A 72089-nucleotide genomic window follows, 5' to 3' on the forward strand; every position below is an offset into this window, starting at 1 on the left:
GACCCAGTTATTCAGATTTACAGCTTTATGGAGTAGCTCATTCAGTTGTTTTCAATCAGTTCGAGTCAGCTGGGGATCTATCCCTGTGACTCTCTAGCAGTAGTGTTAGAGGCTTGTCCGACTATTAGATACATTTCAGTTTTACAGTGTTGGTTGTTCAGATTTCCTAGTTAAGTACTTTCAGACATTGTGTTCATTTAAACTTAGTCCAGTTCAAATAGTTATTCAGTATTTTAGTGTTTTGCATGCTTATATTTTCTTTACTTTGAGTTTTAGAATGTGTAATAGGCTTACAGGGTTAGCTCAGGACTACTTGTAGTTCTGAGCATCGTATGCATCTCGAAACCCATTTTTAGGGCATTACAACAGCTTTATTATGGTTATTATGAGGAGGTAAAGAATCTATGTTTTAATTGTGGTCAGCCTAGACATATGCGACAACACTATCCTTCAGCTAAGGTTGCTAGGGGAGTGAATAAGGTCTCGATTGCTTTTTTTTTCGACTCTTGCATCCAAGGGTGCAACTTCAGGTACTAGCTCCGACACTGGCTGGAATCATCTTTATGAACTTGCTACTTTCCAAGAATTCAAGTCATCACCTGATGTTGTCACTGGTATATTACAGCTCTTCTCCCGTGATGTCTACTATTTGCTTGATCTGGGTTCTACCCTTTCTTATGGGACCCCTTATGTGGTTGTATACTTTAATTTTGGTCCTAAAAATATTTCTAACCCCTTAGTTGTATCTACCTTGGTGGTTGATTCCATGGTTGCTAAAAAAATCTATAGGGGTTGTGTGGTGTCCACCTTTCATAGAAAAACATTGGTGGATTTGATAGATGTGATATGGTGGATTTGATGTAATCTCGGGGATGGATTGGCTTTATCCGTGCTATGTTTCTTTAGATTGTAGGATCCGAAAGGCCAGTTTCCATTTTCCTAGTGAACCGATAATTGAATAGGAGAGAAGTTCGTTACTACCCAAAGAGAGGTTTATTTTGTATCTTAGAGCTCAAAAGTTGATGTCGAGAGGATATCTGTATCACTTAGTTTGGGTTAAGGATTCTAGTTCTGATGGTCTCTCGTTGCAATATGTCCCTGTGGTAAATGAGTTTCCAAAAGTATTTCCTAATGATATTTTTGGATTCCTCCCGAAAGGGAGATAGATTTTGGGGTTAATCTTCTACAAAATACCCATCCCGTTTTCATTCCTTCTTATAGGATGGCTCCAGCTAAATTGAAGGAGCTTAAGGAACATTTAAAAGATCTTCTTGATAAGGACTTTATTCGTCCTAGTGTTTCTTCGTGGGGTGCTCCTATACTTCGTGTGAAGGAAAGATGGGTTTCTCGAATGTGTATAGATTATCGTCGATTGAATAATGTTATGGTAAAAAATAAGTATCCTTTCCCTAGGATTGATAATCTTTTTGATCAGCTTCAGGGTGCCAGATGTTTTTCTAAGATTGATCTCCGCTCGGGTTATCATCAGTTGAAAATTAGGGAGGTTGATATTCCCAAGATTGTTTTTAGGACCCGGTATGGCCATTATGAGTTTTTAATTATTGTCATTTGGGTCGACCAATGCTCCAGCTGCTTTCATAGATTTTATGAATTGAGTGTTCAATTAGTTTCTGGATTGGTTTGTTATAGTATTCATTGATGACATCTTGGTGTACTCTAAGAGTGAGGAGGACCATGTCAATCACCTCCAAATTGTGTTGCAAATTCATAAAGACCAGAAGTTATACGCGAAATTCTCTAAGTATGAATTTTGGCTTAATGTTGTGACATTTCTTGGGCATGTGGTTTCTAGTGAGAGAATCAAGGTGGATTCACAAAAAATTGAGGTAGTTAAGTGGTGGCCTAAACTAAGTCTATCAATGGGGTCCGGCTGGGTCAACCCGAATCTAGCCCATTTTTTTACCGGTTCGTAGTCCTGTCTGGTTCTGGGCCTATGTTAACGGGTCGGTTCAGCTTTGGGCCCAATAGTAATTTTTCAAAAAATAAACCGGGATAGGTCCATTAAGGGTTTAGCGGTCCAACCCGGTCAAAACTGGTCAAACATAAAAAAAATGAAATTAAAGTTTTTTTTTCAATATACACTATATATACCCACCTATATACATTTTAAATACGTTACACAATATACACACAATATATATACACTATATATATACTACATTAGAAAACATATACACATATACACATGTATACAACTATACGTTAAATATATATACTACTTTAGAGTGTATACAAAATATGTACACATATATATGTGCGATATAATATATGTACTACTTTAAATAATATACATACAACATACATACACTATATATATATACTACTTTTGAAAATTTGAATACATAATTACATATACACATGTATACGTTAAATATATATACTACTTTAGAGTCTATTGAAAATATATACAATATATGTACTACTTTAAATAATATACATACAGCATATATACACTATATACATACTACTATAGAAAACATATACACATGTATACGTTAAATATAAACTGTTTTAGAGTCTATTGAAAATATATACACATATATACGTAGAAATACAATACAATATATGTACGGCTTTAAATAATATACATACAACATATATACACTATATAGTATATACATACTACTTTGGAAAATATATACACATATAACATATAGTCATATATACACTACACATTATACTACTTTAAAAACATATACACGTTAACTATATACTATTTTAATATATAAAAAATATGTACACATATATGTAGACTATATACTACATAAAATATCACTTGAAAGTTGAAATGATATACATACAACCTATATACACTATGTATATGTTAAAATATTAAATATATATAATTTAAAGACTATAGAAAATATGCTACATAGTATAATAATACTTAAGGTTTTGAACTTAAAAGAAATTTATTTTTTCATTATGTGTATATATGTTTGTTATGTTTAATTGTCTATTACTTAGTGTAAAGTTTGATAGTAAATTAGTAATATATTAAAACTAAGTATTTAATTCAAACTAGAAATTCAATTTAAATTTAAAAAAATTATAAAGTAAGGAGTGAATGAATGTTGTATTTTATTGATTGCAAAATAACCCAAAATTTATGATTTACATGAATGAAAAATCTACAAATTTTGCATCTTATTTTCCAACTCATTCATGTTAATATTAACGAAAACTGGCATAGGATAGTCAAAATCAATGGGGGCAAAACCATGCATTGGACTTGATTGTGCTGAGTTCTTCCTTGAAGTCATAATTTCTTCAAGATTATGTTCATCTTTCAGCTCCACCTCAATTCCTTGATTTATTTGTTCCGCTCTAGTTCAATCTCTGAGGTAAACTAGAACATTTATAGCATTGCTCCCCAATGAGTGTCGGTTGTCCCCAAGTTGTTGTCGTCCTTGACTAAATGCGCTCTCCGATGCAATGGTTGACATTGAAACATTCAATATATATCTAGCTAATCTTGAAAGCATAGGATATTGTCTTCCATTATTCTTCCACTAATCCAACGTGTTGATCCGTCGTCTACGATCCTTTACCGATGTTCGAAGATAATACTTAAGCTCTTCCTGAGAAGTTGTTGTGTAAGTTCTCGCCTCAACGTTGTTCCAAATATTTAAATCATAAAAGTAATCAGGAAAACCACTATGTGCTGCTTTTTTAGAAGATGATGACTCCTCGGGATGAGGAGCGACAGTTGGAGTGATATTTGTCGGCACAGCTACACAAGTAATTCGGCATAATGGTTATATAATTTTTCTAAGTAAAGGTCTGCATCATTCATAGCCGTAAACAAATCTGGTTGTTCTTGTTCTTCATCTTCATAATCATTGTTAGCATTTATCTCTAAGTTAGAATAAATAAGAGTACTAAAGTAGCACATAGTATTAAATTGCATACATGGATTTAGTATAGCACCAACCAAGTAAATAGGGGGAATCGGAAAAAATATTTTTAAAATTTAACAAATATAGCACTAACAACTTTGTAACCTTCTTTATTCTTAAATTCTTTGAGCAAATCAGAAATATCGACTAAATAGACTAAAATAATACAAAAAGTAGGATAATAAGCACCGAAAAATTCAACCATAGCTATATAAAAAAAATTTAAAAACTTAACAAGATCATCAATTGCAGCCCAAACAGAATCATTTAGCATACATTCGGCCGAATTAGCAAATAAACCACAAAATTGGTTAAAAGTCAATGTAATAGGAATTTTATAAGCAAGACAAGTTTTAAAATAATCATACGTAGCATTCCATCTAGTATCACATTCTTCAGGCGTAAATATCAGCGTAAGTCCATTTTGTTCACATTTAACATTAAATTTTCTCACTCTTTTTTTTGGATTATTTTCTTGAATAAAGCCAACAACAAGCCGGATCTTTTCAATATAAAACTGAAAAAATTCAAGACTATCTTTTACAATTAAATTATATATATATGACAAGCACACCTAACATGAAATATTTCATGTAACGATGGAGGGAGATCATTTTTTAACTTTTCAATAGTAGTGTTATTGTTAGAAGCATTATCAAAAGCAATACATATGACTTTTCTTTCAATACCATAAAATTCTGCAACTTTACTAATAGATCCAACAATAAATTCTCCAATATGTCTACGATCTTCATCATATAAAAAAACTAGAAGACGTTTTTGCATAACAAAATTATTATCTATCAAGTGACAGGTAATGGTTAAATAATTATTTCTATTAACAGCACGACCAAGATCATAAGTTAGAGTCATTCTACATTGAATATTTTTTAACAATGTAGATAAATAATAAACATATTCTGAATGAAGTCTAAAAGTATCGGTTCGACAAGTACTTCTAGGAATACCATTAAACATAAGATTATAAATTGCTTGAATATAATGAATAAAAGCATCCGAAGAAGGAAAAGTGAAAGGCAAACACCCACATCTATCATTTTTGCTATTTCTTCCCGGTACCTTAATTTATTATAGTTTTTAATTTCCTGCTCGCCTGTTGGGTTCATTCTAGTTTGTGTTGGCCCACTAACAGCCTCACCACCTTTTGCAATAAATAACTCTCTTTGGTGATTCTCTCTTATATGTCTCATTAACGTACCCGTACTCCTTGATTGCCTCCTCTTTTATGCTCATATACTTGTTGACAAATATTGTATTGCACCTTAGTTTCTCCTTCTATACGTGTAAAAAATTCTCATGCAATACTAATTATTCTACGAGCTCTTGAGGCACGGTAAGGACAGTGAGGATGATTAACTGATTCAGATCTAACATTAGCATTTTCAACTGTGGGTGTCTCACCAATATTTTTATCATCTTCATCTAAATTAACTGCATCTACTTTATTTTCTTCTTCTATACCGTAATTTTTCTGAGCTTCTAAATAATTCATATCATGAGCACCTACACCTACTTCTTCCTCAAAAGGTTGACTAAGCGGTACCTGAGGCACACAGGTATATCTATTACTTGAACTACCTCTACCGCTAGTAATTCGCTTTTTACTACCACTACCACTTTTGAGACAAAATTTTTTGACACTTTTATCAAGGTTTCTTAATTTATCCATAATATAAATCAGATTTAAAAAAATTTAAAATACACAAAAATAATAAATAAATATTCAACAATTAATATACTAATTAAAAAATAAAGTAAGAGATGGAGCGACAATACCAAATTTTGAAAGTATCCAAAAGTTATAACTTTAGAAAACTTCCACTCGTATTTGTAATCGCAAAATTAAAAGATAAAATTGAGCACTTTAGGAGATATATAGAATATTTGAGAGAGTGAAAATTGTGTGAAAAATAATTTGAAAGTGTAAGGTATTTATAGGCAATTTTTTGGATTTAATTTTTTTTTAAAATTAGAATTTAAAAAAAAAAGGGCCAAAGAGCCGTTTGAGGCTCCAAACGGTATATAGCCGTTGGGCCCAATGGCTACTTGTGGCCCAAACGGCTAATTCTAGTTTTTTTTTTTTTAAAAAAACCAGGCCGGTCCGGGCCCCAAAAAAAGTTGGCCCAGCCTAGGGCTGGCAGCCCTGTAGCCCGGGGGATGACCAGGTCGGGCTTCTAAGTGGGCCGAGTTGGGCCGGATCAAACCAACCCGTTTGATAGGTTTAGCGTAAACCCACGATTCAAATTGATATTACGAGCTTCTTGAGCTTGGATGGGGATTACAGGAGAATTGTGGAGAGTTTTTCTTCTATTTCTACTCCGCTGATGAAGTTAACTTACAAAAAAGGTTAAGTTTTTGTGGTTCGATGCGTGTGAAGGTAGTTTTGAGAGGTTGAAGAATAAATTAACTTTTGCGCTAGTTTTGAAATGAGGGTACTAATTGGTTTGTTGTGCATTACGATATGTCCTGAGCGAGACTGGGTTATGTGTTGATACACCATGGTAAGGTTGTAGCCTATGTCTCAAGGCAACTTAAGGTTTAAGAGGGGAATTACCTTACTCACGATCTAGAGTTGGCAGTTGTGTTTTTTACTTTAAATGTATGACACCATTATCTGTATGGGGTGCATGTGGATATTTATTCAGATCATAAAAGCTTGTAGTATGTATTTTTCAGAAGGAGCTGAATCTCAGGTAGAGGCGGTGGCTCAAATTACTTAAGGATTATAATATGAGTTTGCACTACCATCCAGGTAACATTAATGTTGTTGTTGATGCTTTTAGAAAGTTTTCAATAGGAAGCTTATCTCATGTGGATAAGGAGAAATGAGGATTGGTGAAGGATATTCACCGGTTGGCCTCTTGGATTCCGAGGAAGGAGGGGTGATTGTACAGAAGGTGGTTAAGTCATCTCTTGGTGCTGGGGTGAAAAAGAAACAGGCTTTGGATCCCATACTTCTGCAGATTAAGGATGATGTGGGTCAATAAAAGGTTATGGATTTTGAGATTGGAGAAGATGACATTTTGAGGTATCAAGAGAGGTTGTGTGTTCCTGATGTTGACGGGCTGCATGAAAGGATTTTGATTGAGGATCATGAGTCCTGATATACAGTTCATCCGTGGTCGACTAAAATATATTATGACTTAAAGAAAATCTACTAGTGGAATTATACGGAGAGAGATATGGCAAATTTTGTTGCCAAGTGTATGGTTTGTCAACAAGTCAAAGTGGAAGATTTGAGACTTGGAGACATGTCTCTAGAGATAGAGTTTCCCATATGGAAGTGGGAGATGGTCAATATGGATTTTGTTATGGGTCTTCCGCGGTCTCAAAATCAATATGATTCGATTTGGGTCACTGTGGATAGGATGACCAAGTGCTCATTTCTTGCCTGTGAGGACTACCTATCAGGAGAAGATTATGCTAGGTTGTTTATTCAGGAGATAGTAAAGTTGCATGGAGCATCAATGTTCATCATTTCATATTGAGGTGCACAATTATTTTCTCACTTATGGTATTCATTTCATAAAGGTTTTGGGACACAAGTGAACCTTAGCACCTCTTTCCATCCTCAAACGGAAGGGCAAGCAGAGCAGACTATTTAGACTTAGAGGATATGCTAAGGGCCTGTGTGATTGATTTTAAGGGAAGTTGGGTTAACTATTTACCTCTTATTGAGTTTGCCTATAGTAGTAGTTATTATTCTAGTATCTAGATGGCTCTTTTTGAATCTCTATATGGTAGGAGGTATAGGTCTCTTAGTGGGTGTTTTGATGTTAGTGAGACTAGATTGTTTGGTCCTGACTTGGTTCACCAAGTCATGGAGAAGGTAAAGGTGATTAGAGAAATACTTAAGACTGCTCAAAGTTACCAAAAGTCTTATACAGATGTGAGGCAGGGGGAGTTGGTTCGAGGTTAGTGATCGAGTGTTTTTAAGGTTTTTCTTAAGAAAGGAGTGATGAAGTTTGGGAAGAATAGAAACTCAGTCCCTGTTACATTGATCTGTATCAGGTTGTGAGAGAAATTAGGAATGTTGCTTACAAGTTAGATTTACCCACGAGCTTGGCTTCGATTCATCCCATTTTCCATGTATCTATGATGAAAAAATGTGGGGGGGATCCTTCATTGATTGTGCCTATGGAGGATGTTGGTATTAAGGACTCACTGTCTTATGAGGAGGTCCCGATTGAAATATTAAATAGGTAAGACCAAGTATGTAGCTTTGGTGAATGTTCTTTGGAGGAACCAAAGGGTGGAATAAGCTAAATGGAAAGCTGAGAAAGATATGAAAGCCAAATACCCGTTCTTACTTTTGGTGACAGGTAAAGACGTTTGAGGTACGGATTTATTTAATTCTTATTATTTTTGAAATCATCCTTGGATTGTGGTTGCTTTATCGCTTTTATCGTGCTAAGGGTGTCCTAACTCCTCATTCGAGGACAAATGATCCTAAGGGGGGATAATGTAATACCACAGATTCTAGACTCTGAAATTTTCTGAGAGCTGTACGCACTACTCGGGTAATGACTTGGGTGACGAGTCATAGTCACTCATCACAGGTCGTTAGGTAAGGACTCGTGGTCTCACCAGTAAGGTTTACCTAGAGCCTGCCTTAACCATGACTCCTTGTGGTGACTCATAATGTCAGATAACGAGCCGTTAAGAGGGACTCATGGCCATAACAGTGAATGGCCGAGATTTTGATACTCAAATCACAAGTCCAGGTGATTACTCATGGTCAGACCTCATGAGTCGTTACATAATCCGTGACGATTAGACGTTGTTTTCCTGCACATTTTAAATTAAGGATATTTTGGTCTTTTGCTTCCTTTACACTATTCCCACGACATAAAAACACCTCAGTGATCCCCTTTACACCCATTATCAAATCAAAAACATAATTTCTCTCATTTCTTTAACTTTCTAGGTAAGAACACTAAGGGTTCCATGTGATTTATCAATTAGGCTCTAAACTTCAGATTTCTTCCAATTTCTTTGGTGTTTTAGGCATGTCACTCATCCCTAACTTGAATTTTATACTATGGTATACTCCCTCTGTTTAAAAAAGAATGACCTACTTTCCTTTTTAGTCCGTTTAAAAAAGAATGATCCCTTTCCTTTTTTGGCAATACTTTAATTTCGACTTTCCACATGCCATGTTTAGGACCACAAGATTAAAGGCCATTTTGGTACATTTGACACAACTTTAATTTAAGGCCACAAGATTTAAAAATCTTCTTTATTTTCTTAAACTTTGTGTCAAGTCAAAGTAGGTCATTCTTTTTTAAATAGGGGAGTATATTTTAATGATTGTTCATGTGATTTAATTGTGGGTTTGAAATTGGATTGACGGCTTTTGGTTGGTTGTTGCTTAAATTGGTTTCCCATGTTTGAAATATGCGATTTATGCTTTAATAAATATTTTTTGGACTAAATAGGTGCATTGTTATGGAAATTGGAATGAGGAACACAGGTTTCCCAAAATTGATGGAATTTGGTTTAGTAATGACAATAACCTCAACTTGCCTTTATGAATTTGGTTTTAAATGTGGTATTTGCATGATTTAACTTGCTTTTGAAGCTATTGCATCTTATTAATGGATAAAAGGGTAAACAAATGGATTTGAAAGACCCTGGTGTCCATGATTTTGAATGATAAAAGGAACTTGAGAGTTAATTAGTTAATTGAAGTGGAATGGGATTATTATATAAGCTTGTAAGCATATCGGTATGACGATACCAAGTGGTAAATGGCTTAATATAAGACTCATTGGTTTATGGTTGAGATTATATGCAAAATGATTTTAATTGGGCTTAAAGGGAGTTATGTAGCTCGTCGTGGAGGTGGAGGTCTCGGGGGTACTAAGATTGGAAATTACATTTGCCGGTGTGGGAGTCTATATGACCGTGTACTTAGTGGACATATATTATATTTTTATTGGAATGGTTAATGCCTCGGTGGCTTTGGCCCTTCCTCAGATTTTTCTCGATTTGTGCAGCTAACAGCACTGGGCCTTTTCATCAGGAAAAACTGAACCCATATAGCCCCTGGGTGGCCTTAGGATGGATAGAGCTATATAGTCTAGGTTAATCTTTAAAAATCTTATGTTTATAGCTCTTGTCCCTATCTCAACATCCTATATATGTATATATGAATGTATGCATGTGGTTTTGATTAGTTTTGGAAATGATATTACTTTATCACTTTCCCTGAGTTACATGCCACTGACCGTCCTAGGACGCTACATCGTTTCATGATGTAGGGCCCGAATACTTTTTGTTACCTATGTACAACATTAGGTGGTGCGGTTGTCTTTTGAGTTACTGCGAAGTGGTGAGATTTCATCTTTCGAAAAATCTTGTCATTTTATTAGGTTTATTTTCATATATTGAAAATTGAAAGGTTTCATTGTCATTGTCTGGGCATGTCCCGACCTAATTTGATATTCTGATTTTAAAGGCTTTTGTGGACAAGTATGGGTGGTTATTTGGTTTGGATTTTTAGAACCTTCATTTTGGTTTATCCATCTTTCTTATTATTGTTTGGTTGCTTCCATTATTTGTCTTTATTGTGCTCACATGGTTAAGTTAAGGAAATGATCTCTGGTCCATGGTGAGTTTGAAATACCCATCACGATGAAGTCCTGATTCGGATCGTGCTAAATTCAATATCGATTTTTATTTCAGTCTCATTTATATCAGACTGATCCAGTATCGGTTCATTCTGGACTGACCATTTTATCTTGGCAAAATTCCCAATCTTAGCTTGTGATCATATTATTATTTTTAGACCACAAGCAAATCAAAAATTGCACGGAGAGGTAGGGCTCAAGCTTGTTAAAGTGGTACAAGATTGAATTGAGGTGGGTGATAGTTAAACATAGTTGGAAATTCAACTCGATTGATATGTGCATGTTAACTATTTTTTCGTATACTTTTTGCTAAGCATATTCAAGAAAAATAACTTGTTGAATGATAACCTAAGTATTAATCGCAAATAATGAGATTACATTAAAGACTTGTTGATTATACAAGTATAATTATTCTATTTTCATTGGTAGTTGTGATTGTTGTGCTATCTATTATTTTGGGATGAGCCAGTAAAGGACATCTTTACGGGATATGTTGTTATTAGTGTGAGATGAGCCAGTAATGGACATCTTCACGGGAATTATTCTTAATATTATGGGATATACTGATATTTGGGCATCTTTATAGGAATGATTGATATAAGATTGTCAGATACTAGATGTCTGGGATATTGGTACATAATAGCTCGTTCCCTGTAGGTCATGGATAATGGACAACCATAAAACCTTTAACATGTGTGTACAAGACATTGGTGGGTGTGATGATTTCTTGAACGATATGAATTTTGTGATTACTGTTATTATCGTTGATTATATTTGGATCCTTGAATGGTTCGGGCTATGGATATAAAGAAATAACATATAAGTTGTTGTCTACTCACTTGTGTATTTGAGATCAGGTGTAAGTTGTCGTTATCGAGTCATGGTTGTTGACTTGGTTAATGATCGATAGTCATGATCCTGACTTGGTTTATTGTCTATATTGATTATACTTGACTGAATTATTTGGTGTCGGTTGAAAAAGGCTGAATAATTTATAATTGAGGTAAAAGTAATTATTAGTTCTACCAATATATAGTGATTTTATACTGATATTACCTTTTCTTTTATTGTGTGCAGAACATTTTTCAGCGACTGCATTGAGATCTCAACTTTAGATCATATTGTATTCCGACTCAAGGGCGAGCTACATCTTACGGGTAACCATGAGTCCTAAATTTAGTTCTTTTCCACTTTTTTCAAACTTGAATATTTTCTCTTTTTATTTTGGGTTGAACTCGTTTGTTAATATTTATGGTGTTTTGGTATACAAACTTTCAGATTCTTGGGGTTGTTTTAGACATTCATCTAATTCTCCATTTGGTATTATTATTAAAACACTTTGAGATATTGAATTATGTAAAGAAGTAATTAATTTATCTAAATTTAGTTAAGTGTTGAGTTTGAGTTTAATGGTTCTCTCACGGGAGAATTAATGTGGGTGCCACTAGCGATGAATTTTGAATTGTGGCAACGTTTGACCCAAAAAATTACTGTATAAAATTTCAAAATTCATCTTGAAATTGACTTTTGAAATTCTCAATAATTTGAAAAGCAACAAAACATCGTTTTCACTATTTTCACTTTGAATTACTCATAAAAATTCAAAATACAATTTCAATTTATATTCATGACTAAACAAACTCTAATCTTTTAATATCTTTTTAATTTGATTTTTTTTTTTTTTTTTAAAATTTCACAATGAAACATGACCCGACACCCCCTGCATTTTTTTACGGGTGAATAAAATAGAAATAAATAAAAAACAGAAAAAGAGCAAATTGTCTTTCCGCCAGCATCCCAAATTCAAAATTCAAAAGGTGGGAAAAACACAAATCACTTTCCCAAATCCGAACGGCAACCAAAAAGCGCCATTCTCTCCCACGCCCGCTCCTCTCCCACCGGTTCACTTTCCGGTTCACCACGTCTACTAGATCGATCTATAAGTTGACTACTGTGCAAATGGCCGAAGCCCTAAGCCCTAATTCCAGATTAAAAGGTCCATTTTCTCCGATGAAATTCGTCTTAGGTTCCAATGACGATAAACTTGAACGCGCTCAAGCACGCGCCGCACGCGCTGCTGCAGTTATCCGCCGCAAACCTCTGGCTGCTGCTGCACCTCCTCCATCTGCAGATCCTTGCCTTGATAAGCAGCAGATTCTCGAACTCTTCCAGAATTGCATCAAACTCGCCAGTGAAAATGTCTCATTTCTGCTTTTTTTTGGTTTGGTTTAAAGTTGTTTATTACATATGAATTTTGATTTGATTTTACAGTGAAATTTTGAATTACTTTGGAATACAGAAAATTAATCAGAAAAATACTTGGGAGCTAGGTCTAATTGATCATTTATGTGAGATAGTTAAAGTTGAACAAGAGAATGATTCCGAGACCAATTTCCAGAAGGTATTTTTTTTTTTTATTTTTTATTTCTGTTTACGGATATTCATTAGCTGTGTAACTGTCGTGGAATTTTCTTGAAGCATGTATAAGTTGGAGACTTTGTTTAAGATTGATCTCTTTATTAATTCACGGAACAATTAAACAATGTTTATGAAGCGTAGTCTCTTTATCATATCATTGGAAACTCATGGGGTTGGGTTTAAACTGTTATATTGTTGGAAATATTATGGAAAATACTTGGTAACAAAAACATTAGGAAACTCTCCTAGCTTGAGGGGTTTCAATGACACTTTCCTTAAGGAGACTTCACCTGGTATTGATGCATCACTCTTCTAGTATAAAACTCGGAGCACAAAAAATAACAAAAGTTCATTAAGAAAGAAAACCAAACACACTCATAGAATACGGGATAAAGACCTTTTGTTTTGATCTCTACTGACCCACGTGTAAGGAAGACGACTGCACTTTATATAGACAAAGAAATCATCTTTTGTCTTTGGTGAAGAGGCTCCACTGGATAGGAATAGGAAATATTAATGTTAATAATGAGCTATTTCTAATGGAAAGATTGAATGGCTATTGAAGATTTAAGCATTTGTGATTACCCTGGCCTGAAGTACCTTTTGAGATACCTCATTTTATTTCCAATACAAACTTATGTATGTATGTAGGGTTAGATTTAGATATGTTTCTATGATGCTTCCTTAAATCTTATACACGAACAATAGAAGGCCAATGGATTTGATGTCAGCCATTGCACGTGTAACATAGAAAATGCAAACCATGCTAATCTTAAAATCTTAGTTCATTCTGATGTTGGCAGCTACAAATATCCAATTCTTACATGTCTGTTGCTACTTATGATTTTAGGCAAGTTGTACTCTTGAAGCTGGAGTTAAGATTTATTCAATGAGGGTGGACTCAGTACATTCAGAGGCATATAAAGTTCTTGGAGGAATCAATCGTGTTGGTAATGCAAATGAACCAGGTAGGTTTGATTTGTGTAAACAATGAACTCTTTGTTAGGTTTCTAGCAAGGTAATGCCTTGTCAAAACAATTATACATCATTGGCAGCTTTCTTTAAACTTAATTGTTGGGGTGGTATGTTTGTTATCTTAATAAAATTCATTTAGACATTTGGTCCATTAATTACGTGTCTTTCTAGTTTGAATCTTCCATGAAGAATACTTTGTCAACCAGAATTTATTTCCGCTTTTATCTGTTATTTTAAGACCTGTGCTTTATCATTGAAAGACATTCCAAAATTGGAATGACTATCTATTATGTTATGCTTCCAAATACCTTCTTGACCCTTATTTACTCTCCTCTCTTCCTCTTTGCCTCCTTGGCTGCGTGCTGACTGTTTCCTGAGCCACACACGGACTTGATGTATTAATACTTCCGCCTCTTTAATATTTTGTCTGTATGCCAGATCCTGTTGTAGAGGATGCCAATGCTGAAAATGGCCAGGAGGAAGGACATACGAGAAAAGAGCAAGAAAGAAAGGTTAATACTCTTCCTTTCTTTAAGAAATAAGAAATACAGAATAATTTACTGTTTCTAAATTAATTTTAGTGGCAATTGCAGTTATCTCCTTTATCAACGCTAGAGTCATCATTCGATTCTCTCAATGTGAAGAAATTTGATGGTATACACACTTTCTATTTTTGTTACTTGCTTTTTCTTCTGAGTCTATCTTTTTCACCTTGAAAACGGTTATTTGTCTATTTTGCAGCCGCTTTTGCTGTAGATCCTCTTTATCATCAGACATCAGCTCAGTTTGATGAAGGTGGTGCGAAGGGTCTTTTGTTGAATAACCTAGGAATTTATGGTAATTGCCGTGTCCTTTTTGATTCGTTCGAGATACCTGGGAAGTCTGTACCAGAAGCTATTCAGCAGGATAGAACAGATTCAATTGATATATCTTTTACTAAAGGTTTGTGGATTTGGAATTATGTTTTTTTTTATTTTTTTATTTTTTATTATTATTATACTTTTAGATGCTGGAAGTTCCTTTAGATGTGTGCCACTATCAATTGATTGTTATAAACCTTTTCTGTTTGTATAGATTGTATAGAAGAAATGGTGTTGAACATGCCGAAGAAGGATGAGATATCACCCAGTCTTAGGCATATAGTTTGTCAATTTAGCGGAGAGAAGCCAGTGCCAGCTGAAACAGATTTTTCTGGCCAGACTCCACCAGAACAAACTTCTGAATCATTTGGCCTAGATGTGGATGATGATGCATTTGACAATTGTGGAGCCTGGCCGATGGATCATGATGATGGAATAAGTTTGTCGGAACAGGGGTCTCACGATGTTGATCGAATCTCATCAAACCAACAGGAGGTGGCAAAACCACTTATTTACTGCCGCCTTTAACACTAATTTGTAATTTGTAATTGAGGCCCTTGAACTGAGAATATTGAGATTTGGTATTTCGTTGTGCTTTGTCTTGCAGGACAGTGAACCATTTACTTTTCCTGATGCTGATGATGATGACAGGTCTGAGAGAGTTGATGATTATTTGTTTTTAAGTTTAGGATTTTCTTCAAAGCACAATTTCTGGGCTGGTCCTGATCATTGGAAGTATCGGAAGGTAAAAGGTAAGCTTCCATAGGACTTCTGAAGGGAACTTCAACTTTTCCAACCCTATTCTTTCTCCAGTCACGGGAGAAATTTGTTGCAGTATGAAATTTGCTTGGTGTTTAATATCTCATTAACAATTACAGTCTCAGAGGAGCCTTCCAATGAAGATGGATTACCAGTAAAGACTAAGAAAACGAAGAGCAAAAAAACAGAACCTGAAATTGATTTCATGAAAGCATTGGACACTGATCTATCACATGTCCTTGCTCCTCCGAAGAATCCCAAGTTATTACTCCTTCCAGTAAATAGAACACCATGTAACAGATTACTTCCAGAAGATTGTCATTATCAACCTGAGAATCTTGTGAAACTGTTTCTCCGACCCAATATCATGGTAACTCTAGTCACTTTGACGAGTTTGTTATTTGCTGATTAGTTAAAAATATTTTCTGATTGCCTGTATTCTCTTGCCTTAGTGTCTTGGAAGGAAAGCAAAGCAAATCCCAGGTGAGATAACTTTTATGGCCATCAGCTCTTAAGACTTTGAACTTTGACATAATTATGCATATGTGCAACATTTATGAGTGATAGATTCTGTTTTGGCAGTTGATTTCAAACTGCAAGGTTGAATTTAGACAGTAATGTGGCATAGCAAAGATGACTATTAAGTTCTTTGAATGACTTTATGCTAATGTTTTTGAGTTGGATCTAGAAGAGTGCTTGCAATAATATTTTTTCTAAAGCATACTTCCTATATATGAATGCCCTCTACTGGCTTCTCGATGTTTCATATGTTTTGTCTTCTACTCACTATTGTAATATGGAACTCCTGTTGCTGTATATTTACTAGTTTATATAAGAAATAGGAATGTTACGTATTGTGACAGATGAAATGATTGTTATTATGTGACTTGAGTTGGCTGGTTCTTTGGTTAGATGAAGCTGGTCAACAAAGTGAGGATTTTGGAGCTATGCCATCTTGGGGTGATGATGGTGGATTTCCCGAGGTTTTCGATGATGGCAACACATTTAGTGATGTGGAGGAGTCAAGTACACTTGTCTCTCAGCCTCGTCAGGTTTGTTCCTGTTTGCAGATATTGACTATTTATGTTTGTGGTTCTGCAATCTAGATTTTTCCAAGTGTAACTTTCAACTCTTAGGCCAACAATTGATCAAGTATGATTCATACAGACTGAGATCTCCTGCAGAACTAAACATTTTAGTGACTTTTACTAAACTAATTACTACCAAATATATTAGTACCAGCCACTGTTGCTTCAAAAATCCTCTTCGATGTTTTTTACTTTTAAGAACTCTGTAACTTTAGCTGTTCTTTTAATATTTTGCTGTACCTCTGTTTTTTTTCTTTTTGTTTTGGTTGTTTGATACTACTGGTTGTAAGTCATTGTTCATGTTGAAAAAAAATTATACTTCATAAAGACTTTACGGAACTAATGAGTATTAGCTCCATTATTTCCTTAGGCTGAAAATGCAAGAAAAGAAACTTCAAATCATTTAATCTGTCACTTGATATGTGAGAGATAAAATGTCTAAAGTTCATATTGCTTGCTTAACAGAAACTTAATTCCAACAGATAAACTTCATCTTTCTTTGCACAGTTGCTAGGAGAAATTAAGTTTGTTCCTCAGTGTAGAATTTGCTAGATGAAGAGCTTCTTCTTAAGCAAACTGAAACCTCTAGTTTACCTTGTCCGAATTAACAGGTAAACAAGATTGAAGTTCAGTATGATAGAACATCCAAACAAGTAGATGTTCAAGCGCTTAAGGAAGCGCTTTGGGACCAATTGAATCAAACATCTATTGAGGTAAGTTCAATCTTCTTCTTCTTCCCTTTTTTTTTTTAGATAAACAAGGTAAGTTCAAACTTCTTACTTCAGTGGCAGTGTGTTCTTGGTAACATAGTAATGATTCCATGATTTTGTCCTGGACGGGAGTAGATTTATGCATTTTTTCCATGTAGAATTCCACTAATATACATCATAATTTAGAATTGATTCTTCTCATGGTGCCATATCAAAAAATAAGGTGGGTATTATTTATTTATTTATTTATTTGCCATAGATATAGGTTCCAAAATTTAAAATAATATTTGGAGATTATTTCAAATAACTGTTTGTCATCAAGTTGTCCCTCTAATTCAACTTTAAATTTGAAGTTTAGGTTTTAGGTGTTTTTCAAGTTCAGTCACGAAACTTCAACTTTGTTTTCATGTTCAAACATAATTTCTAACTTCCAAATATCATTATTCAACTTCAAATGCTGCCCTTTTGAAAATCTCAACCAAATCATGTCCAAACACCTATTTAGTATTTACCAAGGATCATAAAGGTCAAACTTTTCACGTTTTTGCTCTTCTTAAATAGTAGCAAATGAAAAATGTTGTATTGGAATGAGCATACGATTCATTTTCATCTTCTCTCTGCAGTATAATATATTTGACAAGTGGATATTCATATCATAATGTGCAGGAAGGTGTATCTTTTAAGCACATATTGGCTGCTTTTCCAAATGAATGCAGAGCATCAACATCGATTGATGCTATATCTCCTCATTTATGCTTTATTTGCTTGTTGCATCTTGCAAATGAACACGGATTGCGGATACAAGGCTGTCTCAGCTTGGATGATCTCAGTATACAGCTTTAAACTCACAATAATGGTCTCCCTAATGCTGTAGCCTAACCCATTTTTTTCCAGTTTTTGTTTTTTCCTATTGTGTGATGTATCACTTGTAGATTGGCCTTTCAAGCAACGCATATGCTGCTTGTGGATCCCATTCTACTGTATTGCTACATAGGTTAGTTAATTCGTGTAAATTATCAGATGTTGTCAAACAGTTGGCTTTTGATTTGTTGTCAATTCAGTCATTTGCTATATAATACTTCCAGCTTGTCACCTAGGGACATTTCTCTTCTGATTTTGTTAATTAGTATCAACATGAAAATTTGTATTAGTTCCAATATAATCATATATTCATGATGCCTAGATGTTGGGCTTTGTGTGAAAACCAAGTACCTTGGGTTGGTACGCAAGAAGAGCTCCTTGTGTATTCCAATGAGATCTTCGGCGTTTCTTTATTTACCAGTGAATCTTGGTACGTTAGTACTGTATGCCCATTTTAACAAATTATTTTTACTAGTTTTCTTTATGGATAAATAACAAATACGTAGTAGTTAATTTTTGGGTTTTTCTTAATGTAAAACTGGTGGAGGTAGCATGGCTAGATTTAGACCAAATTCATAACTAGAGGTGGACTCAGAGTTAAATGTCAATTGTTAGCTACAAAATATGGCGTGCAAATCCAGTGGATCTTTTAAACAGCATTTGCACGCCTAGGTTGAAAATCTTGTATACGTATATACATAGAAAAACCTTTAAAAGAGCTGAAGTGGCATTAGGATTTACAAAAAGTACAAACAACATAAATCCCCTAGTTTAAGAAAGTAATTATACAAAATTCCCTCTTATTTTCTCTCTTCTAAATTTTGGCAAATATATTCATACAATCGTCTACACATTATACTTTGGTGGAATGTATAATAAAATTGTTATTCCTAAAATTAAGGTAATTGAAATCAGTAATTATATCACTGTTCCTTAATTAACAGTAATAATTAGATATCATTAACTCATATATGGATTAAATAGTAACTGAAATTTGAATTTCAAAAAAATAAAATAAAAAAAAAATACAAGTCAAATTTTATTTTATGTATTATTTGATTGAAGATATGGAAACGAAAAAGGTTCTAGTGCTGAAAAAAATTTCTTTAAAAAAAATCCCAAATAGCAACAAAATTGTTCTACATACGTTCTTCAAAAATTAAAAAAGCAACATGAATATCCCAATATTGCTGCGGCATTCTGGAATTTGGGAGTCAGAAACTAGTTATAAGTCATACAAAAGCGACACAATAATTGTTTCGGAAAGTATTACTTTCTTGAAATTGATTTCTACTATCGCCATGGAGTTGGATATAGACGAAGTGCGTAAAAAAATTGAAGTGAAATATGTGGTTGAAGGAAACTCTTCTCCAATTGTAATAAGAAACGACCATGGAGTGAGGGTTTACGTTGAGTTAAAGAAACAACTTGCTGGTTTGGTTAATTTTTCGCTTTGTATTTCAAGTTGCGACAAAGCCAATAGTGAAATAGAGTTTGATAAAGCCACTGGTTCTGTAATGTGTATCGAGTGTAGTGAATATGATTCGGTTGCGTTAACAGTTGTTGAAACGGATATTCAATATGCTCTATATGTGCCTGAAGTGGAAGTTAAAAATTTCATTACTGATTGCAAGAATACTGAAATAATGGTGATTCAGATATACAAAGATAAGGAAACTCTTGTTTCAGTAATGGCTAGACACGCAATAGCGAATGAATTCAACACAAAAGCGAAACGATCTGACAAAAAAAGGTATGATGTCAATTGTATCTCCTGATCTTATAACATATTGATTTTTTTTATGTTAAGAAATTTATGTTGTGTATTTTTGTTAACTGTTGATATGTAATGCTATCATACGAATGTATAATGTGATATTTTATGTGTTGGGTAATGTATAATTAAATCGTGCCAGGCGAAAAAATGTATGATGCATTGGTTTAATAGATTGTGAACTCGTTTGTCTGTTATTACTATTTTTTTAAGTAAAAATTTTGAATGTAAATTTAAATTATACATTACAGAGATATGTATAATATAACTGTGACATTGAAAGTTTTTATTTTTTTGTTATTAATATTTTAATTTTTAATATTTCTGTTTTATACATTGATTAAGTCTTTATTTGTTGTTGCAGATATCTACTGATAACATGAATACATACTTTATGAAATTTAATTCTTTGATTAATGTGTTGTATTATTTTTTTTTTTAATTTAAAAAAAGTATGTATAATGTACATGCAGAGAAATGTATAATATTACTGGGCAATTGCTGGAATAAATTTATTTTCTTTATATTTTCAAGATTAATACTTTTAGTTAATACAATGACTAAGTTTTTATATTTTGATGCAGCTATGTACTCATTTGTCGTAACGAAGATTGCCAGTGGGTCATGAAGGCCTCTTGTATGAATGAATCAGAATTGTTTGTGATTACAACATTTATTTCAGAGCATAGTTGCAGTCTTAGGGACCGAGTGCTGAATAATGTGGTTGCGACAAATAATTTTGCGAGTGAATTTACTGCCCCAAAATTAATCAATCACAAAAGAATACACACCCCCGCGGACATTATAGAAGAGATGAAAGCTGTTTACGGAGTCGACATTAACTACATGAAAGCATGGCGCGTAAAATAAAAGACGATTCCGATGCTTAGAGGTGGACCAACAGATGAATATAGAAAAATGCCCCGTTATATATATATGTTGAACCAAGTGTATCCCCAATCGCACATCCGGATGCATAAGGCAGCAGATAACGAGTTTAAATACTTGTTTATTGCATTGCGTCCGATGATTAGGGGTTTTGAATTTTGTAGACCTGTTGTTGTTGTTGACGGGGCACATTTAAGCGGTCCATATGAAGGAACATTTGTATCGACAAGCACATTAGATGGTGCAGGTAATGTGCGTTTAATTTTTTTTGTGTGGTATTTTTTTTTAATTTTGTTATTTAATATATATTATATTATCTTATACATTGATGTTTTATTTATAATAAATCAAACCTTGAGTTTATTTTTTTTAAAAAATTATTGACTTTTTAAATTTATATGTAGGTTGTATTTTGCCTTTAGCTTACGATGTTGTTGATTCGGAGAATGACAACGCGTGGATTTGATTTTTTCAAAAGTTTCAAGAGGCATTTGGTGAAAGAGACAACATGTATGTTGTTTCAGACAGAAATGAAAGTATCATAAAAGGTGTAAGCATTGTTTATCCTAATGTCCCTCATGTAGCTTGTATATGGCATTTATGAAAAAACGTTTGCACCCATTTTAGGAAAAGCAAAGATAGACTTAGTGACCTTTATTATTTCATGGATAAATCTTATAAAAGAGAAGATTTTGAATATATTATGTCAAAGGTTGCTAAGGTTGATCATAGAGTTAAAACATATCTGGAGAAAGTTGGGTATGAAAAATGGGCTCGGTGTCACTCTCCTGTAAATAGAGGTAGAATGATGACTTCAAATATAGCCAAATGTATTAATGATTGTTTGGTTGAGGCTAGAAAACTTCCTATTCTAGGTTTCCTAGAAGAAGTTAGAATCTTATTTGCTGCATGGAATTGTAAGAATAACAAAATTGCATCGTACACAAATACAACTCTTGGCAGAAGATTTGATGAAATTCTAACTCATAATGGTGTTAAATCTTTGCGGATGACGGTATGTGTTAAAATAATTATGGAACAGAAACTTTGTTTTACATTAAGTGTATATTAATATTTTTGTATCTGAAACATGTTATGCCTTTTGGTAACAAGTTAAACCAGCAAGGAGTTATCTTTATTGTGTTTATGATTTAGGACAGAGGTACATTGTAGATATTGAGCGTGGCACATGCAATTGTGTCCGATATCAAATTGATGAAATACCTTATCCACATGAAATTGCCGTATTAAAAAGTAAAAATGTGGATGTAAAGGATTATGATCGTTATTGCTCTGAATTGTACAGGCCACAAACCATAGTGAAGACATATGAACTCCTGATAGTTCCAATGCCAGACAAGAAGGATTGGAATGTTCCATGTTTTGTTGATGATGAAGAAGTTTTGCGCTCAAATATCGAAGACCTCCTGGTAGGCCAAAAAAAGGAAGGCATCTGAAATCAAGTGAATCATTGTCTTCAAATTCAAACCGCTGCGGTAAATGCGGAAGAGACGGTCACAATTGTAGGACTTGTGGTTTCTTTCCAAAGGAATCATGATGAAGATATTATGTTTTTGTTCATGTTGATGGTTTGTATGTTTTTAGCAGTATAATCATATTAATTAGATTTCTTTGGAATGCTGGAACAATTAATTTTAAGGTTTTTGATTGCTATTTGAGTTTCATTTGTTCATTTAATATTTAATAGTATTTGAACAAATTGTGTAATTTTTTGTTTATCATATTTTGTAACCATATCACTATAATTTTCAACTGATTGGTATATGTGTTATGTTGACTGGGAAATATAACATTCACTTAAAAAATAGTTGAAACATAATATGTATGAACTGTTATACGTTAGTATTTAATGAGTAAGAAATGTATGATTTAGCGTTATACGTTGTGTTGGTGTATTATCTTTCATATAAAAAAATGTCATTCTAATCAATATTAATTGTTACAGGTTATACGTTTATATAAAGAATGGTTTTGTTCATTTAAGAATGTATAAATTATATGATACATTTGTATCATTATATGAAATTGTGTAATGCTTTATAAAAGTGATTCTGGTAAACTATGTTTAAAAATTTTGTTTAAGAAAATATAAAGTGTGACAACAGGAATATATGTTATGTGTAACATATATTTAACGTATTAATTATTAGTGTAATGTAGTTTTACCTTAAAAGAAACTTTACGTTACAGTAAAAATATTATGTGTTCAAATGCATTGGCAATATATTTTTATTTTTGTTTGTACAAGTAATAAAAAAGAATATAAGGCAAACTCAAATTAGATCAAGAAAAAGTTTGTATCATAATAGTATTGTGTAAGAAACTGCTAATCAATTGCTTTAAAAAAAGAAGAAGACATACATAAAATGTTCATTAACCATAAGAAAATATTACTGGAAATGTATAACATTAAGCACCAAAATAAAAAATAGTTCTTTCAATGCCAACAATTAGAAAATATTGCTACTCTAAAGTAACAATTGCATTTGCTTCAATTTCTTCGATAACACTTTTCCTTGGTCGAGGCGGATCTCCGTTATCACTCGTGTACCCTTTATTTTCCTTTTTCACTCCGTAATGCCACAGTAAGAAAGCATAGCGTGCACGTTGACATGCAGAATCAAACTCACATGAATGAACTTCTAGTCCTTCGCTTAATATTTCTGCATAGGCACACACAAATACGCCACAGTCCCTGCTTTGAAAAAAAAAATAATAATAATAATTAGTAAATCAATTCTAACATTATTATACATGAAAAATAAACTGTAATTTACTTACAAACTATCAAACGCTTGTTGTGGGATATTTTGCACATAGTTAACATCAAATGGGATTTTATTTACAAGACCAGTTTGCTGAGTAATCTTTCCTTTGTAAGCTTCAAGTGATGGCCAGTCAGTTCGCTCGGTCTTATCATAAAAGCCATTGTCTAACAAGTAAGTTGGAAGCATAACTGTAAGCTTTTGTATTTCAATTGGAGGTTCTTGTTTCCTTTTACTTGACAGTGAGTCATACACACTTATTAATCTTTCCTTCAAAACAATCACAGCCAATATCCAATGAAATTCTTTACCGCAGTTAATCGAAACATATACCTCATCAACCATATACCATGGTAATCCAGTAGGCATACAGAATCCCTGAATTATATTAGCAATAGCATCTTCATTCTTAGCCACAAAAATTGATTCTGCATAGTCTTGTTGTGTGGATAGGTCAACTGCCAGTTCCGCTGGATAATAACGAGTATGTGTCTTCTCAACATATTTTTTAAAGAAGCATCTTGTCGTTGTATATCTATAATTATCACCCAGATGAATCTTTAATTTCTTTCTCAAGTGGTAGAAGATCACATCTAAATGCTACAAGTGAAAACAGGGTAAAATAGTAAAAACGAATCAAAGAAATCAGTAGCTTCGACCTTAATTGTTGAGTATAAGTATGATATACAGCTATGCTGTAGTTACATGGTATTATACATGACATGTTGGTTAAACTTGAAGAAATTATAATGAAAAATACTGCATGTATGATATGTTATTATACATTGGCTAACATGTATAATATGTTATTATACATACGTTTTCATGTATGCTATGTTATGCTATTGTTGAATATTAAGTATCAGCAAAAGAACTTATGATATGGATAATAGTTAAAATAAGTTACCTCATTGTTCCAGCATGTCTTGCATTCAGACATCAAGTAAAACCAATTTTTTTACTGTGGGTATGCAACGACAAAGTCCAATTGTCTGTAACCTAACCCAGAAGCATTTACTCGATAGTGGTTGTCCGTCTTTTTTCTGGAAAATAATCATTGATTACACATGACAGTAACCCTTAAGATTAAGATGACAAAGTATTGTTAGGCAAAAATATAATACCAAATTTCTTACTTGGCAGAATGAGTTTTTAGCTATCCTACGACAATCCACTGGGAGTAATCAATCATCAATTTGTTAGGCAAATCTTGGTTGATGTTGTACCCATCAAAAGCATACTTCAGCTTCTCCTCTTTATCGATATCAACTGCATCCTTAGAGCCAGAGCCATACTTTGAAATGTATGGTGACCTTAAAACCCTGGACTTCTTTCTTTCTCGTTTGGCAGGTGATTTTGATTTTGAGGCTTGAAGCTCCCGAACTTGAGCATCAGGGAAGTCAGGTGGAATCTGACTGTTTGGAAGGTCCCAGTGTCTTTCGGTCATTTTATTTGAAGCACCAACATCCAATGACTTTGTAGTCGAAGGTATTGACCGACCAAATAAAAGTGTATCTACAGCTGATTGTATTGAATCAGTTATTGTCCCACCAACTTCATCCTACGTGAACACATAAAGATTTGAAATGTATACATAGAATATCTGAATGTGTAACTATAATAATGCTTACAACATTTATGTTAGAAATCATGACAACATCAATATCAGAAAAAAATTGAAATGCAGTAGAGAAAAAAATCAATACATTCTAGTTGGTTCAAATTCACAGAAAAAATTTGATATGCACCAGAGAAATAACATTAAGTCCCAATACATACTTTTACAAGGTCGAACACGTAGAACGATATTTTTGTGTAAAAAAAAGTAAGTGTTAAGCAAAAAAAAAATACCTGGACATCTGTTACATCAGTAGATTTCTGATTTTTCAAATTCATTTCAGTAACATCTTGTTTAGCGGTTAGATTCACATCCTAATTAAATAACAATTATCGCATATTAAAATTTATTCAAAGTATAATGTAAAAGTTTGTGATGAAGTTTTACACCCGTAATAAGAAATTTCTATCTGTAATGGGTGTATTTGAATATATAAATATATCAGTAGTAACAAACGATGTAATATTTGATGCACAAATGATTTTATGGCATTAAAAACATAAATATGTATGATGTTAATCATGAACTACAACCTTTATGTTAATGAAAAAGTTTGTACGTTGGATGTATGACTGTTCTTGATATATTCAATTGAATGTTTTATGTAGATTTAACTGTCCTAATATGATGAAGTTAGAAGAAACTACATGTGTATAGTAACTTATAGTAGTAATAAAACAATATTAGGGACATAAGAATACCGACAAATCTTCTACATCTGAAATGTTCTTTTTTCCCAACTCTTCATCACTATATTCTTCTTCATATGCCATAATCTCATCCTATTATTTATGTGTTAATTATCATTATCCAAGTTGCATGTAGATAAAAATTTGTATTTATTAAGACTATTGTTAAACAATGTGTAAAATATTGAAAACGTCTAGATCACTAAACTGTTAGTCATGTATGATGGATGTTTATAAATTGACATAATTAGATAACAATTACTGATTGTCTGATGTTCAGTTATACTTTCATAAAAATAAATCAAACCAACATTAAACAATTGTTAGTTATGTATGAGGGTAACTTATAACTGTTTAAGGTTAATATATACCTACATTAACAAATGTATAAGGTTAACTTATTCATCTAAAAATTAATATAATCTGTTAAACAGGTGTAATGGTTACTTATTAAACAACAGTTAGTCATGTATGAGGGTTGTTTAAATGTTTAAACATTGAAAGCGTCAAGATCAATACAACTATATATTCAGCCGATAAGGTTAATATCCTTTTTCCAAAGATAAATATAATGTACATAAAGATACCTCCAAAGCTTGCAAATCAGAACAATCCTCATTTTTAAAATTATCCTCACGACCTGCGTCCTTATCGACCACATTCACATCCTAAATTAAATTACAAGTCGCTTTAATTAACAGTTCTTCATAAACTTGTTTTCGGTGATTTTTGAATGATGTAGTTTAAGTAAGTGTAAATGACATTATTATTAACGAAGAAATTCATAAATAATATGTGTTTTACTGAAGGAAAATGTAGAAAGTTCAATGTATAACTGATCATTATACATTCAACTTAATTTATGATGAAAATTTAAACTGCACAAATTTAGTACGTAACAAATATTCAGGAAAAAAATACCAATAATTGTTTATCCTTAAGAAGGTGCTTCTTATTAGATTCTTCATCACGAGACACTTCTATATCATTTAGTGATCCCTTATCATAATCTTCATGCTATTTAAAAAAAAAATAACATTTATTTTTGATAAGGTAAGTATGTTGATTTATAGTAAAAGAATAACATAAGTGAGAAAAAGTACCTGCATATCAGATTTATGTTGTCTCTCCTGTTTGTTGGATCCGTCTTCTTGACTTTGTTGTTGTTCATCAATTTTGTCCTCCTGTATAACAACAAAAATCTGAATGTATGAAGATTTCATCAACGTTATGCAAAATATAATGAAATTAAGTTGTTATACCTGCACTTACTTATTTTGTTCATTCTTCAATGCTTTGACAACCTCAGCATGTATTTTTGATATTAGTGTAACCAGTTCGGCCATCTTTTCAGCAAACTTATCACGTAAAGGAAAAAAAAGTTAGTAGAAATACATCATGCTATTCTGATAAAATGTACGATGAAGAAACTAAACTTACACATTTGTTGATGTAATTCTTCATTTCATCACTATCTAAACTTGATTTAGAAGTCTCTTCAGGCTGTGTGGATGATGAAGGAACAGACTTGTGCTGGTGACTCTGCGGAGAAACACCAATTTCTACATGATGATGATGTTGAGTTTCAGACACACCAATTTCTCCCTTGTCTGCTGCGTCCTTATCCGTTTCACGATACAAATCAGATCCATGATGTACTGCATGACCACATCCAGATGTATCATCATCCATCACCGCTTGCTTTCTTGATCAAACATGACAGTCTTTCTTTTCTTCAAAGGTTGGTCAGGTGATACAGGCGATTCAAAACTAGCCTTCATGAGGATTTTTCGCGGCGGTATAGTGCTGAAATCACCAAATTCTTCAGCAATGGTACCAACACGCTGTTGAAGTTCAACTGTTGTCCTTTTTAAATTTCTAGAATCAGATGTCGAAGCATAAGTTGTTGGATCACATATCTCAAAATCTTTTGAAAAGGACAAATTCAATCTGCTAACTTCATCGGTTGTAGGTTGTGGTTGTAGGTTGTATATTCTTGTAAGAATGCTAGAAAGAATAATAAAAAAATAAAATATTTGCACATAAATGAAATGACGTGAATAAAAAAAATAAGTACAAAGTTAAAGAATTACCTTAGTGAATATGCCAGACATAAAAGATTCATCTTAGGCCTTATACACTGCACCAACCAGTTTAGTATTCTGAGAATAGCGTTTCTCTGACGGACAACAGTTTTTAGTTCTACTTCGGAGCAGCACTCAAACATCTAAATATTTATAACATGCGGCATTCCACCCAATGAATATAACTTCTTCACAGTGTTGAAATTCTGCTGCCAGAAACTCATTAACTTTTCAAATGTGACCTTCCCCATGGAAAGTGAATGTACCGACCGTCCTCAACAATCTGAAAGTGCACAACACTTATTGGTGCTTCCTTATGCTGAGAAAACATGAATTTATGAACAAAGAACAATATTTCCATGTTCAGAGCATCTTCAGCGTTATCAAAGTTTCTATTCTGCACATGTGTTATCAGTTTTGAATGAGTTATTGCTCCTTTATTGTCGGAAAAATACCTTGACATCAATGCTGATTTAGATGATGAAATATACATATAATCATCAATATTACCGATACACTTCAGACCGCTTATAATGGCGAACTTAAGCATTGTGAATTTAAGGATTTCCCCTTGTACCCAAACATGAAGCTCATCTTTGTTATCCTGCTAAATTTCAAGAATGAGTAGGCATTTTGAAATCTGTCCTATCCAGTTGCACCGTGGCAAATCCAGAAATATGCTAAAAATCATATTTCTAAATGCTACCAGTACATTTTATCCAAAATATTCCTTTATCTCTTCCCCGAAAGCACAGTTACATAAGCTCCCCATATGCAAGGGGTGTGGTGAAACTTTATTAATTCGGTATTTCATGCCCTGGGAAAAAAAAAACATAATTAGCTAACAGTTAAAGATTGTATGATGTTCATTTATACTTTCATAACATAAATCAGACTAACATTAAACAATGGTTAGTCATGTATGATGGGTAAGTTATAACTGTATAAGGTTAAAATATACACTACACTAACACATGTATAATGTTAACTTATACATTTGACAATTAATATAATCAGTAAAACATGCGTGATGGTTACTTATTAAACAACAGTTAGTCATGTATGGAGGTTATTTATACATTGACAATTAAATTGTTAGTCATGTATAAGGGCTAATTATACATTGACAATTAAACAGTTTGTCATGTATGAGGGTTATTTATACATTGACATAATTAGCTAACAGTTAGTGATTGTATGATGTTCATTTATACTTTCATTACATAAATCAAAGAGTATGATGGTTAGTCATGTATGAGGGTTAATTCTACATTGACAATTAAATAGTTAGTCATGTATGAGGGTAACTTATACATATAAAATTTTAAAGAGTATCCTAATTAAACAACATATACAAATGTATGATGGTTATGTATACATCTAACAAATTATGATAGACTAAAACATAAACAAAAAATACAAATTGTAGACATGTAATTTTGTCCCGTCAAAAAATTATTTTTATTATCTTATCCCATTTTACCGCGCACCCCAATCAGTGTGATAATCCCTCCACAAAATGACAAAAATAATAATCCCCTAGCTAATTTTTTCTTGTACTAACAACCTACCCAATCAAAATAAACCACATCACATCCTACCCCTACCCCCACCTCACTACCCCACCTACCCTACCCCAAAACCATACAATTCCATAGGCATATATACACAGTCAGCAACAATAAAGAGAGAGGGCAGCAGAGAATCCATTTTTTGGTTTCTAGGGAACAAGAACAACATACACTATTCACGTTTCTTCTCCATTTTTATTTCACATACACACGATACACATACAGGGGATTTTTGTTTCCTTTTTAAGCTTCTTCATCATCATCTTTATAGAGGAAGAAGGGGGAGCAACCATTGACACACACTCCCTCTTAATTTCTCACCCAAAATCGTACACCCCACACTTATACGCACAGATCATCGTCCATGCTCTCCTTACAAGAATTACGCAACATATACACATTTATAGGCTAAATCGCACATACACAGAAGAAGAGAGTAAAAGGTAAAGAGAGAGAGTCACGAAGAGGGAGAGAGAAAGGGGATCGAGAGAGAGAGAACGGAGGGTTTAAGATTTTCGGTTAACCCATCGCTGGAATTGTCATTCTGGTCGGATTTTTGGGCGTCACAGGTTTGAATCGTCACATCTTTGAAATACCCAAACGTTCTTCGCTGTTTCTGAGTGAGTGTTCTTCGACGGGGTTACCGGAAAAATGACCAAATACCATAGATTGGCCGGAATCTCTTGTCATTATTCGAGTTCCCATCGCTGATCGAACCAATATCGATTGTTCGTTCCTGTATCGGTTCGATTCCGCAACAATTTTGCGTACGATTTTGGTTTATTCGGAGGGGATTTTGGTTCTGGTCCATAGTTTTCCATCTTGGTTCTAAATTAGGATACTGTCAAAACTCCGTTGATTTATTTTGGTCAGTTTCGGGTCTCAGTTCTACGATATCGAGTTGGATTATTTTTGTTGTTGAGATTTTTATTCGAGGTTTCGAGTGCGGATTTCTTTAACACATATTATCATGAAGTTGTTTTTTTGAAGGTCTATTTCTAATCCTTGCCCTTTTGATTTTTTTGTTATGTTATTTAGTAGGTGGATGTTGTAATAGTGCATTGTTTGTTGATTGGACATTTTGGTGATTGGTGCTGTCTTATCTGAATAGTAGTCGTTAGTATGAAATCGATGATGATATGGATGGATAATTGTGCTCGTGTTTAAAAACTGTCATGTATGAATATGGGGGGATAGGAATTGCGAACTTATGAAGTAATGTGAATTGTTTGGTTGGACTTGAAATGGATATTGATCTCGGTTTATAATATTGAACACAATAGTAGCATGCTTAGGTTGAAATGAATAGGCAATGCAGGTTCGGGTAGGCAGAAATCTAGGATGTGATGTGTTTGATCGAATGTTTAAATGTGTGTTTTGAACATTTTATTTAGTTAGTCAGCTTATTTAATTCAAATGTATTATTTGGCCGGGGAATGCCCCGAGGGATTTGTGGTTATTCACCGGGGAATGTCCGGACGTATTATGTTGGCGGAAGACATTCTTGAGGAAGGCCCAGGGCGTCGGGTAAAACATAGGAATAGTTTAGGATAAGTTTAAAATAGAATAGGTTTACATATTCACATTTTTTATTTTTCGGGATTGTATAATTGGACTGGACATTATATTTTGGATTATTTTGTTTTGTTTGCTTGAGTGATTATTTTTGCGTGCTTTGTGTGGTTTATGCATTTGTAATGTCAATTTAGCTGATACACTCTTCGAAGCGACCGTGGTCAAACCACAGGATTGAGGGGTGCCTAAAACTTCCCCTCGATCAACAGAATTCCTTAGCCGGAATCTCTGTTCGCAAACCAGTATTAAAGAGTGAAAACCATTTTGAAAAAGGATATCCATGGGTGACTTGGCATACCCGATTTATGCCAAGTGGCGACTCTGAGTTTTGATTGTTAAAAGTCCTTTTCAAAATAAATTTTCATCTTTGTCACTTTAATAATAAAAACCCTTTCAAAGCCTTAAAATGAAATCTTTTTGGAGTGAAAAAGGGGTGTGACAGCTCTGGCGACTCTGCTGGGGACAATTTCAGAATCCGAGCTTATTTTTGGAGTCGTATCGGCTTTGTTTGGCATTACGAGTGTATAAGCATTGTTTGTGATTTTTGTTTGTGTTATTGTTATCTCTTTTGTGTGTTTTCATGCTCTTTGTTTACAGTATTTATTATATGTGTCACCGCTTTTATACATGGCATCATGTGCATAATTCGAATCATTTTTTCTGCAACAAGTCCGTAGTACACGCTGTGTATACGACCTCTAGTTGAGTCAACCTTATCTTAAGGGGGAGCCGTTGGCTGGTATGGAGTAGGTGGAAAGCAAAACAGCCACTATCGACCATACGCTCCCCCGAACAGCCTTGTTAGTAAACCTCAATGTAGATCAGCCTTTAGGTCATGCTTATGTGCATCATATTGAAGATCTAGTAGGGCCCATTTGGCCTTTTGTAGGAGACTCACCTCTAAAGCATCTCTACGTGCTAAATGTTGCATCTTTGAGGGTAACATGGTCATTTGACGGACTGATTTTGAGGAAAGCATGTGTTAGAAGTGAAGTGTGTGGCAAGGAAAAATAAAAAAAAAGAGGAAAAAAGAAAAAAAGAGTAAAAAAAAAAGAGTTTCGAAGCTTTTAGTATTCTTTATGGATTTTGTTTTTCACAATTCGAAATTCAAAAAATATTTCTTTATATTTTGCACTCATTTGTTCAAGAACCAAAACATCAAAAAGATTTCTTACTTCTCCTTTAGCATGCATTCATAATTCAAAATTTTCAAAAAAATATTTTAGAAATTTTTATAAAAGAAAATGAAAAATGGTAGAAGTTTTGTAAATTTCACATAGTGAAAATGCCAAAAAAATTTTCCTTCATAATTGTTGGTGTCAGTTTTAGTTGAAGTGTCTAATTAAAAACCCAAAAAGATTTTATTCGTTGTGTCTCTTAAGTTAGGGTCAATATGTTAGTTAATCGTTAATTGTCCAATCGGAGCCAGCTACGCATCCTTGATTCTCCTCTTTCGGGATGTGAGATACGTAGGCACCCTATTGTTGGTTCGGGGATCTTATTTGAAAAATTCAAAAAAAAATAAATAAAAATTCTTCACTCTTTATTAGGGTAGGTGTCATATACTTCCTCAAAAGAAAACTGCAAAAAGATTTTCCTTTAATAGGTTCAAGCTTCATTTTCATATGAAATTCAAAATTGAAAACCCAAAAAAATTTTTCTTTGGTAATCATAGGTTTCATTTCATATAAGGTGTTTAAACCTGAAAAATGAAAAAGTTTTTTGTCAATTCTTTTGACAATTTGTTATTTCCTTTTCTTTTTAAAGTTTCAAGAAAAAGAAAAAAAGAAAAAGAGTTTGGTTGGCAATTTTGGCAAGACTTCACGAACTACGCACACCTGATTCTCCTCTTTCGGGAGTGAGATACGTACGCACCCTTCTTGGGTTCAGTGATCTTTTCAAAAAAAAAAAGGGGGAAAAGAGGTTTTGAAAAAGTGTTGAACTCTAACACATTTGTTGTTTTTTTTGAGTCAGTTTAAGGTGGTTGGTTTGTGGCATTCTGGTTGATCCTTCACCTCACACCAAATCCAAAGGGTTAATTGTGTCCAACAAAGATATAGAAAGTGACATCATGGATCAAACAAAGAATCAGGAAAATGAGAGTTTGAATTAAGAGATTAGGTGGCTAAGACAACAAATGACAGATGCCTTAACCTCCATTCCCTTTATTGATCCTAGAAATACCTCGATTTTTCCACCAAAATCTCAAAGTCAGTTTTCTACTATTGTTGATGCACCGCAACATGACTCAGAATTTATTCTAAGCCAAAAGCATCTCAATACTTCCACCACTTTTCCTCTAGTTCCTCAGCATAAGCCTGTTACATTCACAACACCACATGTCGTCTGTGATCTTATTGCTCAATCCTCTACTGGGACTTCCACACTGGATCGCCCAACGGTTAGGGTGTCCCCATGCAGCTAGTGAACCTATATTCAATACTCTTGGTGATCATTATTATACTCCTGAGCCTGATTTAAGTTAACTGGACCACCAAAATTTCTTAACAAGAAGTCCAGTGTGCCAGAAGATTTGGAGAAAATGGTTGAAAAAATGAAGAGTGCAGAAAGTGCTATGAAAAATTCTTCAGGACCTGCGGGTAAAGAAGATGTTTCATACAAAGACTAGGGAATGCCTTTAAGCGCTAACCTTCCTTCAATCTTTGAGATGTCAAAATTTGAGGGGCAAGATGGGCATGAGGAATCCGTGAAACATTTGGGATAATATTGTAATTAATTAAGGGAACCTGGAGGGAAGAAGAATGAGAAAGATGGAATTGCTATTGTAGTTGGAGAACGGGCACATCCAAGAAGACGACGATGTCATTGTCGTCAGTCTCAAGCCCACGTTCATACCCAAGCTCTCCATAATCACTCCCAAAATCCATTATACCTTGTTTCCCCACCTCCATATCTAGTATATTGCACACAACCATATGTTCAACTCCCTCCTTACCCACAATGGCATGCACCAACTCCTCAAAGTCATCCTCCGATTCCCTAAACATACCAAAGCCCTTCTAGGCCCGATGTTCGATCCAAGTTAAACAATGAAATGAGGCAAAAATTAAGGGATAGTTTCACACCAATTGGAGAGTGATATGCCAGTTTATTTTAGAGATTGGCATAGCGAGGCATGATCACTCCTCTCCTTGGGTATACTCCTGACCTGCATTCAAGAAGTTTTGATCCTAATGTATGATGTGCATATCATTCTCATGTTCAGGGTCACAGTATTGAAGATTATAGTGCTTTGAAAAGACAAATTAAAAAGATGATTCAAGACAAATTGATTATGGTGTAGAACATTAATAGTGAGGATAACCCTAGTCATACTGATATGCAAACCAGTGGCTAAGATATCAGGTTGAGCAACTGAGAAGTCACCCCTCTTCCTACTAGGAAGAGGTCTGGTAGTTTGTTTTGTTTTATTTTCTGTTATTCGAATTATTTCAGGGTTGTAGTTCGGGATCTATCTTGCTTTGTCCATTTGTCATTATGTTCAAACCCTTCTATCTTTTATTTTAATTAAATAAAGTGTCCCTTTCTCCTTTATGTTTTAAATATGTTTTTGTTTGTTTTCTTTCCACATTACATTTTACGTTGACTCTAGTGATATGACATGCTAACAGAATTTTCAGTCAGATCTTGAAATTCAGTTTAAGCATGAACATTGAATCCGAGGGTTAAAGTTAGAAAAAGAGAGCATCTGAGAAAATAGGTAGAGTGCTGAGACATTTGGGGACAAGTTCAAGCCTTCTTGGAAAATTAAGGTAATTATTTTGAGAATCACAGGAATAACTTAGTCATCAATTGAAAGACATGGGTCAATTAGGTCAAATAGTGGCTGCGTGAACAGAAAGAAAATCAGTTCCACGAAAGCATGAGTCATTCGATGTGAGGAATGTATAACAAAAGTGGAGTGATATGTTGAACAAAGTACAAGAGTAGTGACGCACAGACTCGGTTAAAGTTAATGCTTTTAAAATGTCACAAATGATCATCATCTTTCACTTTCATATTGCATGATATGTACTTGCATTTTTATGGATTGATATGATGAAGGCATTTCATTCTGCTATCCAAACGTCATGTTATCTTTCAAGAATCCGCTTGAAGAATAGGGTGATGAAATAGGAAATTGAAGAAATTACAAGTCAGGAACCCGCCTGAAGAACAGGGTGATGAAATGAAAAGACAAAAATGACAAGTCAGAAGCCCGCCTGAAGAGTAGAGCGAATACATGGGAAGCAAGCAACAAGGTGAAGCATTTGAAAGTCAAGTAACAAAACAAAGAAATTGAAAGTCAATAGTTGAGGAATACCAAGTCAGGAGCCCGCCTGAAGAATTGAGTGATGAAACTCAAGTCAGAAATCCAAAAGAAGCTGCATAGATAGGATTTTTGTAATTTCTTATGTCTTGACTTGTAATTTTTGTTTTTGATGTAATAACAGAGCTGCAGACCAGAACCTCGACGGAACTTCACTCGACTCTCCCACTCGGTATAGTTCTTCTCCTTTCAATCCTTTAAGATACCTGTCACTTCATTCCCTTATAACTTGGGTAGGTGGAAGTGTCCTAAGTCAAGATGCGGTTGTCGTTTTTCCTTATACTTCCTCTTTCGAATAATAATCGGGACAAAATTCTATCTCGTTGTCTATTTCTTTGTATGAAAAAACTCTGTGTTTACATTCAAAGGGGGCATGATGTAGACACGTAATTTTGTCCCGTCAAAAAATTATTTTTATTATCTTTTCCCATTTTATCATGCACCCCAACCCGTGTGATAATCCCTTCACAAAATGACAAAAATAATAATCCCCTAGCTAATTTTATCTTATCCGAACAACCTACCCAATCAAAATAAACCACATCACACCCTACCCCTACCCCCACCCCATCTACCCTACCCCACAACCACAAAATTCCATAGGCTTATATACATAGTAAGCAACAATAAAGAGAGAGGGCAGCAGAGAATCTATTTTTTCGTTTCTAGGGAACAAGAACAACATACACTATTCACGTTTCTTCTCCATTTTTATGTCACATACACACGATACACATACAGGGGATTTTTCTTTCCTTTTTAAGCTTCTTCATTATCATCTTCATAGAGGAAGAAGGGGGAGCAGCCATTGACATATACTCCCTCTTAATTTCTCACCCAAAATCGCACACCCCACACTTATACGCACAGATCATCGTCCACGCTCTCCTTACCGGAATTACGCAACATACACACATTTATAGGCTAAATCTCATATACACAAAAGAAGGGAGTAGAAGGTAAAGAGAGAGTCACGAAGAGGGAGAGAGAAAGGGGATCGAGAGAGAGAGAACAGAGGGTTTAAGATTTTTTGGTGTACCCATCGCTGGAACTGTCATTCTGGTCGGATTTTTGGGCGTCACAGGTTTAAATCGTCACATCTTTGAAATACCCAAAAGTTCTTCGCTGTTTCTGAGTGAGTGTTCTTCGACGGGGTTACCGGAAAAATGACCAAATACCATAGATTGGCCGGAATCTCTTGTTATTATTCGAGTTCCCATCTCTGATCAAACCAATATTGATTGTTCGTTCCTGTATCGGTTCGATTCCGCAATAATTTTGTGTTCGATTTTGGTTTATTCGGAGGGGATTTTGGTTCTGGTCCATAGTTTTCCATCTTGGTTAGAAATTAGGATACTGTCAGGACTCCGTTGATTTATTTTGGTCAGTTTTGGGTCTCAGTTCTACGTTACCGAGTTGGATTATTTTTGCTGTTGAGGTTTTTATTCGAGGTTTCGAGTGCGGATTTCTTTAACACATATTATCACAAAATTGTTTCTTCGAAGGTCCATTTCTAATCCTTGCCCTTTTGATTTTCTTGTTATGGCATTTAGTAGGTAGATGTTGTGATAGTGCGTTGTTTGTTGATTGGACATTTTGGTGATTGGTGCTGTCTTATCTGAATAAGTAGTCGTTAGTACGAAATCGATGATGATATGGATGGATAATTGTGCTCGTGTTTAAAAATTGTCATGTATGAATGTGGGGGGATCAGAATTGCGAACTAATGAAGTAATGTGAATTGTTTGGTTGGACTTGAAGTGGATATTGATATCGTTGAACTCTAATTAATTTTGGTTTATAATATTGAACACAATAGTAGTATGCTTAGGTCGAAATGGATAGGCAATGTAGGTTCGGATAGGCAGAAATACAGGATGTGATGTGTTTGATTGAATGTTTAAATGTGTATTTTGAATGTTATGTTTAGTTAGTCAGCTTATTTAATTCAAATATATTATTTGGCCGAAGAATGTCCCGAGGGATTTGTGTTTATTCACCGGGGAATACCCCGATGTATTATGTTGGCGGAAGACGTTCGTGAGGAAGGCTTGGGGCGTCGGGTAAAGCATAGAAGTAGTTTAGGATGAGTTTAGAATAGAATAGGTTTACATTTTTGCATTTTTCATTTTTCGGGACTGTATAATTGGACTGGACATTATATTTTGGATTATTTTGTTTTGTTTGCTTGAGTGATTGTTTTTGCGTGCTTTGTGTGGTTTATGCAATTGTAATGTCAATTTAGCCGATACGCTCTGCCAAGCGACCGCAGTCAAACCAAGGGATCGAGGGGTGCCTAAAACTTCCCCTCGGTCAACAGAATTCCTTAGCCGAAATCTTTGTTCGCAAACCAGTATTAAAGAGTGAAAACCGTTTTGAAAAAGGATATCCATGGGTGACTTGGCACACCCGATTTATGCCAAGTGGCGACTCTGAGTTTTGATTGTTAAAATTCCTTTTCGAAACAAATTTTCATCTTTGTCACTTTAATAATAAAAACACTTTCGAAACCTTAAAATGAAATCTTTTTGGAGTGAAAAAGGGGTGTAACACACATGTATGAGGTAACTTATACATTTCAAAAAATAATATCAGCTTTATTAGAATGTATAACCTTTACAATAATATTTCAGATCAACTATATTATACATTCCTTTGATGAAACACTAATGTATGGTGTAATATTATACATGTGTCAAATTACACATACACTCATAGTAAATACCTTTGACAGACGTGGTCGGCCGGAATCGTCAAATTTCTTTTTACTTGCTTTTGAAGTAGACTTCTTCGATTTAGAAGCAGCCTTATCCATCAATTTCTTTATTGTAACGGGGTCGTTTCTGTGCTTTGATCGATTCTCTGCCCAATCAGGATCCTGTTCATCAAATGTAGCAGGAACAAATCCAAGTGGAATATCTTGTACAGTTGCATCTAACTGAGTAATTCCAAAACTAAAACTTGGAGGATTATCCATTACCAAATAATACTAATATAAGTTAACAGTATTGTAAAATCGAACTAAAAAATAAGAAAATCTCAGATCTAACTTGTACCATATGAAAAATAATGAAAAGACGAACTACTTAACTTGAATAAGATTGAACAATACTATAATTTGAACATGCAAAAAAATAAAAAAAGGAAAACCCCTGATTTGGAAAAGTTGAAAAAAAAAAATCAAAAAAATTAATGAAGTACAATATTAAAAATAAGAATGACTTACAATTTGATAACCACAAGTAGATTTTACTTCAAGTATGCCGTAAAAAGAGGGGGTTTCAAAAATGAAGTAAATAACGGCTTGATAATGGGAGCATAAGGGAGTAAAAGACGGAAGGATGAAACCTGTTGTTACATGTATAATGTTGATGAGAAAGAAAATACCCAATAAAGGGATTTTGTAATTATTATGGAATTTGTGTAATTACTTTACCAATTGAGAATTTTTTGTAATTATATAACTTAAATTTGTGTATATATGTAATTCTTAGAAAATGACTCTAGGTTCTATTGATAAAGGGCTTTATATTTCAGATAAAGGTTTCAAGTTCAAATCAAGCTCGTCACATATTTTAGAACTTATTTTTGTTAGTTTAGGACATTTTCAACCCTAGAATTTGTTCAGCTCAAAAACCTAAAAATTTGTAGATACACCAATTGCAGGCAGGAGGATTTGAACATACATAACATTACACGCAGATAGAATCTTAGACCGGTTCCCCAAAATAGCATTTGTGTTGGGGGTCCAGGAAATGATAATAAATCTTATTTATGATATACACATCTTACATAGAATTTCTTTTCGAAATTGTTGGGGATAACAATTGTAGCAAATATTTATTTCAACCACTTGACAAGAAAGTACAAGTCATATAAAATGCTGGACTATGGATTGTGCAATAATTCACCACAGTTAAGCGTTAGCTACACACATGACGGTACCTAATAATAGCAATTGAACAAGACTTGCTCATCTGAATGTGTAAGCTGTGGAACTTATGGATTACGTACGAGTCAACTCATACTCAAAAGTGTATTAATCGTTGGCAACTTTTAGAATTGATATTTAAACATATCCAACATTAGCATTATGTTTAGTGTTTAATTAATCACAAACTTAAAAAAGCGAAAGACAATGTTTCTTCCACTTCTACCTAAAGAAAAGAAAAGAAGAAACAATGCTTCAATGCAAGTTTAACTTCATGTACTTCTGACACTTCAGGATATTGCCATATTTAAACTTAAGATATAAAGTCTTGATGTTGAAATAGAGAGTTCAATCTTATGGACATCGCGTTTAGAATTTGAATAGTGAAATTAAAATCTTAAAACAATTTCACTATAAAACTGATAATTCAAAAATAAATAAATAATCTAAATCATTATTGATAATCCAAGATAGATAAATTAATATTTTTTTCAAAATTCAAATCATCAATTTTGATTCGATTTTAAACTAGTTCTTACTAGATATTTTAATCTTCATACTCCGAAACCCCACCGATGCATTAGAAAAGAGGAGGTAGTAAGGGTAGTACAAAATCAAAGTGCACATGATTAATAGTACGTAATACAATGGCTAATGGCTATGAAAAAATTTCACTACATTTTTAGAGTTTGCTTGATAGGATGAATTAGAAAAGTTAATATGTGTATGAGTTGTAGTATTATTTAACTAGATAATTTGATCGCGTTTCGCGCAATCATAAAATACCTTGTTAAATCAATAAAATAATTTTTTAAAAGTATTGAGCGCTCAATATTCTAAAAAGTTTTTGATCTAACTTATTATTAGTCCTTAAATTTTATAATTTTTATATTTTTAAGAAAATAAGAATTAGTAAGAAGTTTCACGAGAGGTTAGTACACTATTTTTTAATTTAATACAATTCAAATATATGTATTTAAGGATTTAATTTTCTTCTTGCTTTCATTAACAAGTAACTTTTATTCATATAATCCTTCTTCAGTTCTATATCTTTTTTGACATTTTATCATTTTATCATTTCATAGTTCATATTTACTTTTTTTTTTTTTTTTTAAATTTTCATCATCATCTAAATAATTTTCTATTGCTAATTTTGTCTCTATCCTCTATTATAGTATTTGTTTATATTTGTTTATTACTTTTTTTTTTCTTCCTCTATATATCCTACCTTTACTTTAAAAAACGTAAGCTTATGAATCTTTATTTTTAAATTCTACTTTCTGACATCTCCATAATAATTGTTGTTTCAATATTTGCATCATGAGAGAGAGAAGCAAATCTATAAATATATAAAAGAAAAATCAAGACAATATGTCACGTGTCAAGCTATTAAAATAGCCACATGGCAACTTTTAAGGCAATATTTAAAAATTTTGTAATAAAAATTTAAATTAAAAAATATTAGAAAGTTTTAAACTTTTAACTTTAAAAAAGAGATGCAGTGTAATTTTTTTTTTCTAAAAAATGCAGTGTAAATTTAAAAAGAAATGTCTCATATGTAGTGTAAATTTTTAAAAATAGAGATGAAGTTTAAATTTAAAAAAGAAACGTGTCACTATCTTTTAGCAATTTAAATTTTTAGTAATTTTCTAAATAATCTTTACTGATTATCTATTTTAAACTTTCAACTTTTAAAAAGAGATGCGGTGTAATTTTTTTTTTTTAAAAGAGATGTAGTGTAAATTTAAAAGAAACGTGCCTCACATGCAGTATAAATTTTAAAAATAGAGATGAAGTGTAAATTTAAAAAATAAATGTGTCACTATCTTTCAAAAATTTAAATTTTAATTTTTAGTGATTATCTAAATAATCTTTACTGATTATCTGTTTTAAACTTTCAACTTTTAAAAAGAGATGCAGTGTAAATTTTTTTGAAAAAAGAGATGCAGTGTAAATTTAAAACGAAACGTGTCTCACATGCAGTGTAAATTTAAAAAATAGAGATGAAGTGTAAATTTAAAAAATAAACGTGTCACTATCTTTCAGCAATTTAAATTTTTAGTGATTATCTAAATAATCTTTATTGATTATCTTTGAGCAATTTAAATTTTTAGTGATTATCTAAATAATCTTTACTGATTATCTCAACTAAGATAGTGACACTTCAAACAGATAACAATTTAAATATGTTATTCATCTTTATCTCAACTATACAATTCAAAAATTAAAGGATCATTATAAATAGATAAACCGATAGTTTCAGTAACATCCCCCAAAAATACAGTGTTTCCAATATCTAGTAAAAAAATTCTACCAAAATTAACTTCATTCGTGAGATATCAAATACAAAAATACAATGGAACTTAAAAGTTCGCGTAGTGCGATTGTGGAATATTTCAGAACATGAAAATCCCGATAAACTGTTATCAATAGAAATTCTTTTGCAAGACAAAATGGTATATGTAATTTATTCATATTTTGTTTTAACAATTTTATTTGCTTTATAATACGCTTAAATATGGATTCTTATTTGTTTGCAGGGTGATCGCATTCAGGCATCAATTGAAACCTCCATTTTCATTAAGCTCACCGAGGAAATTCAAGAACAAGCATTATATTTTATGAAAAATTTTATTGTTGTACCAAACAGGTCTAAAATCAAAACCAACAATAACATAATGAAATTGTTGTTTACCCACAGAACAACAATACAGAAAACAGATGATCCAAGATTTAATCAGACCATCTTCAAATTTCGCCCGTTTGAAGATTTGATCAACCAAGTCGATGTTGATAAGAATAAATTGTTTGATAATTTTTTTCATTTATTATATAATTAGAATGTTTCATTAACTCTATCTCACACTACCTTTTAAAGATGTTGTCGGAGAGATTGTCGCATATGAACCGGTATAGGAATACAAATAAGATAATAAATCTAGTGTCATCATGAATGTAGAACTACAAGATTACGAGTAAGACGACAAACATAATTATACGAGTTGTTAAAATAAAATTTGAAGCTGTTCAATTTTTATATTATTAAATTGTATATATTTTTTTTAAAGGAATAAAATGATTGAAGCTACTTTCTGGGGGGATTTCGCTCTTCAAATACGTCCGCACTTGGAAGGATCTATTAATAAGCCTGTAATTGTGGTGACGCAACTGGTACAGGTACATAAATATAAAGGTTTTCAGATTTTTCCATACATTCGTAATATTTATATTGAATATATTTATCATGATGTGATAACAAATATACTCATAAATGCAGGCAAATATTCTGTGCGCAATTCTTGAACTGCTTCAAAATTATGGATTAATCCTCAACTGTTTGAAGTTGCTGAATTTATCACCAGGTTTATATAGTAGTATACTCTCCATTTCTTTTTAGTAACTTGAATAATTTGTTATATGAAATAGATTTTAACAAACTTCAACCCATACAGAATGAAAGATGTGCGTGGAGATAAATCCGAGAGGATTAGTCAAATGTCCTCTTAAAATAACTCTTCTATTTCAGATGAGTTATCTTCTAGATCGCTTGAAGTTAAAACTATCAAGCAATTAATTGAGTGCATGGTTGTAAGTAACACTATTTCATTAATAATTTATATTTTGACAGACGACTATTTTTTAAACTGTGTTATTTTTCATAAAATATAGGAAGAAAGTTTCTGTGTTGTTGCGAACATAATATACACAGGCCTTGATAAAAAGTGGTTATATCGGAGGTGCAAGGACTGTAATAGGAAGGTTGAAAAACTTGGCGATAAGTTTTACTGTAAAACGTGTCAAGTGCTTGAAAATTCTGCAAATCATAGGTATGATAAATATCATAAACACATTTGATTACAACTGCAACATAAAATATAAAATTATAATAAAATGTGCCTTGCAGGTATAAATTATTCTTGAGAATAACAGATGACATTGACTTTATTTCTTTATTACGGATCAACATGCAATGAAACTCATAGGAAAGACTGCGAATGAATTAATGAAAGAATCACTCAAGGTAACAAAAAAAAATATATTTGAATCGTCTTATTTATTATACCATTTCTAATAACAACATTTATTTTAGAATGCTGGTGTTGTTGGTGCGTCATCATATCCATTGGAGTTGGATTATATTTTGAATAGAGAGGTTATGTTTAAAGTGGATGTCAAAAAAGACAACATTGAGAAACATGACGAGGTTTACACTGTTCTTAAATTTAGTGATATAAAGATCTCATCAAGCAGTATCGTCCTCCACCCAGTGAAGATACATGCACTGTATGTTATATTAGTTACATATGAATTTCGGACAACTTAAAGTTATTTTATTTATGTTAAAATTTATCACCTTAAAATATAAATTGTTGTTGATATTATTAATTTTCTTTCACAGTATCCAGAGTTCAACCATGAACATCTTGCATCTGGAGATGATGAACTTTCAGGATTCTGTAGCTGAGAACGATGTGATCTCTATTTCAAACACTCCATCAAAGAGAAGTAATCCGAGAGTGAATCATCTGTGGTAGAAGTTGATGATGATCCCAATGCACAACTTTCAAGCAGCAAGGTGAAAAGTGTCGTAAAAAAGGAGAAAATCACATGAATCTTAGCTCATTGGGAGAAGACTTGAATAAGATACATTTAATTGGATGTCATATTTTTAGTGATTAATTTCAGAATTTGATTTATATTATAGATGTTTTGATGGTGATAATTACAATTTATTCAAGTTTTCATATTTTGATATCATCGTATTGAGATATACTTTCTCTACTCAATACCAATATTTGTTTCATGCACTTAGTATTATACTATGCATAAAGTACTGTTATGCTGATCCAACAGGAATGCATATGTTGGCAAAAAATAATTAAATTACAGTCCAAAAATTTTTAATGTTTAAAAGGAAAATACCTTGATGGTTTGGAAACCGAGCAACTGACTAACCACCTCTGATGATGTAGTCTTCCCTATTCCTGGCATACCACTCAATAGAACTACTTTTTTAGCACCAACCATTCTGTTTTTTTCCCCTTCCCCTCACTAGCTGCTTTTAGGAAATGCTCATTCCAGCTCTCTAGTCAACGTTGAATCTGTTCCACTTGAACATTTACCATGTAGAATGTAAAGTTGCTCCATGTGATAATTTTAATTCAAAAAGTGTAGCCATTATGAAAGAAAGCAACATAGAAGAATACCAGTGACTTATTTCCTATTATGTTTACAATAGCTTTAGGCCTATATTGTCTATATTTTTCAGCTTTTGATCATGTTTTGCTACATCTTTTCACACCATGTGTGCTTTTCAAGCTGGATACTACATGGAAATGCATTGCTCAGACAACAACGGAACACAAACGACTAAATGGCTATCCTATTGTGCGTCTCATAAAGTTTCAAGTGAGATCCTAAACATCCTAAACACCTTTATGTGTTCCATGTTAGGTAAATGTTAATATAAGACTTAAAAAGTAACCTTTCCTATAAGAGTGATGGAAGGCAATCTATTAATAAGATATACTGCAGTAGTTACACAATCTCCCCGAAATTTAAGGGTTACACTGACTTGAAATCTGATATATCTAAAAGTATCTAAGATGTATTTGTGTTTTCTTTTAACTACCCCATTTTGTTGGGGTGTAAAGACACAAGAGCTTTGATGAAAAATATCTAAAGATTTAAGCAATACTGATACATGTAAATTATAGAACTCATAACCATTGCCTGTCCTTAGAAACTTAACTGTACCAGAATACACATTCTTAACAATAGAAATCAGTTTAGGTTACTATAACTTCAGACTTAAAATTTAAGAGAAATATCCAGGAATGATCATCCACTACGGTAAGAAAATATCTTTTACCATAATAAGTAGGCACCCTGTTGGGACCCCATTCGTCATCATGAATTGTATGAAAACAAGTACCAGACAAAGATGAACTGAGAGAAAAAGCTAATCTTGATTGCTTAGCCAAAGGGCAAATAATACAATGCATATTAGAGCAGTTGTCACTGCATGCATTGTCTAGACCATTCAACTTCTTTAAGGTTCTACAAGAGCATGCCCCAGTCTCTTATGTCGTAAACATATGCCTATTTAACTCTTTAGCCTCTTTACTAGGACATAGTTATAACTTGTCCTATTTTCAATGAGCTGTATGGAATATTCAACATATATATATATATATATATATTCATTTCTTATGTCTAACAATCTCCTTCATCCTTTTATTGAAAAAGTCTTAAAAAATATAGAAATTAGGATAGAAATTAGCTGAACATTTCTGTTCCTTGGTAAGTTTAGACATAGACAATAGGTTGTGCTGAAGCTCGCGTACGCACATCATATTATGGATGTTTTGTTTCTATAATATAGTAGTAGATCCTGAATGTCTGACCTTGGCAACATCACTCATTATCTTTACTAGGATCATTAAGAGATCAAGTATTAAACAATACTCTAGGATTATTAACCATATAAATTAGTTGCCCATGTGCCTACTATCTATTTTATTGCCTTAGATAAGAGTATGGGATTGGTATGCATACCTGTTGATAAAGCTACATCATTACCCTCATTGTTTTGACTAAGTAACTGTAGGATTTGATTGTACTGCTCAAGTGTAAAGTGAGGAGCTCTAAACTGTTGTGTGTTAGTTCCATATGTCACGATCCAAGACTACTCCCTAATTATAACACAATGCTTAGAGTCACAGGTGACTCTAAGCTAACCCATGAACTTGCATATCACTAAGAATAATAAAGTAAACTGATAAATACTGTGTGGAAACTGAGATAAAATGTATAACCATAGTAAAATAAAATCAATATGAAATAGTATCAAAACCCACAATATATACAAAACCATTATGCTGAAAGTATAACTAATTGTCTAAAAGACTCTACTAAGATAAGTTGCTGGAACAAGCCCCCAACTAACTCTAGTTATCTAAAACTAAAATAAAACTGAAGAAAATGCTGATAAATGATCTTCAAATAATGAGGAAGCACTAAAGACTACTACTAGAGTGAATGTTGAATCAAGCTAATCGTGATCAAGATGTTGAATGCCTAAATCTATATTATAATACAATATAGCATAAAGGAAAGTATGCGGTTAATACTTTTAATATAATGAGCATGTGAGATATGCACTACACTATGTAAGTGAAATATAATGAAATTTGTATGATAAGATGAACATGGACTAAAATCTATAAATTGATGCAATGATCAAGTAATGATTGTGGAATAATGTAATATACTGAAACAACTAAACACAAGGTCATGTAAGGCATAGGGATGAACTGTGGAAGCTACTATTAACTGACATACCTTATTTAAGCTAAACAGGGCCCAACTAGTAATTCCAGATTGAAGGATGTTCAAAACCTTATCAAGGGTATGAATACTGGCTGACATGGATTCATAAATCAGATGTCCAAAGGACTATAACGTAAACCTACTATGTCAACATACTTCTAGGACTTGGGTTATCTGAACCCGTGTCCTCTTGGGACCTATCTATAATCGTGGGTTGTATTTATGGTTGAGTGGATAGGTTGGAGGCTCTACGGACTCGATCAGATGAGACTTGGTACATCGTAGGAACCACCTACGATCATGCCTTGGTTCATAGGTTGAAAGTCCTAGACGAATGAGCTTTTAAAGTCAAGATCGTGATTTCTAACCATGGTTGTGGTTCCCTATCGTGGTTGGAAGGTATACTTGTCAATTTTAAGGTTCTTTGGGTTGTTTCATGCCGATAAGACCATTGTATAATCATGGTTTCTAATCACGGTCGTGATTGCTTTCATGGTATTTCATTGTTGGTCAGTGCTTTACTAAAATGACCATAAATTTTACTCTAACAATGAATTAAGGTAAAACTGGATGCGTTGGAAAGAAAACTCAAAGAGATTTTATTTGGTAGGTCTTGAGCTCAAAAATACCCCAGAATATGGGAATTATGCTCATTTGAAGTTTATTATAGCAAAACTCTTTACAAGAAATCAAGCTATATGAAAAACTTCAACTTGGCTATGAGCGATGAGTTATTTTTGACATTAAATATATATCTAAATCACTTCTTATACTACCAAAATATGATGTTTGATTCTACATGTTATTGAAGCATGATTTTAATTATAGCTTGGATTTTTTAGATGTTACATACCTTGTAGAACCACTGTTAGTAAAGCCTTCTCTAGGGGCATTACTAGAACTATCTGTATAGTTTCCAAGTGCAGATCCTATATTCTTGGTTCAATGATGAATAGATTCACCATAAAAGTTTGTAGCACTTTCATTTCCTAGTTTGGATATTGAGTTATCAGTAAACTTCTTCTTGAAATTATGCTTGAAATATGGAGGATAGCCATTCAATCTATAACAACTATCACTAGTATGGCCAGTGTAGTGACAGTAATCACAATTTAAGTATTGGTTATTATTTTTGGGTTTAGAGTTAGAGGTTGAACCACTGCCGAATTAGAAACCAAAATGACCTCGAGTAGATCTAGAGTAAAAGCTTGATCCTGTGTAGTAGCCTGACCTGTTGCCGCTGGAGTAACTTTGATTTGAACCAGAATTAGAACCCGATCCTGTGTAATAACCAAATCTGACATGACTTGAACCAGAATTAGATTTGAAGTTACTCTTGCTACTATATAAAGTTGCTCCCTCATTTACCTCAGCTAGCTGCACTAATTTTACTAATGTTCCATGGCTTTCTTCTGAACATATCTTGGAATAAGCTTGATTGATAAAAGTAATGGGATTCATCAGATGAATTTGACTTCTACCTTGACCACATGATTTATTAGGCCAGTTAAAAACAGAAGGAGTCACTGATACTCAAAATGTTTGCAAATCTTCGAGATTTAGGACAAGTACAGCCGGGGTATGGCATTATTGCATCAAATTCATCCCAAAATTCACGTAACCTAGAGTAATAGGTTGTTACAGAAAAATTCCCCTGGGACATAATATGAATTTCTGTATGGAGATAGTGAATTCGAGATCCTTTGACCTTATCAAATTGCTCCTTAAGGTCACCCAAACTTATGATGCACTTAAAGCATAAATAACACTAATTAAACAAATACTTCCTAATGGAATTGATGATCTAGGAGAGAACTATGGCCTTAAAATTCACCTAAAGGTCATGTATAGAAAAGGATAAAGGCTCTTGAGTATCTTTTCCATAAATAAAACCTAGTTTACTCTTCCCTAATAGGGAAAGTCTCATAGATCTACTACACACAACAGAGTTTTTAGATTTAGTGAGCTGACCAAAACATGAGAAAGTATCACAGGGTTAAAGATACAGAGGATGATGATCATGTTGGGTTCGAAATCGAGAGGGCGTCATGCGGAAGCTATTAGTTGCAAACTATCGTGGTGATAATTCAGATGACAAATAAAACATATATTAAAAAGACATATTATTAATATGATTCGGTCAAACGACCTACATATTAAGAACAATATTAATAAAACCTATGAAAAAGCATAAACCTATGGGAGAAATCTCCCCCTAAATCAGAATCTTTTAATGACTACATTGTGGATGCTACTATGTTATGGTATGAGAAGGGGGTCTTCTATTTATAGATGTCCAAAATCTTTCCTCCAAGAAAAAGGTTAGCCAAATATGGAAAAAAATTATATTTTTTTCTTTCAGGAAAAGTAAAAGTAATTATGGTAACTTTTATTTTCCTTCTAAGAAAAAATAAAACTTAAATATAGTAAGAAAATCAGGACAAAAACCCTAACAAATCTTTTCTTTTTGGCTTGATTTTCTTCACTTGATCCGTCTTCTCTTCATATCACGTGCATGAACTTCGTTCTTGATATAATCTTCATAACTGCTGCTTGCCATGGTTAAAATAAGGTTTAAAATATCATGATTGAAAATTGATTTAAAAGTAATATTTTATTTTCATTTTTAAAGATGTAGCAACAGACGTGTTGAAAATATGATTGAAACTTATTCTCCACATGTAGTTCGACAAAAATCTTTATTATCGCCCAAATTGTTGTAGCTTGATTTTGAAACCGCTTTGAACCTGTTTAATCTCGTCTTACCACACCATTGGACCATTGTAAACTCTGATACCACTTGTTGGGTTCAAAATTGAGAGGGCGTCATGCAGAAGCTATTAGTTGCAAACTATCGTGGTGATAATTCAGATAACAAATAAAACATCTATTAAAAAGACATATTATTAATATGATTCGGTCAAACGACCTACATATTAAGAACAATATTAATAAAACCTATGAAAAAGCATAAACCTATGGGAGAAATCTTCCTCTAAACCAGACTCTTTTAACGACTACATTGTGGATACTACTATGTTATGGTATGCGAAGGGGGTCTTCTATTTATAGATGTCCAAAATCTTTCCAACAAGAAAGAGGTTAGTCAAATATGAAAAAGAATTATATTTTTTTTTTCAGAAAAAGTAAAAGTAATTATGATAACTTTTATTTTCCTTCTAAGAAAAAATAAAACTTAAATATAGTAAAAAAATCAGGACAAAAACCCAAATAAATTAGTTTCAATGATCTAAGGTCATTAACTCGTAAACACAAAATTTCCAGAAATAACTGCTACACACAGATGATCGAGTTAAGAAATGAACTCAAATTAGAGCAAAAATTATGGTTAGTGGTAGAAGTCAAAAGAAAAATGATGAAAAACAAGGAATCAGTATACTATTACACCAAATCCAAACAACTCAATGGTGAAATTTGCCATTGGTGAAGAGTCAAGGTTAAGGAAAAAGAGATACAGAGAGATATATGGGAGAAAGAAACATCATTCTCATTATCTGGAAGTATTTGAGAAATATTTGCACAACAGTACATGTATATATAAAGGCTACCACTGCTACCTAAGCTACATTATCAACTAACTAATTGTAATAGTGCTAATCGACTCAGAACAAACTAACAACTAATTAGTTTAATTATCTTGAGGACAATTGTCACATAGTTGTCATAACTATAAGATAAGATCTGCCATTAATATGTTTCATTTTGATTCTACTAAACTTCATATACTACTAATGGAACAAAGTTTCATCCTCCTCCGCACCCCGAAAAAACAAATTCCTCCATTAGTGTCTTAATGCACTAGAAAACCGCATAAACAACCTAATGATATTATATCCTTCATCATCAACAATAACATACCCGATAAAACACCACAAGTGAGGTCTAATAGAAAATAAAAATAAAGTACGAAAATCAGAAGATAAGAAAGAAAAGGATCGATATATAGACACACAAGGAGAAAAACATAAGTAAAGCAAAGGTATATTAAAGCAATGACCCTCGAATGATAAATTCTACAATAGAACCTAACCTTATGAAGATCCCGATTGAAATTAATGCACCTGCAACTCACGTTTCTCAACAAGTCAACAAATTTTCCAACAAGCTCAAAACACTCACAAGTGTATCTGTCATCATCATTCATTAACTAAGTCTAATAAAAGAAGAAAACTAGATATTTATAGCCATGGACTATTTATTATAACAAGAGCCCAAAGTGACCCAATATGACAAAGCGGCCCATTAGGCAGTTTTAGCAATGCATCTCCTATGCTCCAATCCATCAGCTAATCACAATGTTGCTCAATAGTCCATTGGATTTGTAACGCCCCAAAAATGAGTCCCGAGACGTCACGCAGTGCTTAAGGCTAAAGTAGCCCTAAGCTAACCCTTGCTACTACTTCTAAATGCTTAAATCAAGATACTGAGAGCAACAAAATGAAACATATCATATCATGTCTAACTGAAATAAGAATGAGTACCGAGAAGGTAACAAAATACTGAATGTCTAAATATACTGACAATCTAGTCTGACATAGCCTCTACTACTCAATGAACTAGAGAGCCATTGGGATAGATCCCCAACTGACTCGAACTAAACTGAAAGCAATAAAAATATCTACTAAAATACTGAAATGTCTAAAGATAGGTCCTCAAACCATGAGGACTCACCACTGTGGAGATGTAGATAAAGGTACTCGGAAATCACTGACGGAGCTGGGACTGAGCACCTGAACCTACATTATGAGGAAATGTAGCACATAAACGAGCATGTGGATCAGTACTTAAGAATGTACTGAGTATATGGGGGTGTATGCAATTAAATAATAGGTATCACAAATCTTTATAGAAAACATGCATTCCATTATAGATGACTCACTTATCTTGAATAAAATCATCATAATCATGGATAAGGAAAACATGTAAGGTAAATCACGTGAGTCATTACACTTTATTCTCAATCTGCATTCTTTCTTTATTCTCAAACTTGTAGAATAGCGAAAAGTCTTAAAACAACAACTATCAAAACATACACTTTAAATCTTATGAAAACAAGGAACCTCTTTGGGACTTAAAGATTATAACACTTGAGAACCTTAGAAATCTTAGCTTTTGAAATACATAAACTTTTACCTTAAATAAAGTGGAGGGCTACTTTGGAAACTTGGGAGACTTTGGGAGTTTCTTCTAACCGACATAAATCATGTGAGCTTACATGGAATCCAACGTCTTGCCCACGTTGGGGAGAGCTGTTCTATCCTTGCCATCGGAATAGAACTTTTAACTTTTAGTGATCACTAGCTTAACCCACTTGGGGTAAATCAGAAACCTACAGGGGCACGTAGTTCTGGGGCATGAGACCTTGGAATCAAGCCCAACTCGGTGCTAAATACTACTCCCTTACTTAAGCTCAGAACTTTTAAGAAAATTCACCTTAAACAACTCAAAAGTATGTAATGGAAGCCAATTATTCTTTCCTTCAACTTAAATCAAAGTGGTGTGGATTTCTTTCTTGGCCTAGGATCAAAAATCAATTCTTTTCTTGAAATCTTGATAGACTTATCATCAATAAACTTTAAAAACTCAATAACATGGAGATATAAGTACACTTCTTGAAACACTTTAGAGGATAGCAATAATTCATTCTTAAGGAATCACAATTTCACAATAAGTTTCAATTCATGACAAAAATCTTGGGAATTCTTGAAAATAGGATATCAATATAGGAATGTGCAATTTATCACATGAATTATCAATTCAAATCATACTTGACCAAGAAAATCATACAATTCAAGGCTTGAACGAGTTATAATATTATAAATTTGAAATATAGCAAACTAAACATGAATTCATCTTGAAAATACGAAATTCTTTAAGAAAACTAAAACTTTTGGGCACAAGAACAAAAGAAGTGTTCTTATTCAAACCCCACATACCTTGAAATTGAAGTTCTAAGTGAACTTTAGCTTTTGGGACTCTATTCTTGGAATTGAAGGGTGCTTTTTGTAGCTCTCGGAAAGGAGATTCCAAATCTTGAAGAATTTTCGAGAAGCTACGATTGAATTTAGAGTTCTCTTGAATTCTTTGTAGAAACCCTAAGCTATGTTCTTGGTGATTTTTGATGTAAGTGAAGGTATTTTGGTGTTTTAGGGATTAAATCCCGTATTAGAGTTGACAAAGGAATGGAAGATACCAAGATTACCCTTAATGAAACGGATAAGAAGCTGAAAATTTGTACCAGACGGACTTAGCAAGGCGCCGCCCTACCTAGTCCACCGGACTTAGTAGGGCGCCGCGTCGCCTAGTCCGCCGGACTAAGCAAGACGTCGCCTCGCCTACTCCACCGCCATATCCACGGCGACGCGGGCCTATCGCCTTTAGCTATTGTTTTACCAACCCAAACACGACCTTAAGCTCATTTAAAAATTTCGAAACTCACCCGAGATGTACTCTTAATTTGCTCGATCGCACAATAAAAAAATCAAGAAACGAAGGTCAGGAAGGTCGCGGAATAATTCAACAAAGTTCGAAGGTTGAAAAATAAACTAAGTGTTGAACACTTAACTAAAATTCTAAGTGTTAAGCTTCTTTTGACTCAGTTTGAAGGCTTTAACGACGAGGAAACTTTGCGGGATCTTACAGGATTGTATCATCAAATATAGCTCCTCTTGTGTGTCATACTATCATCCAAACACATACTTTCTTTCATAGGATGATCAAGTCTTGGATCTTTAGGTGTCTTCCTTGAAGTGTAGATCTCAAAATATTAGATCAAATTTGGCATGTATCATCCTCCCATTCTTGCAAAAGATTCAACCTTGAATCCAAATCTTTTATCGACTTGTCATCACACTTTTCAAGTTTGGAATCCTCGAGTAAGAACTCTGTTAGGCCTTTAAACTTATTTTCATAAGACACTCTTATTGCATCCTCATTTAGACATATTTGGTCTTGAACCTGCACAAGAAAAGAGTGATCCTAGGTAAAATTCTATTGTCGTGGTTAGTGGCTAATAAAGGCCTAATGTTGGAAGTGTCTTTACTAAATTGGTTTGGTGTGGTCGAACAAGAGTTTGTGGAACTTGTTTTATATTTGGTAGTCTTGAGGGAGTTTGGGCATGGGGTCGAGGTTTAAAATAAGAGGCTTTTAAATGGTTCCAATATTTTCTTCTAATCCATACTTTCCATTCTACCATTCATGCTGGACAACTTATCATTTATGTGTGACAATCTTCCAGTCATTTGCTTCACACCTTGTCGTATTTCTAGGAATGCCTCTAAGATGATATCAAGGGTTGCTCCACCCATTGTCTTTAGTACACTTGATTGAAGGGATGAAGAAAATACATATGACTAGATTAAGAGTAAAAAGACTTGACTCAAAGAAGTTATCTAAGAAACAAATGACAAAAGCACACAAAGAAAAGGACAAGAAAGAAAATAGGCTCAAGAACTAATTACCCAACTAAGTAGATCAAATACTAGTTGTTAATTAGTTAGGAATAAAGAAATGACTTTAGGAATAAAGAATTGGAACTAAGAAATTAAAACCTGAGCAAAACTGAAACAAGGATTGTTGAGATGCACTTTACTGAGATGTACAAACAAAAACCATATAAATACAAACATAAAAATAATTAACTAAAGTGAGGGTTATTTTTGTAAACAAACAATATATTTTTACAAACAATGCACTATATATTATTTTTAGTACCACAAATCAAATAACCACTAAAAAATAATACAAGCATAACTTACCCTGGCACAATTAATTTCAGCATAACTTATCCCAACATAACTAATTCCGGTATAACTTATTTTCAAACCAAACGAGCCGTTATTGTAATGCATTATCGCCAAAGTGTATGCCCATTTTGTTAGGGACCATTTAACTAAGTTATTAAAGCATCTAGTGTTGAATATCACTTTAAAAGTTAAAATCAATTATTAATGATATTTATATGTTTTTATTTTTAGTGTTAAAGTTGAATAACTTGTTTTGCGAAAAGTGATAATAAACACATTTTTAAGTGGCCAAGATGCCATCAAAGTTGTTTGTAAAAATGAATTACTCAATTTAGAAGAATCTTATATCTTGAGAAGAAAATGACAAAAAATGTCCCTTATTTTTGGTAATAGGCTTAAAATATTTCTTTAAATATTATCTGAGCATTTTGATTTTCAAAATTAGTCAAATATAATACTTTTGGTCTCTGTCATAATTATCGAACTCTAAATGTTAAACTTAATAAGAATTGAGAATTTCTTTGAAAACCATAAGCACCAAAAATTTCCATCAGAATTACTAAATTGCAATATAAAAAGTTAAACCAAACCCAAAAGAATGGACCAAAAAAAATATTTTTGTACCTTAAAACTTGCACTAAACTCTTAAAATAGATAAAAAGTAATATAAACTGTTATACTTTCAAATGTGAGTTTTTGTTAAATATTTTTTTTATTTTCATATTTTCGATAAATTTAACTATAAGTATTCGATAAATATCCGACGAAGATCAAAATTATTCACTTTTAACAAGTTTAAAAATAAAAATTGCTCGAGCAGTTCGTGAGAGACTATTTTAAACCTATAACAGATACTATTTTTGTCGTTTTCTCCAATCTTGGTATAAAAAGGGATGAAAGATTAAAATGAAACATAATGAGAGATATTAGGAATTTTGTTATGTGGAATGTCTTTTAAAAATTAAAAGGTTTTATTTTATTTTATTTTTTTATGAAATGTGTCATAACTCCTGGCTTTTACATTTTGTCCTAAGCTACGACAGGACCACCACTTCAATAATGTGAATATACATGCTTAAATTCAAATTTATAATTTCATATGTGAGTAAATGTACAATAATGTGAATATACATGCTTAAATTCAAACATATAATTCCATATGTGAGTAAATGTACAATAATGTGAATATACATGCCTAAATTCAAACGTATAATTTCATATGTGAGTATATGTAGAAAGACCAAATAAGAATGGGATGATGTGATAATTAACTTGAATAATCCAAATCATTTGATTTGCAGATAAATTTATCTCCAAATTATAATTCTGAGATTGTAACTTTAAAATTAATTTATTTATCTTCTAAAACATGATATAAATTTAATCATAAGGTATCTCATCATATCTCATCTTATCCATAAACCAAACGATCTCTAACAGCTCCATCAGTCCAAGTGTCTACATTTTACTAGTCATCATCACATTGAAGATATATCTCCTTACACCTGGTTACTATAGTACTTTCCTTGTTCTGGAGCTCACGTTTAAGATTTCAGCCTTTAAATTTAGATATTAAATTTATAATTTTTTAAATAAGATTAATTGTCTCCTTCTCAATCTGTACGACTTAATATTGTGGAACCTACTTATCCTTTTTTTCTAATTAAAAACTTAAGAGGGTGTTTGAGCTCATTTTTCTCCCTTTGTTAATGGATAAAGTTGAAAAAGTTTCTATTTTTCCTCTTTATAGTCATATTTACTTAGCACGTGAGACACAGTCTGTGTTTGGGACTCCAAAAAATATTTACGACAAAATGTTTTTAAATTTGTCCATATCGTTTGGTTGGTGAGAGCAAAATAAATCCACAAAATGACTTTACTTATGAAAATAAGAAAAATAAGTTGCACAAATAATATTTTAAATTTATTGTCTCATCCCCACCCATCCAAAACCCCCAACCCCTGACCATCCCAATCCTGCCACCCCCAAACCTCCACTCCCATCCCATCCCGCCTCCATAATGATTTGCTAGATAACATATAACTGCTCGTAAGATAATATTTTCTTGCTTAACCAAACACTAAAAAAAAAAAAAAAAAAAAGAGTAAAGACCTACTTATTTTCCAAGAAAACTAGCACTTTCTAGGAAATCATTTTCCATGGAAATTTTCTTTCCTACTAAATGCACGCATAGTAAAAAAAAAATCATTGCTATGATAGTTGTGATGTTGACATTAAAATATGACACACTATAGTTGTGATGTTGACATAAAAATATCACACACTTGCAAATATATAAACATGCTTATTCTAGCCTCCCTCTAGCAATCAACTGCACATATTCATAAAACAACAACTACACAAGAAAAATATCAACAAATTAAAATGATACCTATAATGAGCTCTGCTCCTCTATCAACTGCTACACCAATATCTCTCCCCGTACGTAAAATTCCAGGGAGCTACGGGTTTCCATTATTAGGGCCACTTTGGGATCGATTAGACTATAACTGGTTCCAAAAGCTCCCAGATTTCTTCAGCAAGAGAGTCGAAAAGTATAACAGCACGGTATTCAGAACGAATGTACCGCCTTGTTTTCCATTTTTTTTGGGTGTAAATCCAAATGTAGTGGCGGTACTGGATGTCAAGTCATTTGCACATCTATTTGATATGGAGATTGTTGAGAAAGCTAATGTGCTTGTTGGTGATTTCATGCCCAGTGTTGTTTATACTGGTGATATGCGTGTTTGTGCTTATCTTGATACTTCTGAACCTAAACATACTCAGGTATGTATGTATGTATGTATGTTTTTTTTTTCTTTTACCTCTCCTTGTTTGTTTTTTGCCTAATTATGCAATTTTAAGCCTCGTTTAGTCATGAAAACTGTTTGGAATAGAGTCGTTATATATTTAGAGTTCAACTTCGAGATTTTAGAAGATAGGTTAAAGATGGTTTGATAAGGGAAATATTTGGGAAAAGACCCTCTAATCTTTCTTTAAGAAAAAGGATCTTAGTTGATCCGGTGATTAAGGGATATGGGATTTAAATTGTAAGTACTAAACAATTATGCATAAATATTAATAACTTCTCAAATATATAAAAAAGATCCCACCCTTTTCTCCATGAGAGGAAGAAGGATAAGAGTTGGGAAGACAACATTGACTATTTAAACAACTCATTCTTTTGTTTATTGAAATAGTAATATGTGATTATTTAAGTAACTTGTGGTAGTTTAATATAAACTACATACAGTGAAAGAACTAGAGTTATTTTAATAGATTTTTTTTTTTTTTTTTTTTTGGGAGTTGAGATTGAAGAAGAAGTAATCCATTAGGTTAAATTCTAAGTTTAGGTTAAATGAGGCCAAACTTCATTAAACTCTTTATACTACAAGTATCCCTTTTTATGAAATAAAACTTGAATCCATTTAAAAGAGAAAAGGACTCCAAGTACGCATCTCTTTTAATTATTTTTTTTCAACACGTATCTCTTTTAATTAAATATCCCAAATAAGTAACCATATTGACATTTAATAAATTTAAGGGTGTAACTCATCTTTCAACAAAGTTAATGCAAAATAGAGGACACTAGAGATCTAATCTTGTCAAGACAAAAATGTCAGGTAATTCTTTTACTTTATTTAAATTTTGTGGATAAAGTTACTTGATATATGTTGGTCGGAGGTAATAAGCATTTGACGAAATAAATCAAATGCGCTCAAGTCAATTTACACACAATTATTATAAAAAAATAATAATTAATGCTTCAAACTACAATTGATCATACAATTTTAATTGATAATATATATTTATCGATACATATAATTTCAATATATTTACATAAAGTTTACGTCAGATAAAAATTCTTTTACATTGTAATTACGAAAAGAGAAAGAATTTGAAAAAGAAAAATTACTTTTGTGATTTGAAATGAACCTTTATTGATGAACAAGGAGGACCGTAGTATGTTGGCCCATATAGGTACAGCGACAGTTGGCGCTTCATGAATAGCCAATGCCAACTATTTATTTATGTATGTATATATTGGCTTCTTCCTTCATTTTCAATTTTAGAGCATCAGCTCTGTTTTGTCCTTTTTGTTATTTTTAATGTTTTCAGATATAAGAATGTATATTTAGGCACAATAATTTTAACACTAGTTTAAATTTAAAATAAGAACACTATGAAGTACAAAAACACTCTCAACACATGATCAAAGTGATGTTTTTAAGAAGTGTATTTTATTTTTTCTGAAATTAAAATGAAATAGAAATATAAAGCCAAGTTCCCCGACTTTACGGAATGTCATTAAGGAATAATTTTTCTCACTGTACCCGAGGTTTTGGAATCTTTCTCCCAGGATAAAATGACTATCAATCCAACTATAGTGGTACCTCAAATAATTGAATTCGTCGAACTCACTCAACGATTTGATTGATCACAAAGAATGTTTTGAAGACAAGAAGAGTTTTTATTTCAGAAAATTTTTTATGCCTAAACCTGTGGATAAATGCAGGTTTATATAGCCATCAAGTGCCCATTCCGAAATGTGGCAATGGTTCATCCGAAAAGGTGTATCCTTTTGAAGAGTCATGTCTGTTAATTCGAAATATTATATTTTTTTCTGAACAGACATAACGATTTGAACAGTCACACCTTTTCCAAAACAGTATGTCTTTTCCTCAAAGGTTGTGTCCCTCCATTTTCCATTCACACCAATTGAACCCAACAATCCCCTCATGAATGGAGAATGACTATTTTTTTTTCCAAAATTTTACGGACAAGTATGTGATCATCAAGCAAAGACTGATTGCATCTGGATAAGTGGGTTTTCCTTTGAACTTTCCGTAGTGAACATGCATCGGATGCACTCGGTCAATCGGTAGATTTGATATCATTGAACTGTCGAGCTTTAATGTACACCTAGACAACACATGTCACAGAATCAGCCTTTTACCATTTATGGTTTTCACGATTTTGTTCTTTTCAGCTATGAACACGTCTCATTTTCATGAGAGCTTAGAGAATAGGCCTTTACTAACATTCTCCTTGAAGCAGCTTTCACTTCGCCCTCACATAGGTGATTTCTAAACGTTTAATCCTATAGATTAAACTATTTGGTTAAATCTGCCAAATTTAGATAATCGTTAAAAAACCTTTCACATTAAGTCTTATCCTTGTTTCCTAAATATTATCTACATCATGAGAATGGGTTAGGTAATTGACAATATTGAACCTGTCAGACACAACTTTGTTTGATCTCCTTGAATCTAGCTCTTGGGATCTCCAGTCTGTTAGGTAGAGTTTTGTCTTAGGCCTTAAACCCATTCCCTTAGATGTCCTTTCCACTCCTTCTCTAGATATGCCTTTTGTAAGTGGATCCAACACATTATCCTTTGACTTCACATAGTCAATAGTGATAATTTCACTAGAGAGAAGTTCCTTAACGGTATTATGTCTTCGTCGTATATGACGAGATTTACCATTTACATCATGCTCCCTGCCCTACCTATTGCCGTTTGGTTATCACAGTGTATACATACTGGTGCCACTGGTTTGGGCCAATGAGAAATATCTTTCAAGAAATTTAGGAGCTATTCTGCTTCTTTACTGACTTTATCCAATGCGATAAATTCTGATTCCACTGTAGAGCGAGCAATACAAGTCTGTTTGGATGATTTCCAAGAGACTGATCCTCCACCGATAGTAAATACATATCCACTTGTGGATTTTACTTCTTTCAATCCAATGATCCAATTTGCATCACTATATCCTTCAAGTACCGCGGGATATTTATTATAATGCAAGGCATAGTCTTGAGTGTATTTTAGATACCCCAAAACTCTTTTCATTGCCATCCAATGAGTTTTGTTAGGATTACTCGTGTACCGACTCAATTTAATAATAACGCATGCTATGTCTGGTCGTGTACAGTTCATTATATACATTAAACATCCCAATACTTTTGCGTACTCCAATTGTTAGTCACTTTCACCTTCATTTTTTCGAAGTGCAAAGCTCACATCCAATGGAGTCTTGGCAATACCAAATTCCATATACTTGAATTCGTTAAGTACATTTTTGATATAATGAGACTGTGACAATGTCAACCCTTGTGGAGTTCTATGGATTCTTATTCCTAAAATCACATCCGCAACTCCAAGATTTTTCATATCGAACTTGCTCTCGAGCATTCATTTCGTTGCATTTATGTCTGAAATGTCTTTACTGATGATCAACATATCATCCACATATAAATACACAATGACTTGGTGATTTGGAGTGTCTTTAATATAAACAAATTTATTACATTCATTTATCTTGAATTCGTTTGTCAACATGATTTGGTCAAACTTTGCATGTCATTACTTAGGTGCTTATTTTAGTATATAAAGTGACTTAACAAGTTTACACACCTTATTTTCTTTTTCTAGAACCACAAAACCCTCAGGCTGTTCCATGCAAATTTTTTCCTCTAATTCTCCATTTAGGAATGCAGTTTTCATATACATTTGATGGATTTCAAGACCATATACCGTTGCCAAGGCAATTAACATTTGAATCGACATTATCCTTATTATTGGCGAGTATGTATCAAAGTAATCAAGACTTTCTTTTTGTTTGAAGTCTTTTACTACAAGTCTTGCCTTGTATTTGTCAATAGTACCATCCACTTTTATTTTTTCCTTTTGAAGATCCATTTAGAACCTAAAGGTTTATTTCCTGGAGGAAGATCAATTAATTCCCATGCATGGTTGCTTAAGATTGAATCAATCTAACTATTGACTGTCTCTTTTCAAAAGGATGAGTCTGATGACGACATCACCTCTTTAAATGTTTGAGGCTCATTTTCTAAGTGAAAAGTGAAATGTTACAAAATCCGATCCAAACCAAGTTGACGTTCTTTGACGTGTACTACGTCTTGGATTTTCTTCATTATGTACATTCTCACTTGTCTCATATCGAGGTCGTTTAGATCCTCCACTAGACTGTTCATGTCCAGTTTTATACGGATAAATGTTTTCAAAGAATTCAACATTATCTGATTCAATTATCGTATTTTCATTAATATTCAAATGTTTGAACTTATGAACCAAAAACCGACATGCTTTACTACTTTTAGCATATCCTATGAACATGCAATCCACCGTCTTAGGTCCTATCTTAATCCTTTTGGGCATCGAAACTTAAACCTTTGCTAGACATCTTCACACTTAAAATATTTCAAGTTGGGTTTCACTCCTTTTCATTTTTCATAAGAAATTGATTGTTTCTTACCATGGAGAACTCTGTTGAGTATACGATTGGCTGTAAGGATAGCCTCCCCCCACAAGTTTTGCAGTAAACCGAAACTTATAAGTAAGACATTCGTCATTTCCTTCAAAGTTTGGTTTTTCCTTTCCACTATTCCATTATATTGAGGTGAATACGGTGCCGTAGTTTGATGAAAAATTTCATTCTCTACACATATTTCGGCGAAGGGAGATTCATATTTTTCACCCCTATCACTTCTTATCATTTTGATCTTTTTCTCTAACTGATTTTCAACTTCAGTTTTGTATTATCTAAACGCATCTATTGCTTCATCCTTACTACTTAGCACGTAGACATAACAATATCTAGTGCAAGCATCAATAAAAGTTATGAAATACTTTTTTTCACCACGTGATGGTGTTGACTTCATATCACAAATGTCAGTGTACATGTGTATTAAGTCTAAGGAATTGGAATTCCTTTCAACGGACTTATAAGGATGCTTTGCATACTTTAATTTCACACACGTTTGACACTTTGATTTATTGCACGCAAAGTTTGGCAAAACTTCTAAGTTAATCAGTTTTCGTAATGTTTTGTAATTAACATGGCCTAAACGTCCATGCCACAAATTGTAAGACTCAAGCAAGTAAGAAGAAATTGAACTTTTATTGATTTCAACATTTATTGCATTCATTTTGAATAGACCCTTAGTGAGGTAACCTTTTCCTACATACACTTCTCCTTTACTAAGTACAATTTTTCCAAAAATAAAAACACATTTGAATCTGTTCTTGTCTAGAAGTGAAACTGAAATCAAGTTCTTCCTCAACTCCGGAACATACAAGACATTGTTAAGTGTCAACACTTTGCCAGAAGTCATCTTCAAGCACACTTTTCTTGTTCCTTCCACTTTTGCAGTAGCGGAATTAGCCATGTAGATTATTTCTTCTACTAGAGTCGGAGCGAACGTCGAAACAACTCTTTGTTGGCACAAACATGGCGGGTGGCACCAGAATCCATCCACCATTCGTGAGGATTCCCCACCAAGTTGCATTCTGAAAGCATAGCACATAGATCATCATATTTTTTGTTGGACTCAATCATATTTGCTTGGTCCTTTTTCTTGCCTTTCTTAGGGGCACGACAATCCGTGGACTTGTGGCAAATCTTGCCACAATTGAAGCACTTTCCCTTGAATTTCTTCTTGGGTTGACTTCTTCCATGTTTGATTTTCTTTCTTTTCTTAGAATTGTTTTAATCATCTTCTACAATATGCGCTCCATTAATTGCAGAATTTCCTTTTGACCTTTTCTCGGCAGTCTTATTATCCTCTTCATACGCAGTCTGATAATAAGATCTTCGACAGTCATCTCCTTGCGTTTGTGCTTCAAGAAGTTTTTGAAGTCTTTCCACATAGGTGGTAGCTTCTCAATTATCGCTGCTACTTGAAATGCATCATTCACAATCAAACCTACAAAACAGTTTATGTGAGTACTAAAAACATTTTCAATTTGTTCAATAAAGGTATTTTTTAAAGATATACCTTCCGCTAGGAGATCATGGATGATTACTTACAATTCCTGCACTTGAGAGATAACCGATTTGCTATCTATCATTTTAAAGTTCAGGAACCTTGCAACGAAGAATTTCTTAATTTCCGCATCCTTTGTCTTGTATTTTCGTTCTAGTGCCCTCCACAATTTCTTCAATGTCTTAGTTCCACTGTAAACATTATAGAGGTCGTTTTGGAGACCACTCAAAATATAATTCCTGCAGAGGAAATCTGAGTGTTTCCAAGCCTTTTCAATTATGAAATGCTCTTTGTCCGAGGTTCCCTCGGGTACCTCAGGAGCATCCTCACTAGTGAACCTTTGAAGACATAGAGTGGTGAGGTAAAAGAATAACTTTTGCTGTCAACTTTTGAAGTCAATGCCTGCAAACTTTTTGGGCTTCTCTGCAGGTGTCATAGGTTGCGGAGCATTTGTTCGATTTGTCTTGGCAATGCTAGTTGCCGCCATAGTTGTAGCATCATGCATTTGACTGTCAGTCGTTTTCTTCTTGTTTCTAGTTTAACGATGAAGTTTATCTGACTTCCAATCGTCAACCGAATGATCTTTAACTTGTGATGAAGATTTTATTTCTTCAAATCACTAGTTAAGTTCAAGCGGAGTAGAAAACTTAAAAGCTTTAATCTCCAAAAATAAGCTATACGGATTTCGAAAAAAAAAAAACCTTTAGTAAATAAAATTTCACCAAAAAAAACAATTTTTTTTTCTTTTTCAAGGTTATTCCTTAAGATTGTTATTCTTCGATGTTTTCGGGTATAAGAATCTATATTTAGGCATAACTTCAATACTAGTTCAAGTTCAAAACAAAAACACTATGAAGTACAAAAACACCCTCAACACATGATCAAAGTGATCTTTCTAAGAAGTGTGTTTTATTTTTTCAGAAATTAAGATGAAACAGAAATATAAAGCCAAGTCCCCCAACTTCACGAAGTGTCCTTAAGGAATAATTTTCCTCACTGTACCCGAGGTTTTGGAATCTTTCTCCCAGGATGAAATGACTTTCAATCCAACTATAGTGGTACCTCAAATAATTGGATTCGTCGAACTCACTCAACGATTTGATTGATCACAAAGAATGTTTTGAAGACAAGAAAAGTTTTTATTTCAGAAAATTTTTCATGCCTAAACCTATGGATAAATGCAGGTTCATCCGAAAAGGTGTATCCTTTGAAAGAGTCATGTTTGTTCATTCGAAATATTGTGTCTGTTGCTGAACAGACACAATTATCTGAACAGCCACACCTTTTCCAAAACAGTATATCTTTTCTTCAAAGATTGTATCCCTCCATTTTTCATTCACACCTATTGAACCCAACATTTTTTTCTTTTTATTAGTGGCTAAGAGGGATGCAATCTAATCACATGTTATAGTAATTGAAATAACCAATCAAACAAATATCTTGGTCAATGTTAAAATTAATTTATGAAAATATGATCCGTTAAAATCTTTTAAGTTTGTGTGGATTAAATGATTTGTCCGTTTATTAGTTCAGCTAATTATAGTTCAATTTACTTTCACTCATCTATAAGTTGGATTGATATATAAATCAAATTGACTTGTAAAGATCTTGTTAAAATATTTTTAGAAAAATCCTTTTTTTTATTTGATATAATTTTATATAACCATAATGAAAAAAAACATTATCAAATAAAAAAAAAAAACTAAAATTTTATAAGAATTAAGCGGGTTGAAATATGACCCTTTTGTAGCTCATTTTATTTCAAATTACTTTGAACTTACTTATTTATTAACTCAATCCACTTTGATCCTTTCACAAATCCAATCAAAGCTACCTAATCTTGAGAAGCTTTTAAGTCGAGGACAATAAAAAATTTCAAATTGTTCAATCTAAATTCAAAGTTTGGAGTTAGGTAAATTCTTTTTTTTTTATTCTACGAGTCACAATTTGATGCTTCAATTAGTTGGATTCTTGTCTTGCGTTAAATCTATCAAAAGGAAGGAACATTCTCTGTCGAGATTTTTCTATTCTCGATGCTCCTGTCAAGACTAGAATTCAAATTCCAAATCTTCGATTATAATAAATAATTGTTATTCATTCTATCACAACATTTGATGATTTTAAGTTGGATAGTGCCTCATTATCATAAAGAAATCACTTTCATCTTACTAGTTATTAATTACGTGATCTTATGGTAATTATATATCAAGGACCACAATATCATGTGCATATCGTCCTAAAGCTACTATTGGGCCAACTCTCTAATTTGTTTTGTGATCTATCTTATATATCCTCACATTATTGGGGGAGTAGATAACATGTGAATTGACATTTCAGTGAAACAGCAAAGTCTTAGCATCCACATTCAACACATGGTCTATTAATGTGAAAATATCTCCTTTAGGCGTAGATTTTTTTTTATTTATCAGAAATGATTTATGTTTCAAAAAAACAAAACAGCTCGACTGTTCATGATTTGTCTTGTGTGGCCGGCTAATTGCCTTGATATGACAACATTTGTCCTTTGTATATTGTACCATTCGGTTTATGGGGGTGTCGGTAGGAGGGAAAATGTTTTTAAGAAAAATAATCGATCTATTTATTTATTTTTGTGGATGGCATATAAGTAAAAAATATAATTTTAAAAATATTTATTTATAATTTAGATAAATGTTATAAAATGTAAGGGTGGGGTCAGGCGTGTGACTGGCGGGGATAGAGGGCTGAGAGGATGAGGTAAATATGAGGTGTGTTGGAGGGTGGGGAAGACAATATCACTTGTTTAATTTATCTTTTTTCTACTTCCACTAATAAAGTTATTTTTTTTTTAATTTTAAAGGAACTTTTTTTCTTTGAAAAAAATCTTTCGAAAATTTTAACCAACCAAATATGGACGTTACTCCCTAACCAAAACATCTTCTGTGTAAAATGTCGCTGTGCGCTTTACACCTTGAATTGTTTACCCAATATGTCTAAAAATATCGTGTTTTAAGTTTTATTTTATTCATTTAACAGTTATTACTTATATATACAATAAGAGTATGTTTTCCCATAATATATAATTTGGTGATTTAGAACAAAAGTATGCAAGCATTAATTATTGCTAGTTAAACAATTTTATTACTTCTATTTCTTTGAATTTTATACGACTGTAAATTATCTTCTACAACGTCACAGTTTAATGTATTTAACATGCTAATTTTATTATTAAAAATTAAATATTTCTGCACCTTATGCCCAAGCATCGAGTTAAATTGTTGTTTTTGTGTAACTTATATTGATTATGTCATCGCATATTCGGACTGTAAAATCAGTCACCAAGTCAACCTCGACTCATGTCAATATAGACTTTGCACATCACACCCCTGCCGGATGGCAAGATAATTCGCGCACTTGACTGCCTTGGCGATAAACAATATGCTAGCAAGTTGATTAGTTACTCATTTGTTCTAACTCTTCCTCTTACTTTGTTTTATAGAAAATGAACTGAAAAATTCTTCTACAATTTTTTTTTTGTTTTTTGGTATAATTTTAATTTGCAGATTAAGAACTTTTCATTGGACATCCTAAAAAGAAGTTCAAAGACATGGGTGCCTACACTAGTTAAAGAACTTGATACACTGTTCGGAACTTTTGAATCAGATCTTTCAAAATCCAAATCAGCTTCTCTTCTCCCTGCATTGCAAAAATTCCTCTTCAACTTCTTCTCCTTAACTTTCCTCGGGGCCGATCCATCAGCCTCACCGGAGATAGCCAACTCTGGCTTCGCCTATCTTGATGCATGGCTAGCTATTCAACTAGCACCTACTGTTAGCATTGGTGTTCTTCAACCCCTTGAAGAAATCTTCGTCCACTCTTTTTCATACCCCTATTTTCTTGTCCGTGGAGGTTACGAAAAACTCATTAAGTTTGTGAAAAGTGAAGCTAAGGAAGTGTTAACGAGGGCACAAACAGACTTTCAGCTAACTGAACAAGAAGCCATTCATAACCTTTTGTTCATTCTTGGATTCAATGCTTTTGGTGGTTTCACCATTTTCTTGCCAACCCTTCTGGGAAACCTTGGAGACGAGAAAAATGCTGAGATGCAAGAGAAACTGAGAAAAGAAGTGAGGGAAAAAGTTGGGACAAATCAAGAAAACTTGAGTTTTGAGAGTGTAAAAGAAATGGAACTGGTTCAGTCTTTTGTTTATGAATCACTTAGGCTAAGCCCACCAGTGCCAAGTCAATATGCAAGAGCAAGGAAAGACTTCATGCTCAGTTCACATGATTCAGTTTACGAAATCAAGAAAGGTGAACTTCTTTGTGGTTACCAGCCATTAGTGATGAAAGATCCAAAGGTGTTTGATGAACCTGAAAAGTTTATGTTGGAGAGGTTTACAAAGGAGAAAGGGAAAGAATTGCTGAATTATTTGTTTTGGTCTAATGGTCCACAGACTGGGAGACCTACTGAATCAAACAAGCAATGTGCTGCTAAGGATGCGGTTACTCTTACTGCTTCTTTGATTGTGGCTTACATTTTCCAAAAGTATGATTCTGTGAGTTTCTCATCTGGTTCACTCACATCTGTGAAAAAAGCCTGCTGAGTATTATGTACTATGGTAGGTACTAAAGGTTGCTAAACATGTTGAAATTAAGTCATCAGTGGCTTTTCTCTCCACCTATTGTGATATGTAACATTATTTCATGAATAAAAGTTCAAGAAGAGTGCTTATTTTCTGTTCTGACATGATTATTGTTTTATCCCCTTGTGCAAAGAAAGTTGGAACATGCATATGTAAAATATATGTATTCAGCATTACACTTCATTACGTTGTTACATCAAAATATATATATATATATATATATATATATATATATATACATGAGTGTCTTGAAGAATAAGACTCCAAAGTCATTACTGCTAAGGACTCTTAACTTAAAACAACTGCACGACTCATTCAAGTAAAGTTCTAGTAATAAACAACTATATACAAATAGACGTTCACTCGAACACCTACTTTACATTATCCTTACACACACCCTCAAGTTGAGTAGGAACTGGAACAACTGTCAACTTGCACTTCAATTCCAGATATCGGACCTTGGACAGAGGCTTGGTAAGAGCATCGGCCACTTGACCATGAGAACTCACATATCTAACTGATAAGCTCTTCGCACGAACCCTGTCACGAAAAAAATTAAAATCGATTTCCATATGTTTCACCCGAGAATGAAAAATAGGATTAGTAATTAAGTAGGTGACACTAAGATTATCATACCAAAGAACGGGAAGGGAGGTGGTAAAGCATCCAATCTCTCAAAGGAGTAGTTCGATCCATGTCATCTCAGAGGTAGCAACAGCTAATGCACGATATTCTGCCTCTGTGCTCGACCGGGATACGACTTTTTGCTTTCAAGGAGCCCATGAAATCAAATGGGAACTAAGAAAAATAGTGAATCCAGTGGTAGACTTGCTATCATCAATATAAGCTCCCCAATCTGAATCACTGTAACCATGAAGTAAGGTGGAGGACCTGCGAGAAAAAAATAATCCATGAGAGGCACTAGCCTTAACATAATGGAAAATGTGTTTGACGGCAACCCAATGAGAAACCATAGGACAATGCAGAAATTGTGATACTTTATTTACTGCATACGCGATATCGGGTCTAGTAAATGTCAAATATTGTAGAGCTGCTACAGTACTCCTATATAGAGTTTGATCATGAAATGGAAAACCACCAGTGTTGGAGAGCTTGGATGAGGGTGAAGTTGGTATAGGTACAGGACCACACGACCCCATTTGCACACGGTTAAGGAGGTTCGTGACATACTTACCTTGGGATAAATGCAATCCTTCATGTGTCCAGGTGGCTTGATTGCCCAAGAAATAAGATAATTTTCTCAAGTCTCTAACAACAGAGTGAGTTTGCAATTGGGTAATAAGAGTTGCAATACGAACAAATTAGAACCCACAACTAAAATATCATCAACATAGATTAAACAGAACAACTGTTTGGCGGTATTTGGCAGTTTTGGATCCCATAAAGCCTAGAAAAAGAAGCACATCAGCTAAACACTTATTCCACATATGCGGAGCTTGTTTGAGGCCATAGAGAGATCGTTCAAGTAAACAAACATGATCTGGATAAGTAGGATCAACAAACCCAGGAGGTTGAGACATATATACAATCTCATCTAATTTTCCACGAAAAATGCATTGGATATATCTAGCTGTGTGATATTCCACTGATGAGACACTGCCAAGGATAACAACCATATGGTAGCCGGCTTAACCACTGGACTAAACGTATCAATAAAATCGAGGCCCGCTCTTTGATGATATCCTTTAACTACGAGCCTTGCTTTATAATGATCTAGTGAACCATCCAACTTTAACTTCGTCTTGAACACCCATTTACAACCAATTATAATTTGAGACGGAGATGGTGAAATGAGTTCCCAAGTACTATTTTGAACAAGTGCATTATATTCCTCAAACATGGCACGACACTAAAGAACATCCTTTATAGCCCGTGAATGACAAATAGATTCCGCTATTGCCGATGTTGGTAACACAGAAGACATCGAGAATGGTTTCTTTGGTTTCAATGAGCCTGTTTGTGACCATGTGATCACCATCTTTTGTGAAGGAGGGGCTACTGGATAGAGTGCTGTACCAATAGTTGAAGCGTTTCTTGTAGTAGTAAAATGACTCGCATTAGAGGATGGGGTATTTTCTTGAACTACAGAAGCTGAACTCAAGTCTGGACCATCAGAAACTCCATGTTGTGATACGAATCGATTACGAACACACAAAAATCAGCCAACAACACAAGCCAAAGTCGAGAACAACAAGAACATAAGCAATGGCAACAATACCACTAAACTGAGAATAACAAGACAAGAAATAAACACAACAATGTAATAAAGTAAAGGGATAGATAAGATGACATAAGAAGTTACGGAGAATCAAGAACCAAACTGTGTATCGAATGATAAGGCCCTTAAACTTGCAAAATTAAACACCAATCTTCTTATAGTGACTGCTAAGGGAATCAACTCCACCTTACAACCACCGTTTCTAAGAAAATATCAATAATGACTTTTCCAAGCCCTACACTAAATGGCTATTCCAACCCCTACACTACACTCTCAAAGAGAGAATAAAACTTTTAATGTCTTTCAAATATCCATCATAAACTAAGGAGCAAATGACCTAATAAGGGACTAATTATAGTTTATTACAAATGAGAGATAAAATGACCAAAGCACCCTTAATTAGAGAGGCGACCTTGGAGTGCAAAGGAGGGGCAGTCTTGGAGTGTTTAAAGCTCTTCAAGTCTCCAAAACCGTGGGTTCCACTTTGTACTCTCAGATGGCATCAAAGGTAAGCCCCAAGCAACCTTCCACATACGGGATTGCTTTATGGTGCGCTCAAATCGGCCCCCCATGTATGTTCTCGTGCCCTCAATGCGACCAAAACTTGATTTTTTATGTATTGGCCTCTCAAGATGTCATCAAAAGCTATGGTGGCTATTTGGCTCGTATCACCCTCCCCTTCTTTAAAAAGGATTCGACCTCAAATCAGAACTTTTCAAGACCAAAGAAAGGACAAACAAGCACAACATCCCCATGACATGAGGGTTAGAATTAGCACAATAAATAATATCATCATGCCAAGGCAGTACATACTTGAAATATAACCAAGGATCCTTCGTGTTAAGTATTATAAATCTATTGAAACATGCACAAAGGAGTTTGCTATGGAGGTCATCATCTTTACACATATATAGAAGAAGGGTATTACGCAAATGGAGTTTATTCAAGGTAGTTTTAAGAGAAGACCCTCTTTTTGACCTACAAGTGATAAAACCTTGGTCAAGAATAAAAACACACAATGGTGAACTCTCTTGGAGCTTTTCATGGATCCCTTTCTTTAAAGACCCTTCACCTTGGTTGGAGTTCTTTTCCTTTCACAATGTTGGTCCCTCAAGTGGATTGTGACTTCCAAAGAAAGATTTACCATTATAGGTAAGGATACCAACATCCTCATTCAAACCTTGCTTTTTATGTAGACCAAGTAATAAATTAGGTGTGCCGACATCATCATATCCACAATTGGCACCGGGGTCAAATGGAAAGAGTGGCCTTAGACATGGCTCTAGACAACACTCTCTTTCCCCATAGGCTTTACCTGAACTAAAAGACATACTCTCTACAATAGAATATATATCATCAAAATCAAATAGAGAGTAAAAAAAGGTATCACTCAAGTCAACATCATCTAAGGTGTCCTCATGTATGTACTCACTATTAGTTTCAACATCATCACCATGAGTAATCTCATCAATAAGGTCACACATAGTAGAAGAAGAAGTAATTTCCAAGAAATGGACACTTTCTCTTTCTATGGAGGAACCCTCAAGTAGACACATACCACCACTAAAATCAAAGGAAGTATTGCTTAAATCTTCACAAGAAGCAAGCAATTCATCCTTATAATTAGCAAGCAAAGATGGGGTATCATACAAAGGATCACATTCGCAATTATTTTTCAAGGAACAACCGCTTATTGGGTTTCTTAAATAGTCAAGCAATTCAAAGCTATCATCACCCAATTGGTTATTCCTTTCCAAGAATACACATTCCTTACAAGAAGAGATTTTCATCTTTAGGAGAAATGTTGTCACACCATAGTAGGTTAGTATATAGGCTATAGCCTTCAAGACA

The 72089-nt window shown here is 33.5% G+C and overlaps 4 protein-coding genes across 4 annotated transcripts; 3 read left to right on the forward strand and 1 right to left on the reverse strand.

Annotated features, from left to right (window-relative positions):
* The first annotated feature begins 12331 nt into the window (after positions 1-12331).
* On the forward strand, positions 12332-18483 carry LOC107865468 (condensin complex subunit 2). Its single transcript, XM_047415313.1, has 13 exons — positions 12332-12772; positions 12873-12974; positions 13842-13959; positions 14405-14478; positions 14560-14620; positions 14708-14908; positions 15041-15321; positions 15434-15578; positions 15705-15955; positions 16038-16068; positions 16498-16637; positions 17285-17386; positions 18050-18483. The coding sequence occupies exons 1-13, from the start codon at positions 12533-12535 to the stop codon at positions 18224-18226; spliced, it is 1923 nt and encodes a 640-aa protein (XP_047271269.1). The 5' UTR covers positions 12332-12532; the 3' UTR covers positions 18227-18483.
* A 3126-nt stretch (positions 18484-21609) lies between these two features.
* On the forward strand, positions 21610-22363 carry LOC107865469. Its single transcript, XM_016711724.1, has 2 exons — positions 21610-21921; positions 22067-22363. The coding sequence occupies exons 1-2, from the start codon at positions 21610-21612 to the stop codon at positions 22361-22363; spliced, it is 609 nt and encodes a 202-aa protein (XP_016567210.1).
* Positions 22364-23390: 1027 nt separating this feature from the next.
* Positions 23391-27691, reverse strand: LOC107865470. Its single transcript, XM_047394084.1, has 10 exons — positions 27440-27691; positions 27304-27357; positions 27103-27201; positions 26921-27016; positions 26587-26667; positions 26012-26092; positions 25544-25624; positions 24858-25253; positions 23709-24292; positions 23391-23622 (listed from the first exon to the last, which is right to left on the reverse strand). The coding sequence occupies exons 1-10, from the start codon at positions 27689-27691 to the stop codon at positions 23391-23393; spliced, it is 1956 nt and encodes a 651-aa protein (XP_047250040.1).
* A 29222-nt stretch (positions 27692-56913) lies between these two features.
* Positions 56914-68093, forward strand: LOC107863949 (linolenate hydroperoxide lyase, chloroplastic). The gene is given in 2 exon segments (NM_001324881.1): positions 56914-57376; positions 66920-68093. Coding segments are annotated over 2 exon segments (1443 nt in total). The 5' UTR covers positions 56914-56974; the 3' UTR covers positions 67961-68093.
* The last annotated feature ends 3996 nt before the right edge of the window (positions 68094-72089 follow it).

The sequence above is a fragment of the Capsicum annuum genome, chromosome 7, assembly GCF_002878395.1.
Source record: "Capsicum annuum cultivar UCD-10X-F1 chromosome 7, UCD10Xv1.1, whole genome shotgun sequence".
NCBI lineage: Eukaryota > Viridiplantae > Streptophyta > Magnoliopsida > Solanales > Solanaceae > Capsicum > Capsicum annuum.

Excerpts from the sequence above, each read along its gene's own strand:
- LOC107865469 (XM_016711724.1), top strand. The coding sequence starts at position 21,610 with ATGTCAAAGGTTGCTAAGGTTGATCATAGAGTTAAAACATATCTGGAG. Across the intron at positions 21,922-22,066 it reads TTAAATCTTTGCGGATGACG|AGGTACATTGTAGATATTGA; the intron begins GTATGTGTTAAA and ends GATTTAGGACAG.
- LOC107865470 (XM_047394084.1), bottom strand. The coding sequence starts at position 27,691 with ATGGATGATGATACATCTGGATGTGGTCATGCAGTACATCATGGATCT. Across the intron at positions 27,358-27,439 it reads AGAATTACATCAACAAATGT|TTTGCTGAAAAGATGGCCGA; the intron begins GTAAGTTTAGTT and ends TTACGTGATAAG. Across the intron at positions 23,623-23,708 it reads CAACAAGCGTTTGATAGTTT|GGACTGTGGCGTATTTGTGT; the intron begins GTAAGTAAATTA and ends TTTTCAAAGCAG.
- LOC107865468 (XM_047415313.1), top strand. The coding sequence starts at position 12,533 with ATGGCCGAAGCCCTAAGCCCTAATTCCAGATTAAAAGGTCCATTTTCT. Across the intron at positions 15,322-15,433 it reads TCTCATCAAACCAACAGGAG|GACAGTGAACCATTTACTTT; the intron begins GTGGCAAAACCA and ends TTTGTCTTGCAG. Across the intron at positions 17,387-18,049 it reads TGAATCAAACATCTATTGAG|GAAGGTGTATCTTTTAAGCA; the intron begins GTAAGTTCAATC and ends CATAATGTGCAG.